General features: G+C 48.3%; 2 protein-coding genes, 1 non-coding gene and 2 pseudogenes across 8 annotated transcripts; 1 reads left to right on the plus strand and 4 right to left on the minus strand.

The window, feature by feature from the left end:
* Nucleotides 1–521: 521 nt before the first annotated feature.
* LOC114228222 (U4 spliceosomal RNA) lies at nt 522–663 on the minus strand. Its single transcript, XR_003614362.2, has one exon. It is a non-coding gene; the product is annotated as a U4 spliceosomal RNA (small nuclear RNA).
* Nucleotides 664–7,172: 6,509 nt separating this feature from the next.
* Nucleotides 7,173–11,488, minus strand: COMMD4 (COMM domain containing 4). 6 transcript variants are annotated; one of them, XM_008161615.3, is made up of 8 exons: nt 11,440–11,488; nt 9,136–9,207; nt 8,873–8,938; nt 8,664–8,703; nt 8,268–8,387; nt 8,021–8,101; nt 7,536–7,712; nt 7,173–7,448 (listed from the first exon to the last, which is right to left on the minus strand). In XM_008161615.3, exons 1-8 carry the CDS (start codon nt 11,440–11,442, stop codon nt 7,408–7,410), a joined length of 600 nt encoding a protein of 199 aa, XP_008159837.1. In that variant the 5' UTR covers nt 11,443–11,488; the 3' UTR covers nt 7,173–7,407. The 6 variants fall into 6 exon arrangements, with proteins under 6 accessions (XP_008159837.1, XP_027994819.1, XP_054572652.1 ...); XM_028139018.2 differs by having other exon boundaries at nt 9,122–9,207; nt 11,440–11,485; XM_054716677.1 differs by lacking the exon at nt 11,440–11,488 and adding an exon at nt 10,256–10,526.
* A 176-nt stretch (nt 11,489–11,664) lies between these two features.
* LOC103304822 (ribose-phosphate pyrophosphokinase 1-like) lies at nt 11,665–39,229 on the plus strand (annotated as a pseudogene).
* Nucleotides 39,230–44,658: 5,429 nt separating this feature from the next.
* C5H15orf39 (chromosome 5 C15orf39 homolog) lies at nt 44,659–54,482 on the minus strand. Its single transcript, XM_054716689.1, is given in 5 exon segments — nt 44,659–45,683; nt 45,686–45,974; nt 46,642–46,649; nt 47,802–50,434; nt 54,334–54,482. Coding segments are annotated over 4 exon segments (2,940 nt in total). The 5' UTR covers nt 50,383–50,434; nt 54,334–54,482; the 3' UTR covers nt 44,659–45,621.
* An 11,061-nt stretch (nt 54,483–65,543) lies between these two features.
* On the minus strand, nt 65,544–68,602 carry LOC129149078 (destrin-like; annotated as a pseudogene).
* Between the last annotated feature and the right edge of the window lie 2,357 nt (nt 68,603–70,959).

A 70,959-nucleotide genomic window follows, 5' to 3' on the forward strand; every position in this document is an offset into this window, starting at 1 on the left:
CCTTGAGTTTGCAGGCTGATGCTCTATCCAATACTGAGCCAAACTGGCTAGGGCTGGAATTGCATTTTTTTTTTAATATACTTTATTGATCCTTCTTACAGAGAGGAAGGGAGTGGGACAGAGTTAGAAACACCAATGAGAGAGAAACATCGATCAGCTTCCCCCTGCACACCCCCCACCGGGGATGTGCCCGCAACCAAGGCACATGCCCTTGACCAGAATCGAACCTGGGACCCTTCAGTCCACAGGCCGACGCTCCATCCACTGAGCCAAACCGGCTAGGGCAGGAACTGCATGTTTTAAAAATTCTTGCAACACACCAGCATGCCTCAGCACACTGATTGAAAATCTCTGCCTTTATCATACCTAATATAATTAACAGTAACTTCTTAACATAATCTAACACCTAGTCCACATTCAAATTTCTCTAATTGTTCCCAAAATGTCTTTTATAATTATTTGTTCAAGGCAGAGTCCAACCAAGGATTATGTTGTTGTTGTTGTTTTTAAGTTAGTCTTAGTATCCGGAGAGACAAAGATTGCCAATGCTGACTATAGTTCAAGTCATCATGTTAGGGTATTGGGAAGGGAAATGTTTTCAATTAGCAATAATCGTGTCTCAGATTAACCTCATTGGCTGCAATGCTGCCACTGCGCAAAGCTAGGTAAATATGTCTCTATAATAATTTATTTTTTTATTGATTTTTAGAGGAAGGAAGAGGGAGAGATAGAAACATCAATGATGAGAGAGAATCATTGATTGGCTGCCTCCTGCACACCCCACACTGGGGATCGAGCCTGAAACCTGGGCATATGGCCTGACTGGCAATCGAATCGTGACCTCCTGGCTCCTAGGTAGACACTCAACCAGTGAGCCATGCCGGCCAGGCCTCTTTATAATCATTTAAAATCTTGATGGTATCATCCTCTCCACCCCCATCTTTTCTTGGTTTCCATGATCTTTCTGAAGAGGTTAGGCCAATTGTCCTTTGAGATGCCCCATCACATTCTGGGTTTGTCTGAACGTCTTCTCAGATGTCATTAACTTGTTCCTCTATCTAGTGTTTCCTGCACACTGGGAATCATATCTAAAGGCTCAGTTACATATATTCAAGGACACCTCCAAGACGCTGTTCTGTACTGCAAACTACATCACATTAAGAGTAGAAGGCACCAAAAAAAAAAAAAAAAAAAGAGTAGAAGGCACCCAATAACTGATTGTCCCACTTTAATGAGGCTGAAATTGAACATGGATGAAGCTGTGACAGCCAGACCTCTATGTTTTAAAGTTATATTTTACACCTTCGACCACTAAGTAATCTATGGAGGTGATTTCTTTATTGGTCACGTTTTATTTAAATCAAGGTATAATTTACATACAATAAAATTCACCTTTTAGAGTGTAAATTTTGATAAATACATACACTCATGAAATTATTGCCACAGAGATAAACACATTTCCATTACTCCCCCAAATTTGCTGATGCACCTTTGTAATACACACTTTCACCCTATCCCCTGGCAACCACTGATCTACCTTCTGTCCCTATAGTTTTTACCTTCTCCATAATCCTATCTAATAAAAGAGTAATATGCAAATTGACCATGACTCCAACACACAAAATGGCCGCCCCCATGTGGTCAAAGATGGCTGCTCCAAGATGGCCGGCAGGGAAGGGCAATTGGGGGGGACCAAGCTGGCAGAGGAGGGCAGATGGGGGCGACCACGCCTGCAGGGGAGGGCAGTTAGGGGCAAACAGGCTGGCAGGGGAGCAGTTAGGCATCAATCAGGCTGGCAGGGGAGTGGTTAGGGGGTGATCAGGCTGGCAGGCAGAAGTGGTTAGGGGCAATCAGGCAGGCAGGCAGGCAGGCAAGCAGTTGGGAGCCAGCAGTCCTGGATTGTGAGAGGGGTCCCAGATTGGAGAGGGTGCAGGCTGGGATGAGGGACACCCCCCCATGCACCGGGCCTCTAGTATCATATAAATCCTTAGTATGTAGTCTAGTATCATATAAATCCTTAATATGTAGCCTTTTATAAAAAAAACTAGTAGCCCATTGCGCGGTATCATGCGCAGTAGGCTCGGAACCACAGCGTGCCGCCGGGACCCGCACTGCTTCTACGGGAGCGAGCGTGGGTGCTGGGAGGGAGCCGCACTACCTCCATGGGAGGCAGGCCCATTGTCTCCTCTCCGGGCCTGTGCTCGGCTGCAGAGACTGTGGGCCGGCCTCCCTGTCCCCCAGAGGCCCTCTGTGGCCGGGGCGTTGCTGGAGTGATGAAGCAAGCATCCCACCCCAGCTGCTCCACACCCACTGCCCAGAGGCCCTCTGTCACCGTGGCGATGAAGCAAGCATTCCACCAGGCTGCTCAGGCTGCCCGCTCTCAACGGCAGCCCCCCCAGGACTGGGGGACTCTGGCGAGGATGAGGGGACTGGGTGCCGCCATCTTGTGGCTATGGGCGCCACCATCTTTGTGATGGAATGACAGCTAATTGGCATATTACCCTTTTATTAGATAGGAGGATACATATTTTTGTTGATTTTATTGATTTCAGAGAGGAAGAGAGAGGGAGAGATAGACACATCAGCGATGAGAGAATCACTGATTGGCTGCCTCCTGCATGCTCCACACTGGGGATTGAACCTACAACCCAGGCATGAGCCCTGACCGGGAATCAAACCATGACCTGGTTCATAGGTTGACGTGCAGAGCCACGCCAGCCCAGCAGCATATAGCCTTTTGAGTCCAGTTTCTCTCTTTTTGTGTATTCTTTTAAAAAATATATGTATAATAAATTTATTTATAAATTAAATAATTATAATTTACTGGAATGGTACCATGATGTATAGGCAGTCTATCTGTAGAAACACTTCTAAAACAAAACTATTATGAAATGCTGTATCTACTTGATACCTCTCTTAAAATTTTTTATTTTTAAATTAGTTTACTTTTAATACTTTGTATTGGTTTCAGGTGTACAACTAAGTAGTTTGTTTTCTTTATTTAAAAAATTATTTTCAATTACAGTTGACATACGTTGAGTCTGGTTTCTTTCTCTTAGCATAATGCATTTGAGATTCCTCCAGATGGTTATACTTATCAGTTCCTTCCTTTTTAATGCTGGGCAGTATTCCACTATGTAGACATACCAGTGTGTTTATCTGCTTACCAGCTGAGGAGCATTGGGTTATGTGAGGTGATTGTTTGGCAATACACAAATACCCAGTTTCACATCACAGTCACTTTTACCATATGACTTTAGCATCCTTGATAATCCTGCCTCAATTAAGTACTTAATTAGGAGTCACAAAATGGTTATTTTCTAATTCTGTTATTCCTTCAACATGGTTGGAATTTTTTTGTAAAGAAGAGCTTTATCTCATTGACTAGGGCTATATGGTTATCTTGAAATACAAAAAAGACAGGATAAATTTTAAATTCCTTTCCTTTAATGATCAATTTTCAGACTAAGAATCTGGTGCAATAACAACATCCAATGGTAACAGATTAGGATTGATTTGTGGGTGTGGTGTTTATTCCTGTGGGGGTGCAGCGACTTTTAATTGACTCAGATTTTAATTTTTTACAGTCAACATCTTTAAATCCATTGCAGTCCATATCCCTCCCTACCCCAATCCACCCCCATTATTGAAAGAGTATTTTATTAGGCATTGGGGCTATTCAAATATGGAACACAATTCTCATCCTTAAGAAACTCAGGCTGGGAAAAGAGGCAAATGAGTCAATAAAAAGTTACAATGCATTGTTACTAATTAATATTTACTAATGCAATGAGAGAAGTGTCTGTGGAATTCTGTGATAACATAGAAGTCTACTGTATCTATATTTTTACTCTTTTCAAGATTCCTTCTTTTATCATTTCCCTTCTATTTAGAGATCCTCCTATACCCTTTTTATTTTTAGGTAGGTCTGCTGGTAACAGATTATATTAGTTATACCTTTCATCTGAGAATGTCTTGATTTCCCTTTTTATTCTTGAGGTAATTTTCACTGAATATAAGATTCTGGGTTGACACTTTTCTTTCAGGGCCTGAAAAATGCTGTGTTTCCTCCTTCTGACCTCATTTCTGATGAGAAATCCAAACCTAATTATTTCCCCCTTATAGGTAAGGCATCACTTCTCTCTTGCTGCTTTCAAGATTTTTTTCTTTCCTTTAGTTTTCAGAAGTTTGATTATATATATCTTGGCATGGGTTCCTCTGGGTTTGATCTATGTGGGGTCCATTCTGCTTAACTCTGTAGGTTTATCTTGTGCCATATTTGGGAAATTTTCAGCCATTATTTCAATACTTTTCTGTCCCATCCTCTTTCTCTTCACCTTCTGGAACTCTGTGATGACATGAATATTAGATCTTTTGTTATACTCAGTCCTACAGGTCCCCAAGGTGTGTGTGTGTGTGTGTGTGTGTGTGTGTGTGTGTGTGTGTTCCCAAGCTATTTTCTCTCTGTTATCCACATTGGGTAATTTCTATTGACCTTTCTTCTGCTGTTAAATCCACTGAGATTTTACTTTGGTTATTTAGCTCTCAGTTCTAAAAATTCTCTCTGGTTCTTTTTATCTTCTATTTCTTTGCTGAGGCTTGAAGCATTTTTATGATGGCTGCTTTGCAAATATTTGACATAGAATTCTAACATCTGAGTCATCTTCATGTTGGTCTTGGTTGTCTTCTCATTCAAGTTGAGATTTTCTAGGTTCTTTGTATGAATGACTTTATAATTGAATCATGGACATTTGTGGAATTATGACTCTGGATCTTAATTGTCTCATTTAAAGCAGGTCTCTTCTGACACAGTGCCAGTGGGAAAGTGGGGAAACTGCCTCTTTACTGCCTTGGGAATCTAGGCCCTACTCAGCCTCTGCTGGCAGGTGGAAGAGGAGCTGTTCTTGTGTGTGTGGCTGGAAGTGGCTTCTGTAAGATTTCTGTCTTGCTGAACCTGGTCCTTTGGCCAGAGAGCAGGCTTTTAAAAAAAATCCTCACCTGAGATATTTTTTCCTTTGCTTTTCAGAGAGAGTGGAAGGAAAAGAGAAAGGGAAGGAGACAGACAGACAGACATTGATGTGAGCAAGACACATCAACTGGCTACCTCCCGCATGTGCCCTGACCAAGGGTGGGAAGCGAACCACAACCCAGGTATGTGCCCTCAATTGGGAATCAATGTGCCCTTTTGGCGACAGGGAAGATGCTCTAACCACTGAGCAACCAGCCAGGGAGAGAAAGCAGGCTTTTGTTGGGGCTTTTTTTTTTTTGTTTCTGTGCTAGCTTCTCTAGCACCCAGCTCAAGATACACGAAGCAAAAAGAAAATCTATGTTTCTGAAAGGTAGAGGGAAGGGAGACTGGCTATTATACTCAGGACCTGGAAAACACAACAAAGTATGTTGTGTCTCTCTCACATCAATGTCTGTCTGTCTAGCTCTCTCTCTCTCTCTTCCCCTCCTCCCTTTCTCTCTCTGAAAGCAATGGAAAAAATATCCTCAGTTGAGGATTAAAAAGAAAAAAAAAAAAAAAGCCTGCTCTCTCTAGCCGAAGAAACAGGTTAAGCAAGACAGAGATCTTACGGATTGTTTTATATGTAACTAGAGGCCCGGTGCATGAAAATTCATGCACTGGAGGGGCCCCTCAGCCTGGCCTGGCCCCTCTCACAGTCCGGGAGCCCTCAGGGGCGGGAGGCGACCCAGTGATCAGGGGAAGGTGATGCCCCCATCACACCTCTGCTGCTGCCACTGCCCGTAGCACAAGCCTTGGCCGGCCCTGGGCGGCCGCCATCTGAGGCTTGCCTGCACCTTGGGCTGCCCTGGGAGGCTGGGCAGCTACCATCCGAGGCTTGCCTGTGCCTTGGGCTGGCCCTGGGTGGTTGGAGGGACTGGGGGACTTGGGAGGCAGGTGTGTGGAGCAGCCGGACCCGCCTGGGGGCGGGCCTGGCCATGCTGTGCACCTGCCGCCCTGGCAGGGCTGAGGGAACTGGGCGCCGCCATCTTTGAGGGTGTGGCAGTCAATTAGCATATAGCACCCTTATTGGCTGTGGGCACCACCGTCTTTGTGAGGGTGTGATGGTCAATTAGCATATTCCTTTTTTAATAGATAGAATACCCAAGGATTTAGCTGTACTTAGTGGAGGAATCAGGAAAAGCACATCTGCTCCATTATACCAGAAGCTCAAGTCAGGAACAGTCAGTCCGTATCCTTTGGATGCTTGACCTTCTGCACTCGGATGGCGAGTGTGACTCGACATGGTTAGCATCGGTAGCAGCTCGAGAAAAAAGCAAGCGAGTGCAAAGAGTTAAACTACCCAGTCTTTGGCCAGCCGGCTCTTTGACAGGATGCGTTATTCTTTGCTTCCCAAGATGTTATAGGCTCCCTTTGTGCTCTTCCTCCCCCAGCCTTGGGATCAGTCTTTCCTACCAGGAGCCCTGGTTGGGTTAAGCCAGTCCTGGGAGGCCATCTGTTTTACTCTGCTCAGGCTGATAGAACAAAATGTCATAGATTGGGTGGTTTCAACAATAGACATTCCTAGTTCCATAATTTTTGGAAGCCCAAGATCAAGGACCTAGCAGATTTAGTTCCTGGTGAGACAGCTGTCTTCTTGCTGTGTTCTCATGAGGCCTTTTCCTTGGCACATGGTTGTGCAGAGTGTGTCTTTCTCTTCTTATAAGGGCACTAAACAGGGCACATCATAAGGGTCCCATTTCTTGACCTCATCTAAACATCATTACCTCCCAAACACGCCACCTCCTAAAACCATCTCACTGGGAGTTAGGGCTCCAACATATGAACTGAGGGAGGGGGCACATTCAGTCCATAACCACTCTTGCCAATGAGTAGTTCAACTATGCGCCCTTCTCTCTTCCTAATGAAGATAAGATGGCAGGTAGACAAGAGTTCTCTACTTTCTCTACTTGGGCATCTGGCCCTGGGCCACCACTTGCTGCCAGCCTCCGGACCAGACCACACAGAGGGCAGAGCCAAGAGCTTCACAGGACTGGGAACTAGAACTCCGATTTCTCCCATCTACAGATTTTGGTTCCGTCTTGGTCCTCCCTCTGCCTCCCCCTGATCTGCCTCAATCAGCAGTTGAAAAGAGAATATGAGGGATTTGCCAATCACTTGGTCTCACAAAAACCTTTGATCTGAACCTAAAAAACCTACGCACACATTCCTTTACACTCCTCTTTATTCTTTCTTCTTGGAAAAACCATCAACAAGTATCTTTCTGGGGGAGGGAAGACAATTCTGGAAAGTTCTCAGGATTGTGTGCTGAATTTTCAGGTAGGAACCTAGAAAGCCAGAGATGCAGGAGGCCAGGCCTCCAGGGTCCTGAAGAGACGTTCGAAGGGCAGCAACTTCACTCGGGCAGGGTAGCTCCACGTGGGCCACCAACACTGTTCTCCTCAGCCCAGGGAGCTCATCAGGGTCTGGGCCTGCTTCAGTTCTGCCAGGGAAGAGGTAAGCAGTTGGGCGGCAGTCAGGTGGGACCTGAGGGCCCCTAACCTCTCCAGGTACAGCTGAGCCTTCTTACCTGCCAGGAGGACCTGGAACTTGTCTGCTGAGAGGGACAGGGCAACAGGCTGGGCCGGGGCCTCCGGGGCAGCCGCCACGTCCAGCCGCAGGTGCACCACTGGCTCTTTCACAGACCGGAGCAGGCTGGAGCTCATGACGTAGTCTACCCGCCAGCCTGTGCCTGCCAGCCTGTTAACTGAGACCGCCTGGCAGGTGAGCCATACAGTCCTCAGCCCAGCCCCTGGCTCAGTCTACAGCCCTTCAGGTTGTATGGCTTTGGGGAAGCTCTTATTCCTTTGACCTCTGACCCACAGCATGTGCTCAATAATTGGGAGCTCAGATTATCCACAGATCTCAGAAGAAAGAAACCTGGCTAGAGTCAGAAGTCCTGGCTCTGTGATTGTGACATGTGACCATGAGTAAATCTGAGAACAAACACAGACCATGCTACATGTACCTTCTAGAATAGACCCCAAACCGCAACTTGGCCGACTCCACACTCACCACGCAGGCTGCAGGCCCGCAAGTACTCCTGCAGGGGGCTTTGCTTCTCTTCATAACAGCGACACAGGCTGGCTGCATGCTCTGGGGGCAGAATGGAGGTCCCCTGAGGTAAGCAGGTGGCTGCTCGGGCTGCTCAGAGGGCAGGTATCAGGCTCCTGGCCCAGAAAGGGCAGGGTGCATCTCATGGTCACATGGTCTGGCCAGGGTGCATCTCATGGCAGCCCTTGGCCCGCCCAGGTCCCCATACCTTTAGGCAACCCCAGCTGCTGCAATTCACTGGACAAGGACTCGCCATCCACGCTATGCTTGGCCGCACTGGAGAGGATGAAACTCAGTACTGCCACAGTGGCTTTCACATCGCCCAACTCTGGGGAGATCATGGGGGGTGGGAGGTGTCACTATAGCCCAGCTACCTCCTTGTTGCCCTACTATCTTCAGCTCAGAGCCCCCAGGCCTTCTTGAGCCTTGAGCATTGCCACTGCAGGCAGAGGACACTGGGGTAGACTGTCAATGTCTTCTCCTCAGGTTCCTCTGCTGAGGCAGGTGGGTCAGGGTGAGCTGCTGGGAAGAGGGGTCTCTGGACCAGGTCCCAGGCCGAGTAGCCAGAGTGGCCCAAAGTCCGTGGACTCAGTGGGGTACTCACCAAACCTGGCATCAGCAGTGAGCTTCTGGACCTTCTCGTACTGTGGGGAAAGGAGGCCTATAAGGTTGCCAGACCCCTGCTTGCCACTCCCTTACCCTCAACCGCCTGGATCCTGAGGTAAGGATGGGCAGGAGGCTGATCACCCACCTCCCTGGGTTTGGTGCGCTCTCGGGGTTGTGGGACAAGGGGGTGCTGGAGCAGGCACTCACATCCATCCCCAGCCCCAGAAGCTCCTGCAGCACCTGACCGCACAGCAGCCTCAGCTTCACGGAGGACTGGAGGGAAGGCCCAACATCAGCCCGATGGCCCTCATCCCTCCATGCTGGGGCTGCTCACAAGGTCATCCATGTGAGCAGGCACACAGCATGCTAGGATGGGCTGAGAGCACTGAGGCCCACACCCCCAACTCCCAGGGTCCCCATCCCCCATCCCTCTGTCACCCCGGCCCCCAAGATGACCCTGTGCACTCAACAATCTTGGCAAGTGTGCTGATCTCTGCCAGGACCCAGTCAGGACAGTCCAGATCACCACAGAACCGGAACCTCTGCAAGGGAGTAAGACAAGTGGTCAGGCTGGGAGGAGTGAGCTGCGGCCAGGTGTCTCCCACACTCCTGTTCCTCAGGGAGCCGCTTGCTCTCCCTGATTATCAGGCTGTTGGGAGAACCCCCTCCCTGGCCCACCCTGCCACCAAACTGTTCTGATGCCTACCCCAGGCATTCACCTGTCCAGCAAACACCGACTGGTGCCTCCTCTGTGGTAGATCCCACAGAACAAAATAAAGTCCCTGGCCTCACAGCCAGTGACCTCTCTCACTTCCTTTTCCTCCCTGGCTCCAGCCACATGGCCTCCCTGCTGCTCCTGTCACACCAGGCACTCTCCCACCACTGTCCGTATGGTTCGCTTGCTCTCATTTCATTCAGATCTCTGCTCAAATGACACCCTTCTGATGGCCCTTTTCTGAACATACTTTCTAAAATAGCCCCTTACACGAGGAAATTTCAGGGCCCAGTGGTGTGTTCATTAGCTTGATCCTGAAAACCTTTTCATGAGCCATACATGTCAAAATATATTGAACTGTATATTTACACACGTGTTGTTCTCAATAAAGCTGTTAAAAAATAAAAATCACTCTTTACTATCATGCTCTAGCTCCTTATGCTTCTGGCTTGATTACCAAGCATATATCACATTTTGTTAGTTATCCGCTCCTCTGTTGGAATGCAAACCCACCCTGTCAATCATGTCTTGCCAGTATCCTCCATTCCCCTGATCAGTTGTCCTTACTGCCTGGCAAAGTTCTGACCCACAGCAATCTACATGTCCATCCTGCCACATCCCTACTGGGCTGGGAACAAACCCCACACCGAACGCTCTTCCCACTGAAACCTGCTTCCCCTACTGAGTTTCCACTCCACTGAGCACCACCACCTGGGACCCAAACCCCATCACCTTCCTCTCCCCTTTCCCCCAGCACTTAATCCCTGAGCCCTGCTAACTCCCCCGCCGCTTCTATCTCTACTTTCCACCCTAATTCAGGTCCCCACCATCTCCTGGGGCTCTCTGCTCCCCTCCTGCTCCCTCCACAAACTGACCAAAAGGATATTTCTAACTTGCCAGTGCCCTCTTCTTAAAGTCCAAACGTGGCTCTGAAGACCCAGCAAGCGTTGGCCTCTGCTTACCTGTCCAGCCTCACCTTTCACTAACCTGCGGTTTACACTCTTCCAGTTGGGGTAATGCATTCATTTCTAGGGAGCCATGCTCTCTGACCCTGAGGTCTGTGAATGTGCTGGCCCCTGTGTGAGGGTGCAGCCCCACCCCAGGACTCCTAAGCCCTGGTACACTAACTGCACCGCCAGGAGCCAGCTTTCCCCCGGCCCAGGCCCTGGACTGCCTTCCTATCACTGTGCTCCCGGGACAGCTGGTCCCTTCCCCTCAGGTCTTAACCGTGACTGCCAAGTGAAGCCTCCAGTTCTGCCCTTCCTTCCTGTGCGCAGCACAGGGCCTGGTACGGAGCCAGCACTCAGCGTCTGTGGAAGGAATGAATGGGGGGGTTGGGAAGTCCCAGCCCGAACTGCTTTCTGGCTCTGGGAAGAGAGATGCAGCTTAACAGTTAAGAATTAGACTGAGCCTGATTTCTTTTGTTGTTAATCCTCACCTGAGATATTTTCCATTGATTTTTAGAGAGAATGGAGGGGAGGGGGGAGGGGGAGGGAGAGAGAGAGAGAGAAACATCGATGTGAGATGGACACATCCCTGGTCGCCTGCCTAGACCAGGGCCGGCGGAGCCTGCAGCCCAGGTACATTCCCTTGACCGGAACAGGAACTGTGATCCAGGCCCACACGCTCTGACCACTGAGCAAACCGGCTAGGACTGGACTGAGCCTAATTCTGAGTAAGTTCTTGCTCAGGTCCTGGGACCGGGGGCTGAAGCGGGCAACTCTGGGAGGTCCTGCTGGAGCCGGGAAGGCCTGCAAGGACTGCCATTCCGAGTCAGCCCCAGGCCCCGTCCCTCAGCTCAGGCCCCCCTTCCTTCCTTCCTTCCTTCCTTCCTTCCATCAAGGAAGCGCCCGGGCTCCCCCCGGCCGGCCGGTCCTGCCCGCCGGGCTGCGGGGTCGGCAGGCGGGAGAGACTGCACCCAAGCGTTTGCCGAGGTGCCAGCGCGGCCTCCCCATCTCCTCGCACCCGCGCCCCACCCTCCCGAAGGGGCAGCCACGAGATCTGGGGGACCCTGCCCTGCCCGCCCTGCATCACCGGCTTCGCAGCCCTTCTTCCTCACCATAGCGCCGGAGGCCCGCCCGGGACTTTCTCCTTCCGGTAGCTCCGGTCCGAGGACGTAAGGTCACGTGACGCGGGGCGGGGCCTCCTCGGACGGGGCGGGGCCTCCTCGGACGGGGCGGGGCCTCCTCGGACGGGGCGGGGCCTCCTCGGACGGGGCGGGGCCTCCTCGGGCGGGGCGGGGCCTCCTCGGGCGGGGCGGGGCCTCCTCGGACGGGCGGGGCCGGCCGCCGCACCCGGAGCTGCCACCGGGCTGAATGCCAGGGTCTCCCCAGAAACCCTCCCGGCAAATGGCTGGCCCTTCTCCAGTGTAACGGCGGCGCTCTAAGCGTAGAAAGTAGGGGGCGGGGCGCGCCCGGGGGACGTAAGATGGCGGGGTAGGCACGCGAAGCTTTAGTTCTGCGCTCGGGCTGCCTGTGGCGCGGGGCTCGCAGCCGCAGAGGCCGCGGAGCGGAGTGCCGGGGTCGCTGGCCTCGATGCCGGACGTCACAATCCTCAGCGGCAGCTCCACCGGGCCTTGTCCGCCGGGCCTGGAGCCAGGCGAGTGGGCGGAAGAGACTCAGCAGCCGGGAGACCTGGGTTGACATTGGCGTCCGCAGGGTCCAGAGCGGCTGCGGTGCCGCCAACCACCACCTGACGGAGCTGCGGTCCGGACGGACGCCTGTCAGACCGCTTCCGCCAGCGGTCCCTGCGGTCCCCCCGCTTCCCGCCCGCCCGGCGGGATGAGAGGCCCAGAGCCGGGCTCCAGCTCAGCCGGGCTGTGGCAAATACGCCCTCGGAGCGGGTGCAGAGATCTGATCACCGGGACCTTCCTGCTTCCACACCCGGGGCTGTTCGATGTCCCCGTGGACAACTGGAGCGCAGAACCCGCGGTCCTGACGTGGGTTCGGGAGACTGTCTGCGTGGAGGGACGGCACTGCCGTCTCACCCGATGCGGGGGGCCACGAGTTACCTCCCCCGCAGACCTCTGCCTGTTGACTTTGCCTTGGTTCACAGAGAACGGGAGAAGGCCCACGGAGTGACCGCCTGGTGCTGGTGGGAGACGGGAGGGCCGGTGGCCGTTCCAGTGGATGGCATGGCTGACACCTGTGGCCACGCAGCCGACAAGCTTCTTCCAGCCGGAGCCACGGAGTTGGTGCCCTCCGACTCACGGGGTCTTTCCTGGCCCCGCCATTTCTCGCATTAACTGCACGCTGCGAAGCAGTCGTGGTCACCCACACCCTCCCTCAGGAGGACAGGATGAAGCATTGCTCCAAAACACAGGTGATCCACATCGCCACGATTCTTGCAGAGGCCATCAGGGGAACTCACAACGGGGAATCTGCTTCCTACCTGTTCAGCCATGTCCCTTTATAACAGAATAACTTCTGAGGCTTTTAAAAAATAAAGTGAACCCCTTCCCTTGCTTTCCCTTGGCGTTTGATGGAAAATTCAGCAGAAGCCCCGGCTTGCTCCAGTAGCTTTCTACATCCCATCCCAGGTATGTTAACTTTTCTCCAAAATTAGGGGAAGACAGATTGAGACTACTCAGACTTCCTACCTGCATTGTCTCGGTCTGGCTTCTTTGATTTTGTGGGCCTTGCAGCTTTAACTATAACTCAGCTTCTGCAGGATTTCAGACTGAAGGGTGTTGTGTGGGGTGTTTGAGTGTGGTTGGGGGAGCTCAGACTGCTTTTCACGGGAACGCTTCTGGGGTTCCTAGGTTCAGAACTACTAGCAACAGAGCCATTCCCCCACCCCCCAAAAATAAACAAAATAAAAAGAACAAAGCCAAACGAACTCCCTACCCCCCTCAACATGTGCCAAGCTCCCCGCGGTCTACACTAAATTACAAGGACAGCCCTGGGCAGCCCAGAATCCCGCTGGGTGCTGACGGCCTGTGAGGCGGGCAGCTCCCCGGGAGGAGCCTGAGGGAAGGCGGCAGGCAGGGCAGCAGGTGCTTCTTGGGAGGAAAAAGCCTGACCCCTGAGCCTCTGCTAGGAAGCTGCCGCTCAGTCTCCTGTGTGCCTGTTCCTCTTCCATTGGGATGGACCTTCAGCCATCTCGACCTTTTCCTGGTTAAATAACTTCTCGGGCCCAAATGATCAGTGTGCCATAGTCTTCTGGAGAGCAAACCTCACTTTTTGCTGTGTATTTTTTAACGTTTACATGCGATCATTTTGCTGTAGCTTACTCTTAGCCCACTATCACTGTGGTAGACGGTTCTAGGTGGTTTTGTACTACCTTTTGATTAATTTAAGTATTTACTTTTCATCTTATTTCCTTGGATCTGTTTGGCCTCTCAAATGACCTGAGGTTTCTGTTAAAAAGATTGATGTTACTAGCTTTTGTAGAGGAAACTAATAAAGTATCTGTGTGCGGGGAAAAAAAAAAAAGAAATAAAGAAAATAGGGCCCTAACTGTTTTAGCTCAGTGGATAGAGTGTCGGCCTATGGACTGAAGGGTCCCAGGTTCGATTCCGGTCAAGGGGTCAAGGGCATGTACCTTGGTTGTGGGCACATTCCCAGTAGGGGGTGTGCAGGAGGCAGCTGATTGATGTTTCTCTCTCATCGATGTTTCTAACTCTCTATCCCTCTCTCTTCCTCTCTGTAAAACATCAATAAAATATATTAAAAGAAAAGAAAAGAAAATAGGGAGCGGAAGCCATTTAATTTGTTCGAGTTAAGGGATCAGGTGCCCGGGAGCCGGGTCTGGAAGGTAATGTAATTCCCTTAGGAGGGGCCTCAGGTCATTTCCATGATCTCCACGGGTAAGCACAGCTCTTACACAGTAACTGTGGGCTGTGGCGAAAGCCATATTTTAAAAACATTATTACAATATGATACACATACAGAAAATTGTACATAAATACAAAGCTTAATTGAATTTTCATAAACTGCACACCCCATGTCACTGACACCCATATAAGAAAACAACATTATCAGGACCCTGGGTATCTCCTTAAATGCCTGCGTATTTTCTTTCATTTTGATGAACGCCCTTAGTTGCCTAGGAAAGAGGGCGGTAACAAATAACAAGTTCAGTGTTAGGGTCGCCGAAAGAGGAATGCTCGAGGCCAAAAGGGATAAAGAATTATGAATTTATTAGGTCATCTGGAAACCCAGATGGGCTGAGCTCCAAAATGGCACCAGCCCCCAAAGATGGGGCGAAAGAGGTTTTTAAAGGACTGTAGGTGGGCTTTTTCCGGGCGGAGACTTCTTTATGCAGACCCGGAGGGGAGAGAATGGAATGTGGTCACCGCAAGTGAAATGTGGTCAAAGGGAATGTCCATCTGAAGTGACCCGAAAAGCCAGTTCCCGGGGGAAGGGTATGAACTCAATTGCTCCGTCAAACCGAACAAATAGATCAAAGACCAGTCAAGAAATTGAACAGTTTGAGATTTCTCTTCAATTCCATGCCCCACCCTTTCCCCCATACACCAAGCCCAGCTGGCTTTTCAACAATAAAGGACAAAGCCCATAATAATTAAATTGCTCCATAAAAAGAAAGAGGTGGAAATATTCCCAATTCATGCTAAATTTGATTTCATTTATAGAGTTTTTAAAAAATCTCATAAACACCAGCATGTTGAAGTCAACAGTGTTAAAATACTACACCACAAAAAAAGAAAAAAAATACTACACCATGTCCAAGAAAAAATATTTTTTATGTTTTATTTTAATTAAATCTTTATTGTTGAAAGTATTACATATGTACCCTCCCTCCCCCTGCATTGACCCCTTCTACCCAACCCCCGTCCCTCACCTCAGGCCTTCACCACCCTAATGTCTGTGTCCATGGGTTATGCATACCGTATTTTTCTATGTATAAGATGCCTCCCACTTTTCCAACCCAAAATTAAGAAATCAATATTTTAAACATTTTGCTGGTTTTCCTCTTAAGGCCTTCTTCTTTTTTGGCATCTTAAGGAGTTGTTCTTCCTGTTTTCTCCACTGTCTGATCATACACTCAGTGGGAGGAGGTCCAAATTGTCTCTCTGCAGCTCTATTTCCATGCTCTTTAACATAGCTAATTACATTCATTTTGAATTTTGCAGAGTAAGACAATCGCTTACAGGTATTTATCTTTTTATTTTTTGACATCTTTATGGGCTCAGAACGCTCCAGTCCCTGTTGTGTCTGCTCACGCTCCACCTCCACCTCCACCTCCGCCTCCACCTCCAATTACGGCATCAGCTGACATCAGTAACAATAAGGCTCCTGATTGGAGAAAGCCTGTTTGACAAGGTATGGGCAGCTAAGCACCCGAGGGCACCTATGTATAAGATGCCCCTCGATTTTCAGTCTAACAATTATAGAAAAAAATAGTGTCTTATACACAGAAAAATATGGTATATGCATACAAGTTCTTTGGTTGATTTCTTCCCACCCACTCACCCACCCTCGCCCGCCTTCCCTCGGAAATTCCAGAGTCAGTTCTATGTTTCTATGTCTCTGGGTCTATTTGGTTCATCAGTTTATTTTGTTCATTAGATTCCACATATGAATGAGATCATGTGATGCTTGTCTTTCTCTGACTGACTTATTTTGCTAAGCATAATACTCTCTAGGTCCCTCCATGCTGTCTAAAAGAGTAAGAGATCCTTCTTTTTTACTGCTGCGTAGTATTCCATGGTGTAAATGAACCACAGCTTTTTTATCCACTCATCTGCTGGTAGGCACTTGGGCTGTTTTGAAATTTTAGCTGTTGTTAATTGTGCTGCTATGAGCATAGGAATTCATACATTCTTTCTGATTGGTGTTTCTATTTCTTAGGATACATTCCTAGAACTGGGATCACTGGGTCAAATGGCAGTTCCATATTTAATTTTTTTGAGGAAACTCCATACTGTTTTCCATAACAGTTGCACCAGTCTGCATTCCCACCAGCAGTGCACTATGGTTCCCTTTTCTCCACATTCTCACCAACACTTGTCCTTTGTTGATTTGTTGATGGTAGCCATTCTGACAGGTGTGAGGTGATACCACATTGCCATTTTAATTTGCATCTCTGATGATCAGTGACTTTGAGGATTTTTTTCATGTCTCTTGGCCATCTGTATGTCCTCTTTGGAGAAGTGTCTGTTTAGGTCCTTTGCCCATTTTTTAATTGGATTGTCTTCTTTTTGTTAAATTGTATGAGTGCCTTATATATTTTGGATATTAACCCTTTACAGATGTATCATTGCCAAATATGTTCTCCCATACAGTGGGCTCCCTTTTCATTTTGTGGATGGTATCTTTTGCTGTGCAGAAGCTTTTTATTTTTATGTAATTCAATTTGTTTATTTTCTCCGTAGTTTCCTTTGCCCTAGGAGTTGTATTGGTAAACATATTGCTACCAGAGGTTTCTGAAATTTTGCTGCCTATGGTTTCTTCTAGGATTTTTGTGGTTTCATGACTTACATTTAAGTGTTTTATCCATTTTGAGTTTATTCTTGTGTATGGTATAAGTTGGTAGGTGGTCTAATTTCATTTTTTTGCATGTCTGTCCAATTTTCCCAATACCAGTTATTGAAGAGACTGTCTTTTAAAATATATATATATATTTTTTGGTTCCATATAAATTTTTGGAGCATTTGTTCTAGACCTGTGCAATATGCTGTTGGTATTTTAATCGGGATTACATTGAATCTATAGATTGCTTTGGGCAGTATGGACATTTTGATGATGTTGATTCTACCAATCCATGAACATGGTATGTTTTTCCACTTGTTTATATCTTACTCTGTCTCTTTTTTCAACGTCCTTTAGTTTTCTAAGTACAGGTTTTTTGCCTCCTTGGTTAAGTTTATTTCTAAGTATCTTTAATTTTTTTAGTTGCAATGGTAAATGGGATTGTTAGTTTAGTTTCTCTTCCTGAGAACTTATCATTGGTATATAAAAATGCCATCAATTTCTGGGTATTAATTTTGTATCCTGCTACATTGCCAAATTAATTTATTAATCTAGTAGTTTTATGATGGCGTTTTTAGGGTTTTCTGTGTACAATATCATGTCATCTGTGAATAATGAGAGTTTTACTTTTTCCTTTCCAATTTGGATGCCTGTTATTTCTTTTTCTTTTCTGATTGCTGTGGCTAGGACTTCCAGTACTATTTTGGCTTGTTTGGAGGTTCTAGCAGGGGAGCGCAGCTACTCGTATACCCTTGACCGAAGACCGGTCCTCTCCTCTGGGGGGAAGGTCGTCCTCTTCGACCGAGCGCGCAGCTTCGGGAGGGACGAACACGGATCGGTGAGGGAGGAGGGGGACACCCGCCTAGCCAGCCAGATCAGCCGAATCAACCCTGGCGATCAATGGGGTGACAGATGTCGCAGCCAGATCGCCCTCACATCCTCCAGTACTATTTTGAATAAGAGTGGTGAAAGCGGACATCTTTGTCTTGTTCCTGTTCTTGGGTGAAATGGTTTTAATTTTTGCCCATTGAGTATGATGTTCACTGTAGGTTTGTCATATATGGCCTTTATCATGTTGAGATATGATCCCTCTATTCCTCAATTTGCTAAGAGTTTTAATAAAAATATGGGTGTTGGATTTTGTTGAATGCTTTTTCTGGGTCTATTGATGTGATCATGTGATTTTTGTCTTTCAATTTGTTTATGTGATGCATCACATTTATTATTTTCAAATATTGTACCATCTTTGCATCCCTAGAATAAATTCCACTTGGTAATGGTGTATGATCTTTTTAATATATTGCTGGATCTGATTTGCTAATATTTTTAAATATATTTTATTGATTTTTTTTACAGAGAGGAAGTGAGAGGGATAGAGAGTTAGAAACATCGATGAGAGACATCGATCAGCTGCCTCCTGCACACCTCCCACTGGGGATGTGCCCGCAACCAAGGTACATGCCCTTGACTGGAATTGAACCTGGGACCTTTCAGTCCGCAGGCCGACGCTCTATCCACTGAGCCAAACCGGTTTCGGCAAAAGCCTAAAATCTTATCATCTGGTCCTTATGTTTAAAAGTTTGTGTGGTGGCGCTATTCAAAATATAGCAGCATCTGGGAATGACTTGACAATGCAAATTATTGACCCACCCCAAACCTATTGAATCAGAATTTCTGAGGGTGGGCCCAATAATTTTCACTCCAGTAAGTTCTCCAGGTGATTCTTGTGCAAGTCAAAGTTTGAAACCCACTGCTCTTATTTTTTTAAAAAAAATATATATATATTTATATTTTATTTCAGAGAGAAAGGGAGAGGGAGAGAGAGATAGAAACATCAATGATGAGAGAGAATCATTGATCCGCTACCTCCTGCAAGACCTCTACTGGGGATTGAGCCTGCAACCTGGGCATGTGCCCTGACCTGGAATCAAACTGTGACCTCCTGGTTCAGTGCTTAACTAGTGAGCCACACCGGCTGGAATACTGCTCTTAAACAGGCTTTTAGAGACTGTGTTTCATCCCCTTGGATAAATTATTTAATCCTCTGAGTCAATAAAGTGGGGATAATATCACCCATTTCATAGAATTGTTGACAAAATTAAAATTTAAAAATATGAAAAAGCTATAAAGCTAAATATAAGTGATATCAATAATTTTAAATAAATTACCATTATACCTGCCCATGAGATGTGATTAAATTTTTAAAAACGTTGTGAGCCAGTTATTAAAATAGCCATTATTGAAAACTTAATTATATAAACTTAATATTAAACATTATATTAAAACTTATAAGAGGTAATACTCAAAACGCATCACTAGTTACTTTGCATTTTACTATTATATGTACTCATATCTGTTTATATAATATTCTATATAGTGATATTGTATATAATGGCATGCTACATCTCATCTCTTCCCAACTATGTATTCACAGGAAATCAACAACCACCACAAATCTGAGCTTTCTGAAGAAGCACTTTCAGTTAAAAATTAACCAGCACACTTCTGATTATAATTATTAAAAATTACACAATTGCCAAAACCGGTTTGGCTCAGTGGATAGAGCATCAGCCTGTGGACTGAGGGATCCCGGGTTCGATTCTGGTCAAGGGCATGTGCCTTGGTTGCGGGCACATCCCCAGTGGGGGGTGTGCAGGAGGCAGCTGATCGATGTTTCTGGCTCTCTATCTCTCTCCCTTCCTCTCTGTAAAAAAATCAATAAAATATTTTTTAAAAAATTACACAATAAATTCAGCTGTGAGCTCAATGAGATTGAATTACTATGCATGTAGAGATGTCTAACAATCTACTAGATACAAAGATATAGCCCATACATATTTAGGCAACGATCTATATACATAAGAGGCTAATATACTGTGTCCTTCCAACTGGTTGCTATGATGCGCACTGACCATCAGGGGACAGATGCTCAATGCAGGAGCTGCTGTAACGCGCACTAGCCATTTACGGAGAAATGGCACCGTGGGCCTGGCACCCACAAGGTAACACTCGGCTTCCCCCAAGTGGGACACAGGCCCCACCACCACCTGGAGCAACAGCACACCAAATCGCAGCCGAGAACCCATGGTGCAAAGTGCAGCCCACAGCCCAGCCCAGCCCAGCCCTGAACCGGTCGCTGTGGGCGCTGGGTAATGATGTCACGTAGCAACGCCCAGCTTCCTCTCCCTAGCAACTAGCCTCCTTGCAGTTTCTTCAGTCCAGGAACATGACTTGCTTTATATTATAGCCAGGTGGAAACATTTTATACTTTGACCAAATGTCTGTGAAGCATTTTCCTGTGCCTCATCTCATTTGATCCTCACAGAAGTTCTGGAGTAGGTAGATAGGAGACTCAGTGGAATCCTATTTTCTTTTCATTAGCTTTAGAAAACGGAGATTTAGAAAGCTTAGAAATTGACCTGACTGAAAAGAAGTAAGAAATGGTGGACCTTGAAAATGGCTTCAGGTTTTCTCACTGCACAGAATATAATCAAACACTGCTGCAGTTAAATATTTTACCCTTTGTTCTCCCTGCATGATCTACAATAATAATCTGTTTCGTGTTGATATTTACTGCTGTGTTGCTGACAATGAACTGAAAGAGAAGTTGGGGTGCTTCACTGGGCTGGAAAAAGTTTAGCTACATCAGAAAGCAGGTCTAATTAAGCAAGTTTCATATATATATATATATATATATATATATATATATATATATATATATAAAAGGCTAAGTTGACTCGTGCATGCACGATACATATAAAGCTCTCACTGGTGCCAATCACATGCATGTGTTTCGATCTGTCATTGTCAATCGTGAATTTGGTTGACACTTCTATTATAGAGAAAGGGTGAATAGCAATATTAAAATATTTCTTCTAATTAATTTCCTTTCAATGTGCACAAATTCGTGCACCAGGCCACTAGTATTATATAAATAGTATATATGAATAGTTGAAATAAAAAACACAGACAAAATTGAGCAAAAGCAGTCTTTAGAGCAGAGACCAGAAACTGACCACATATGGAAAAAATTTATTTTGTGAACAAAATGTGAGAAGGACTTTGCAGTTTATAAGTACAGCCAACCATTGCTAGCAGCTCAGTTTAACTACTTCCACTTACCATTATCCTAATTCTCAGTTTTAACTCCTAGAATGCTTCTAGCAACAAAAGTTATATAGATAGATGCAGTGAGAGAATTACATTAGTCTGCAATTTGAATCCAGCACCGAATATTTATCAGCATGGGTAATGGTATTTCCGGCGATCTATTTAAACTGAGTTAACAAGTTGATTCAAACCCTGAACTTGCTACCTAAAGTACATATTACCCTTTGAATACTAAAGAAAAATGAGTTCTATAGGGATGATAATAACATATTTAAGACATCAATGACACTGAGTATATTTCAAACTTTAGTTTCAAAGACTCATAGGACCAAAGTAGAGTTTAAACGCTATTCTGATATCTTCATTTATTACTGATTTACTCTCCATAAGAAAGTTATTTGCTAAGTTAAATGTCTAGGAACATATTTTAAATTAATTTTTCCTTTTAGTTATCCAAACATTTGGTTATCTAAAATTAACATGGAGTTCCCAGAGGAGTGGACTTTCCTTTTCCCGTTCTCATGACGTTCATAAGTGGGTATTTAAAATTTAGGTAATTCTTGCTGGCTGGGTGGCTCAGTGGTTAAGCATCGACCCATGAATCAAGAGGTCACAGGTTCGATTCCCAGTCAGGGCACATGCCTGGGGTGTGGGCTCGATCCTCAATACGGGGTGTGCAGGAGGCAGCCAATCAAAGATTCTCTCTCATCATTGATGTTTCTATCTCTCTCTTCCTCTCCCTTCCTCTCTAAAATCAATAAAAATAGATATATTTTTAAAAAGAGCAAAATTAGAGGCATACATATAATTAGAGAAATTACAAATTCACAAAGACTAAAACTAGTAAATAAAAAGGCATAAAACCATTAATCAGTAAAGAATATCCTTTATGCCCTAGCCGGTTTGGCTCACTGGATAGAGCATCAGCCTGTGGACTGAAGGGTCCCGGGTTTGATTCCAGTCAAGGGTACATGCCCAGGTTGCAGGCTCAATCCCCAGTGCAGGGCATGCAGAAGGCACCTAATCCATGGTTTCTCTCATCATTGATGTTTCTTTCTCTTTCTCCCTCTCCCTTCCTCTCTGAAATCAATAAAATATTTTACCTAATAATGGACAAACATGTAAATTGACTGTACCTCCGTTATGCCACCAGCCAATCAGGAGTGACATGCAAATTAACCCAACAAAGATGGCAGTTAATTTGCATACACAGGCGCTGAGTGATGGGGACGGGTGGGACGCTTGCATCATCGCCATGACAATGATGCAGGCATTCTGCCCCACCCCCAGTCTCTCAGGGCCTCTGGGCAGCATGGGAAGGCGGGGCTGGAGCAAAAAGAGGCGGCTCTGGGGCCTGACAGGAAAGGGGCTGGGCCGGAGTGGAAAGGTGGTGCTGGCAGCCAGGGAAAGGAAAGCCCAATCTAGCACGAATCTTTGTGCATCGGGCTTCTAGTATATTTAAAAAAAAAAAAGAATATCCTTTATGCAAAATGCCATGTAAAATTATAAAACCACTAGATGCCCAGTGCACAAAATTCATGCATGGGTAGGGTCCCTAGGCCTTCCCTGGCCAGTGATCAGGGCTGATCTGCAGGGCAACCAGCAGGGCGATTGAGGGGCCCCTGTGGGCACCTGCCTTGGCTGGCCTGGGGCCTGCAGGCTGGGGGCAGCTCCTGCATTGAGCGTCAATTTTCATATTAGGCTTTTATTATATAGGATTCCTAAAATCACTGAATCACAGGTATTGCAAAAATAAGTTACTGTACTAAGTCACAAAGACATGTCAAAGAAATGTGAGGCATTATGGTAAGTTTACAAATTATTCTCAGGTAAGAAAACAGCATGTGCCATTCGATGTAAAGTGCAAGATTTAAAAAATCTTAAAGAAATCTATGCTAATTTATAGCTCCTTAAACAGGGCGAGGAATATAGCATGACTACATACAGTAAACTCTATTACCACTTACTCATTGTCACTTTGCCTTGACAACTAACCTCCGTATTTACCACACCCCTTAAAGCTGCTTTTAAAATACATCATCCCAGTCCTTTCCCCTAACAATGGGGTTTTCCTCAAGATTCTTATCTTAGGTAATTTTTTTCTTCCTTTTCTTTGTTGACTCTCATCCTCCCACCTAACTGCAAATATCATAGCAGGATATTTGTGGCGAACTTCCAGATCTCTAGTTGGAATCCTCTCTACTAGTAGTTGTCTGTTAAATAATTATACCTAGTTTCAGTCAGTAAACAATTTTACTGCATAGCTACTGTGTGCCAAGTGCAAGTGTTAGACATATATTCAGAATCTAATATGAAAGTCTCTGTTATCAAGGAGCAGATAATCTAAATGACAGACCAAAAAGTCCAACTCAAAAGATCCAAAATTGATTATTCATGTGTCCTTTTCCAATGGATTCAATATGTACTAATAGATTGCACATTCTCATTACTGCCAAGGTGATGTGTGACTCCTTTTCTCAATTCTACATTTAATTGGTTACCAAGTAAATCCTGTTCTTTATCTACAATATTCTATTCCTATTGCCTGAGCCTAGTTCAGGCCATTAAATATTTCCATCCAAACTGCAACAATAACTTTCTGAAGTATCCTCTAATTTCTCATCTAATTCATCCTTCACTCAATGGACAGATGAATTTTCCTAAGGTACAGGTGCGATCCATCACTTCACTACATAAAAATGTTTAATAGTCCCTCAAAAGACAAGTTAAATCCAAAATGTTCTTTAGCTTGGCATTTATGGTCCTCTGTTATCTGATCTCTGCCTATTAATACTTCTTCATCTCTGCCACCCACTATTTCCTTACCTTTTGCTCCAGCCAAAAATGGCTATTGAATCATATCTGGAAACTCCTTGATATTCCCTATCTCTCTATTTTCATTTATGTTATTTCTATCCTCCCACCCCCACCCTGATTAACAATATCCATTCATTTGCACCTTTCATAAGCTTACCCAACCTTTGGTTCAAATAACATCATTTTTCTAAAATCTTCCCTCCATCCTAACTCTATAATATATGGAAAGGCTATTTTTATATCACTTATACTTTATTTCTACTATTGTTACCTGTAAATGTCATATCCTTCTTGTTAAGATTATAAACAAGTTGAAATATGACTGTCTTATTCATCTTTGTCTTGCCACAGTGCATTGCACATGGCTGACATTCAGTAAGTATTTTCTTCCCCTACTGGTTGTCAAATGATCTTTATTTATTTTTAAATATATTTTATTGATTTTAGAGAGGAAGGGAGAGGGAGAGAGAGAGAAACATCAATGATGAGAGGGAATCATTGATCGGCTGCCTCCTGCACGCCCCCTACTGGGGATTGAACCCACAACCCAGGCATGTGCCCTTGGCTGGAATTGAACCTGGGACCCTTCAGTCCCCAGGCCAACGCTCTATCTATTGAGCCAAACCAGCTAGGGCTCAAATGATCTTTAACTGAAACATTTTCCTTTGTAGTTCTTGCTGGGCATTCCACTGCACCACTGTTAATGTCATCTATGATGTCGTGAGGGTGGTGGTCATCAACATTGAAGCCCACAGACTGGGCAGTCCCCAGGATCTCTTTAATGGTTCCAGAGAGTTCTCTAGCTAAAGATCAGTGCTGCATCTGTTGGGCAATGTTGATTGCCCAAAAGTGATATTTCCACTGTGCCTAATGTGTTTTTGCTTCTTTCTAACTCTTGATAGTTCTTTGAGAGCTTTGATGAGCAGGGCAGAGGCAGAAGGCACTAACTCAATCTGGATCTGTCTGTTCTGATGTCAGTTTCACTGTAATCCTCAGACCCTTCCAATCACTGGTTGCTTTGGCAATGCCATCACCAGCCCTTTCTGGAGACAGGCCCCGGGGGCCGATCTTGGGGGCCAGGGCAAACGTGGCACTCACTTCCCCATGAGTGCACCTGGTGTCAAACCCAAATTCGGGAGGACTGAAGAAAGTTGCACCTGAGACTCCTCCAAGCTGAAAGTCAAAATCTCAATAGGTATTAAATACACGTTGAATTTATAATAGAATATATGCATAAAATAAAAGCGTGGTCCATAAAATCATACAGGAAGTTTCCTTCACTTCCTATGGAGAAAAGTTACTGCAATGAGAATATCTTTTTTTAAAGTCACCTTCATGCCCTAGCTGGTTTTGCTTAGTGGATAGAGCATTGGCCCATGGACTGAAGGGTCCTGAGTTCAATTCCGGTCAAGGGCATGTACCTCAGTTGCAGACTCCATCCTCAGTCTAGGCGTGTGTGGGAGGCAACCAATTAAATGTTTTTCTGTCTCTTCCCTTCCCTTCTACTCTCTCTAAAAAAAAATCAATGGAAAATTTTCCTCGGGTGAGGATTAACAACAAAGAGTCACCTTCATTATTTTTCATAAAGATAGATTAAAAAGTGATTTTCATCCTAATATTAATCAATATGCCTTCCACCTCTTAAGTGTACATGAATAGTTATAAAACTTCCTTGGCTCAGAATATAAAATTGCTTTCCACGGTTTCACATTATTATAGGTACCTACTGATCATACACTCAATCACCTTACCATTGAAAACAGTCGTGTAGAAAGAAACCCACACTGCTGAGACAATACAACTATTTTTAGAGAGGAGCAGTCATAGTATAATTATACTTCCTGTTCCACTTCCTCCATTCCTCCACAACATCTATCAACCAAAATGTTTGTTTAGAGCCCATACTTCCTGGTTCACAAGTTAAAAATAATAGATAGGTTTTAAGTTAAATAATTCACCAAAGATATACAGAATACCTACTATGTAGAAAGCACTGTTGGGGACACAAAAATTAAGACACAATTTTCATCTTCTGGAACTCATGATTAAATGCACAACACATACCTAAACAGCTCCATTACAAAGCTGATTGTGTGAGTGCTAAAAAATTTCCAACAAGATTTAAGCAGAGCTCTATAGAGAGAGAGAGATGAATTTAATTGAAGAGTTAGCTAAGAAGCTTCAAACGAGAGATGGGTTTCTTTTTAAAATCAAGCAATAACATTCAAGATTTTCAATATTAATTATTTTTGAGTAAATAATTTAATTTGTCTTAAATATTTTATTCAGTAGTATTGCAACAGAATTAGATTTTTTGCATTGAAAAGTACTGGTTCAACATGGGAGGATGGGAAGAGATCAACCAAAGAATATATATGCATATATGCATAGCCAATGGACATAGACAATAATGTCTAGGAGGACCCTAGCCGGTTTGGCTCAGTGGATAGAGCGTCGGCCTGCCGGCTGAAGGATCGCAGGTTTGATTCTGGTCAAGGGCACATGCCCGGGTTGTGAGCTCAATCCCTGGTGTGGGGCTTGCAGGAGGCAGCTGATCAATGATTCTCTCTTATCATTGATATTTCTCTCTCTCCCTCTTCCTTCCTCTCTGAAATCACTAAAAATATATTTTAAAAATGTCCAGGAGGGCTGTGGGCTGGGTGAAGGAGGGCAAAGGGGGGGAGAGGGGGAATGAGGGACATCTGTAATAGAGTCAACAATAAAAAAAGTGGGGGATCCAAGATGGCGGCTGATGGGACAGCAGGCTGCAAGATAGTGTGTGAATGAGAGAATGAAAGGAGAGTGTGTGGACGTGGGGGGAGTGTCTATTTGTGGGTGAGGGACAGCTATACTCCAAGGAATTGCTGGGGACTGGTGGACCAGGCAGCTTCCACTGCTGCTGAAATCTCTCCCGGAGCGGCCGGCTCTGCCGCAGAGACCGCGCCATCTTGAAGGGGAGAGAGGCTGTGACTGGAAGCCCAGCCTTACCTTCACCCGGGGAGACCTCGGATGCCTCCTGGGACCCTATAGCCACAACCTCCAGGGACCAGCTGCCTCAGCTGTGAACCCAGGAATACCAAGACCCCAGCCTCTCTGACCACGGGCGCCTAGAAAGTCTGTCCAGGAGGAGACGAAGCAGCACGAATACCCGGACAAGCCCTGCGCCTTCTCACAGAGCAGATAGTACTGATTACATCGATTACATCCACCCGGAATTGGCGAATTAAACACAGCTGGTGAGGAAATCCATGGATGGAAAGGTCAGATATCGCCTAGGGCAGTGGTCGGCAAACTCATTAGTCAACAGAGCCAAATACCAACAGTACAACGATTGAAATTTCTTTTGAGAGCCAAATTTTCTAACTTAAACTTCTTCTATCGCCACTTCTTCAAAATAGACTCGCCCAGGTCGTGGTATTTTGTGGAAGAGCCACACTCAAGGGGCCAAAGAGCCACATGTGGCTCGCGAGCCGCAGTTTGCCGACCATGGGCCTAGGGAAAGGTGAGATCTGGGATCCAGGCTGGAGGGAGAAACACACTCGAAATGTGCATGGCAGGAAATAGAGTTTCAGAGGAAGACTGCGCCCCACGAAACCCATGGCTGTTGGGGTCAGTGTAGCCCTCAAATGTGGAAGGGAGTCCACAGGGCTGCTGGCAGAGGGGACTATAAAAATTAACCCACAGCAGGGCTGGGCCCAGAAAGGCAGCCTGAAGTTCTACCAGTACACCAGCTTCAGAGAAGACGCGAGTCTGCTCACATCCTGGTGGCTTTTTCTTCTTCTTTTTCTTTTTAAATCCTTGCTTTTTATTGCTAAGTCCAGTACATAGGATCTTCCAATTAAAAAACACTCACCGAGACTGCAGGGGAAAGCTGTTTTTGTGGAACCTGGGGATCAGAGTGGGGAGAGACCAACAGAAAACCAGCTCTGGGGCAGTCTATCCCGCCAACCCAGTATTGAGTGCTACAGGGAAAGCAATCTAAACACTGGGTAGGTGAGGAGCCTTTTAGCACCAGATATCAATATGGAAACACTGCCACCCAGGGGCTGTATCAGAAATTGACTCTTGTGTAAATACAACTAAAGGCAGGCTGAGAAACAAAGAGACCGGGTTGTGGCTTATGACACAGAGGGGCAGTGGAGCACAGGGAACTTCAATACTGTGCTGACTGCCTGACAGGAAACAGATGTGCCAAGCAGAACAGTAGAGGAAGTGAACAACCTTCACTACTTCACATTTTTATTTTTTATCTTTTACTTGAGAAACTAAATTTTTTTATCTCACTTGATTTTACCTTTTTATTATATTTTTAATTATTATTATTACTACTACTATTATTTTACCTTTTTAAAGTTTTATTTTATTTTTTCTTTATTTTATTTTGGGATTAGTGTTCTACATTCTATTTTTATTTTTCCTTTAGAATTATTTTACTCTATCTCAATTTTTCCTTTATGCTAACACTCTCTGCCCACTTTCCCCTTTTGTCCTGTTTCTCTTATCCTGTTTCTGCTTTAGTTTTTCTCTATCCTTTCTCTTTACTCCCTGTTAAAAATTGACCTTACTCATATATCTAATTTCTGCTCCCTGCTCCAAGTCCATAAACACTTCTCTCTTCATTATCTAAATTTTCTTTTTATTCCCTTTTTTTTTTCTTTTGCCTTTTTCTTTCTATCTGTCTTGGTGTTCTTGGTTTGATTGTTGATTAGTTTGGTTTTTATTGCTTGTTTGTTTTTGTTGTTTTTTTTCTTTTCTTTCTTCTTCTTTTTTTTTACTTCTGTTTTTCCTCTCCTCACTGGTTCTCTTCTTCTACTAATAGCTTAACTAATTCCAATCACAAACTCAGGCCTATCTACTCTCTATTCTCCTTTTCCAATAGTAAATGAATACATAGATAGATTAAAGAAGGGGAAATTTATATATATATATATATGTATATATGTATATTAAAGTATACATACACAAGAAAATTTATATATATATGTGTATGTATATGTATGTGTATGTATATGTATATATATACACACACACATATATATATGTATATATATATATATATATATATTTTCTTGTGTATGTATACTTTAATATACATATTTTTTCTTTTTTGTATTTAGCTTTTTAATTTTTTTCTTGTATACTCATTGTCTTTCTACCTCCTCTATACTGAATTGTGGCTATTTCCCCATTCATTCAATTCCTTGACCTTACCTTCTGGAAATAAGCTTTGCTTCCTCAGATTCATCTGGGTGTTGGTTGCTTGGAGGTTTGTAGTTTACATATTTTGGATTAGTTGTTGTTTGTAGTTTGCATTCATCTCTGGGTGTTAGTTGTTTGCATTTTTTTGGATTAGTTGTTTTATTGGTGTTTTCTCCCCATATACATATGTTTCCCGCCTTCTTTTTTGTTCTCTTTCTTTTCTCTCTTGCATTCTTTCCTTTTCTCAATATCATTTTTGCACTCTTTTCTATCCCCTAACTCTCTTATCTCTGGTGGTCACCTTTACTTGAGGTTATTAGTATTGTGAATACATTTGTGTTTGGTGCCCTGTGCATTGTGTCTTGTGTTGTATTTTGTGCCTTTAAGTCAACGCAGGACAAAGAGAGCTACATAACCAGACATCCAGAAAGGAGCAATCATGGGGAGACAAAGAAACAGCCTGCATATGAAAGAAAAGGAGGAATCACCAGAAAAGGAAATAACCGAAATGGAGGCAAGCAATATGTCAGAGAAAGAATTCAGAGCAATGGTCATAAGGATGGAAGACAAATTCAACAACCTGTGTAAGAACCAAGAGGAAATGAAGAAGAACCAAGAAGAAATGAAAAAAAAATGACATCACTGCAATAAAGAACTCAATAGAAAGGATCAACAGTAGAGTAGAAGACGCAGAAGACCGCATCAGTGAGCTAGAAGACAAGGTAGGAAAAAATACCCAACCAGAGCAGCATCTAGAAAAAAACTTAAAAAACAGGAGGAGAGCCTAAGAGAACTTTGGGACAACATGAAATGAAACAATATCCGCATAATAGAGGTGACAGAAGGAGAGGAAACTGAACAAGGAATAGAAAACCTGTTTGAAGAAATAATGACAGAAAACTTCCCTGATATAGGGAAGAAAAAAATCACACAAGTCCAAGAAGCTCACAGAGTCCCAAACAAGATGAACCCCAAAAGAACAATACCAAGACACATTATAATTAAATTGGCAAACACCAATGACAAAGTAAGTATATTTTTATTGATTTCAGAGAGGAAGAGAGAGGGAGCGAGAGATAGAAACATCAATGCTGAGAGAGAATCATTGATTGGCTGCCTCCTGCATGCCCCACACTGGGGATCGAGCCCACAACCCAGGCATGTGCCCTTGACCAGAATCGAATCCAGGACCCTTCAGTCCGCAGGCCAACACTCTATCCACTGAGCCAAACCAACTAGGGCCAAAGTAACAATCTTAAAGGCTGCCAGAGAGAGACAGAAAGTTACCTACAAAGGATCCCCCATCTGACTAGTGACTGATTTTGCAACAGAAACACATCAGGCCAGAAGGGAATGGAATGAAATATACAAAGTCATGCAAAGGAAGGGTCTGAATCCAAGAATACTGTACACAGCAAGGCTATCAATCAAAATTGAGGGTGAAATCATGAGTTCACAGACAAAAAAGGACTAAGGGAGTTTATTACCACCAAACCAGAAATGCCAGAAATGTTAAAGGGTCTGCTGTAAAAAGAAGAAATAGGAAGGGAAGAAGGAACACAGGCATAAAGAATAAAAAAATGGCGACAAACAAGTACCTATCAAAAATAACTTTAAATGTAAATGGATTAAATGCCCCAAACAAAAGACAGGGTAGCTGAGTGGATAAGAAAAAATAACCCATATATCTGCTGTCTACAGGAAACCCACTTCAGAACAAAGGACTCACACAGACTGATAGTGAAGGGATGGAAAAAGGTTTTTCAGGTGAATGGAAATGAAAAAAAAAAAAAAAGCTGAGGTAGCAATACTTATATCTGACAAATTAGACCTCAAAGTGAAGGCCATAACAAGAGATAAGGAAGGCCACTTCATAATACTAAAGGGAGCAATTAAAAAAGAAGATATAACTCTGGTAAACATATATGCACCCAATACAGGAGCACCCAAATACATAAAAAAAAACTTCTGGAGGATATCAAGGGAGAGAGTGACAGCAATACAGTCATAGTAGGGGACTTTAATACCCCACTAACACCACTGGACAAATCCTTTAAACAAAAAATCAGCAAAGAAACATCAATCCTAAACGACTCACTAAATTAGATAGAATTAATTGACATCTTCAGAACATTTCACCCCAAAGCCATAGAATATACATTCTTCTCAAGTGCACATGGGTCATTTTCAAAGATAGAAATCATATCAAGCATCTTCTCAGATCACAATGGCATAAAACTAGAAATCAATTACAATAAAAACAATTAAAAATTAAACACCCGGAGGCTAAATAGCATGCTATTAAACGATGATTGGGTTACCAAAGAGATCAAAGAAGAAATAAAAAGCATCATGGCAACAAATGACAATGAAAACACAACAATCCAAAATCTATGGTTCACAGTGAAATCAGTCTTGAGAGGGAAGTTCATAGCTCTACAGGCCTACCTCAAAAAACAAGAAACAATAGTAATAAATTATCTAACCATACAACTCAAAGAGTTAGAAAGAGAGCAACAAGAAAATCCCAGCTTAAGAAGAAGGAAGGAAATAATAAAGACCAGAACGGAGATAAACGACATAGAGACCAAAAAAAAACAAAAACAAAACAAAACAAAACAAAAACAATACAAAAGATGAACAAAACCAAGAGCTGGTTCTTTGAAAGGATAAACAAGATTGATGGACCTCTAGCCAGGCTCACCAAGAAGCAAAGAGAAGGGACCCAAATAAACAAAATCAGAAATGAAAGAGGTGAAATAACAACAGACCCCGCCGAAATACAAAGGATTGTTTTAAAATACTACAAACAACTCTATTCCAACAAACTGGACAACCTAGACAAAATGGGCATATTCTTAGAAATCAAGCTCCCAAAACTCAATCAGGAAGAATAAAAACACCTGAATAGGCCAATAACCACTGAAGAAATTGAAGCAAAGATCAAAAAATCTTCCAACAAACAAAAGCTCTGGTCCGGACAGCTTTACAGGGGAGTTCTACCAAGCATTCAAAGAAGAACCAAAATCTATCCTCCACAGACTACTCCAAAAAAATTCAAGAGGAAGGCACACTTCCAAGCTCTTTCTTTTTCTTTGCAAATGTAATTACCTTTTATTTATTTTTTATTTATTTATTTATTTATTTATTTATTTATTTTTAATTACTTTATTAAGGTATCACATATTTGTCCTCAACCCCCCCATTCCCATCCCAACCCCCTCCACACGCATACCCCCACCCCCCCAAGCTCTTTCTATGAAGCCAGCATTACCCTAACACCACAAAAAAAGAGAACTACAGGCCAATATCCTTGATGAACATGGATGCTAAAATCCTCGACAAAATTCTAGCAAATCAGATTCAGCATTACATTAGAAAGATCATACACCATGACCAAGTGGGATTTATTCCGGGGATGCAAGGATGGTACAATATTTGCAAATAAATAAATGTGATACATCACATAACAAATTGAGAGACAAAAATCACGTAATCATATTAATAGATGCAGAAAAAGCATTTGACAAAATCCAACATCCTTTCTTGATAAAAACTCTCAGCAAAGTGGAAATAGAGGGATCATACCTCAACATAATAAAAGCGATATATGACAAACCTACAGCCAACATCATACTCAATGGGCAAAAACTAAATTCATTTCCCTAAGAACAGGAACAAGACAGGGGTGCCCACTTTCACCACTCCTGTTCGACATAGTACTGGAAGTGCTAGCCATAGCGATCAGACAAAAAGAAGAAATAAAAGGCATCCAAACTGGAAAAGAAGAAGTAAAACTGTCCTTATTCACAGATGACATGATACTATACATAGAAAACTCCAAAGACTCCATCAAAAAACTGCTAGACCTAATAAATGAATTTGGCAATGTAGCAGGATACAAAATTAACACTCAGAAGTCTATGGCCTTTTAAAATATATATATTTTATTGATTTTTTTTTTTTTTTTTACAGAGAGGAAGGGAGCGGGATAGAGAGTTAGAAACATCGAAGAGAGAGAAACATCAACCAGCTGCCTCCTGCACACCTCCTACTGGGGATGTGCCCGCAACCAAGGTACATGCCCTTGACTGGAATCAAACCTGGGACCCTTGAGTCCGCAGGCTGATGCTCTATCCACTGAGCCAAACCAGTTAGGGCTCTATGGCCTTTTTATATATACCAATAATGAAATCACAGAAAGAGAAACAAACAAACAAACAAAAACAATCCCATTTACCATTGCACCAAAAAGATTAAGATACCTAGGAATAAACTTAACTAAGTACGTAAAAGACCTGTATTCAGAAAACTTCAGGATATTGAAAAAAGAGATAGAGGAAGACATAAACAAATGGAAAAACATACCATGTTCATGGATTGGTAGAATCAACATCATTAAAATGTCCACACTACCCAAAGCAATCTACAGATTCAATGCAATCCCCATTAAAATACCAACGGCATATTTCAAAAGTCTAGAACAGTGGTCGGCAAACTCATTAGTCAACAGAGCCAAATATCAACAGTACAACGATTGAAATTTCTTTGAGAGCCAAATTTTTTAAACTTAAACTTCTTGTAACACCACTTCTTCAAAATAGACTTGCCCAGGCCGTGGTATTTTGTGGAAGAGCCACACTCAAGGGGCCAAAGAGCCTCATGTGGCTCGTGAGCCGCAGTTTGCCGACCCCGGGTCTAGAACAAACTCTCCAAAAATTCATCTGGAATAAAAAAAGACCCCAAATAGCCACTGCAATCCTGAGAAAGAAGAACAAAGTTGGAGGGATCACATTACAAGATATCAAGCTATATTACCAAGCCACAGTTCTCAAAACTGCCTGGTACTGGCACAAGAACAGACATATAGACCAATGGAACAGAACAGAGAACCCAGAAATTGACCCAAGCCATTATGTTCAATTAATATTTGACAAAGGAGGCAAGAGCACACAATGGAGTCAAAACAGTCTCTTTAGCCGAAACCGGTTTGGCTCAGTGGATAGAGTGTCGGCCTGAGGACTGAAAGGTCCCAGGTTCGATTCCGGTCAAGGGCATGTACCTTGGTTGTGGGCACATCCCCAGTGGGGGTTGTGCAGGAGGCAGCTGATCGATGTCTCTCTCTCATCGATGTTTCTAACTCTCTATTCTTCTCTCTTCCTCTCTGTAAAAAATCAATAAAATATATTTTTAAAAAAAGTCTCTTTAATAAATGGTGCTGGAAAATTGGACAGATACATGCAAAATAATGAAACTAGATCACCAACTTACACCATATAGAAAAACAAGCTCAAAATGGCTAAAGGACTTGAATATAAGACAGGAAACCATAAGAATCCTACAAGACTCCATAGGCAGCAAAATAGCAGACATATGTCATAGCAATATCTTTATAGACACAGCTCTTAGGGCAATGGAGACTAAGGAGAAAATAAACAAATGGGACTACATCAAAATAAAAAACTTCTGCACAGCAAAAGAAACCATCAACAAAAGAACAAGAAAGCCCACTGCATGGGAGAACATATTTGCCAATGATATTTTAGATAAGGTTTTAATCTCCAAAATTTACAGAGAACTCATACAACTTAACAAAAGGATGATAAATGATCCAATAAAAAAATGGTCAAAGAATCTAAATACCGGTAGACACTTTTCAAAAGAGGACATACAGAAGGCCCAGAGACACATGAAAACCTGCTCAAAGTCACTAATCATCAGAGAGATATAAATCAAAACAACAATGCGGTACCATCTCACACCTGTCAGAATGGCCATCATCAACAAATCAACAAACGACAAGTGCTGGCGAGGATGTGGAGAAAAAGGAACCCTCGTGCACTGCTGGTGGGAATGCAGACTGATGCAGCCACTGTGGAAGACAGTATGGAGTTTCCTCAAAAAATTAAAAATGGAACTCCCATTTGACCCAGTAATCCCACTTATAGAACTATATCCTAAGAAACCAGAGCCCTAGCTGGTTTGGCTCGGTGGATAGAGTGTCGGCCTGCAGACTGAAGGGTCCCAGGTTTGATTCCAGTCAAGGGCACATGCCCTGGTTGCGGGCTCGATCCTAAGTGGGGGGCGTGCAGGAGGCAGCCAATCAGTGATTCTCTCTCATCGTTGATATTTCTATCTCTCTCTCCCTCTTCCTTCCTCTCTGAGATCAATAAAAATATATTTTAAAAAAACCCACATCCACCATCCAGAACTGAAATGTCATGGCTGACATGTACACATAAGGAACTGTTGGACATTGAAATTGGGTCTCAAAAGAACTGTTGGCCCAGAAAGAAACTCACTACACACTGATTCATTTGCCTGTCAGCATAACCATTATTGCTTGTCTCATTTTCGGTTCTTATAAGTGTATTTCTAATAGCACATGATCTCACTCATCTAGGGGAAATGATGAACAACATAGACTGATGAACAAGAACAGACCCAGAAACAAGGAGGCATGGATCAGACTGTCGGGCCTTGGGGGGAGGGTAGGGAAGGGTGGGGGTAAAGGGGGAGATCAACCAAAGGACTTGTGTGCAGGCATATGAGCCTAACCAGCGGTTAAGGACAACAGGGGGGTGGGGGCATGTGTGGGGAGGGGTGTGGGATGGGAATGGGGGGACAGGACAAATATGTGATACCTTAATCAATAAAGAAATTTAAAAAACCCCACAGAAACACCAATCAGAAAGGATATATGCACCCTTATGTTCATAGCAGCACAATTCACCATAGCTAAGATTTAGAAAGCCTAAGTGCCCATCAGTAGATGAGTGGATTAGAAAATTGTGGTACATCTACACAATGGAATACTATGCTGCCATAAAAAAGAAGGAACTTTTACCATTTGTAACAGCATGGATGGAACTGGAGAGCATTATGCTAAGTGAAATAAGCCAGCTGGAGAAAGATAAATATCACATGATCTCACTCATATGTGGGATATAATGATCAACATAATTTGATGAACAAGAATAGATCAATCTAGAGACAAATGGTAGGGGCGGGGGGGGTTAGAGAGCAACCAAAGGACTTGTATGCATGCATATTAGCATAACCAATGGACACAGACACTGGGGCGGTGGGGGCTTGCCTGGGGTGGGAATGGTTGGTGGGGGGTCAATTGGGGATAAAGGAGATATATGTAAAACTTTAGACAATAGAAAAATAAAATAAAGAAAGTATAACAGCCCTAGCTGGTTTGGCTCAGTGGATAGAGCGTCGGCCTGCAGACTGAAGGGTCCCAGGTTCGATTCCGGTCAAGGGCACATGCCCAGGTTATGGGCTCGATCCCCAGTAGGGGGCATGCAGGAGGCAGCCGATCAATGATTCTCATCATTTCTATCTCTCTCTCCCTCTCCCTTCCTCTCTGAAATCAATAAAACATATTTTTAAAAAAGTATAACAGTTACAAAGAAAGTGAAGGCTTTATATGAAGAAAAGCATAAAATTTTATCAAGAGACATAAATGACCTAAAAAGATGTAGAAAAACACCATGCTCCTGAATGAAACACCTCAACACTGTAAAAATGTTACTGCTTTACAAAATCATTTATAGATTTAACAAGTTCCAATAAAAATCTCAATGTTATTTTCTTTAATATGTTTTTATTGATTTCAGAAAGGAAGGGAGAGGGAGAGATAGAAACTGTAGAGGCCGCCTGGGAGGCACCTGGGCATTTCCTTTAATTATCGTCAGCTGAACTCAGGGTGTAGGCAGAGCCACGCCCTGGGAACATGCTTCCCCAATGAGGCTGGACATGTTAATCAGTTCTGACTTCATAGCAGCCCAGGTGTTGGCAGGGGCGGGGCTAGATATGTAAATCTAGGCCTATAAAATAAACGCGCTGCGTGGCTCGGGCCCTCGTCATGCAGCCTCTCCATCAGAGAGAATGGCGGTGTCCCACCCAGCTCCCAGCCTTTAAATCTATTTCTGTGTCTTCTTTCTTTATTTCTATTATTTCTCAATCCCTGGCCGCCTCCATTTAGAACCGGTTCGTTCATCTCTCTTTCCGCGAGATGCGGAAAAGGGAGATCCCCGCCATGTTTGGCCCCCACCGCATCAGGCCCCCGCAAGAAACATCAATAATGAGAGAGCATCATTGATTGGCTGCCTCCTGCATGCTCTAGCCCTCAACCATGGCCTGTGCCCTGACCGGGAATTGAACCATGACCTCCTGGTTTATGCATCGATGCTCAACCACTGAGCCATGCCAGTCGGACATCAATAAGTTATATTGGAACTTGGAAAACAATTCTAAAGTGCATCTGAAAAAAATCTAATGGGAATAGTCAAGATATTTGTTTGCAATAATTTCTCTCTCATAAGTATGAAAATATTTTTAAAAACAAAAAAATCTTTTAAGTTAAATGGATTTAAAAAAATATATTTTATTGATTTTTACAGAGAGGGAGAGAGATAGTTAGAAACATCGATGAGAGAGAAACATCGATCAGCTGCTTCCTGCACACCCCCTACTAGGGATGTGCCCGCAGCCAAGGTACATGCCCTTGACTGGAATCGAACCTGGGACCCTTCAGTCCTCAGGCCGATGCTCTATCCACTGAGACAAACCAGTTAGAGCTTAAATGGATTTTTTAGCTCACTTTGAAACACAGGGAAATGTGTTTTCCAGACAAAACTTGTGGCGAATAATTGAGAAGAAAAATTTTTTACGTTCAAGGGAAATACAAAATATGTCCAATAATCTATATTTACTTACAATTATACTCCCAGAGAAAGGCTAGGTACATATAAATGGGTTACCCATTTTACAGAAATTTGTTTAGCATACCTATAGTACATTAAAAAGGGAAAATACTGAACCAAAAATAAAATTCAGGGCCCTGGATGAATTTTTCTCCCATACCACCTCCTCCTGCAATACTGGCTTCTTCCAGGTATATGGTTAAAGGTCTGAATCAGATCCTGAAACATTTGCTTTTCAAGTAAACTCTATCAACACCATTTCTAGATTTAGATTCTTCTGTTACTATCTTCACTAGTTATTAATATTAAAATAGGGAAAAAGCAAAGGGAAGGCCAGGCATTATAAGCATGGTCATCTGGGCAGCTTCACCAGGAAGCTGCAGTTTCACACTCCCCACAGGTCCATTCCCTGCAAATCACTGGGGAAGGGGTCCAACAAAGGGGAAATGGACGCATGTGCAGTGAAGTTGAAATGATCTAGGGAAGGTGCTTGCCTGCCAATCTAACCTGGAAACAAAGATCACTGGCTAGGAAGATGGTCCCCATTGCAACCCCATGAAAATGTGGGAATACATAATCTCCAGTCAAAGGATCCTCTCTCCTGTTCCTCTTGCTTTGCTTCTGCTTCCTTGCATTTGTTTGTGCTCTCTCCATAGCTGTGTGATCTAGAAGTCACATGCCACACGCAATGGACTGCAACTGGGAACACAAGGTAAGCTAGCTGGACTGGACTGTTGCTGGAAGCTAATTCCAGCATCTATATATATAAAAGCCTAATTTGCAAATTGTCCCCTTGGGAGTTTGACCAGGAGACCGGAGTTTGATCCCTTATTATGACGTGCACTGACCACCAGAGGGTGGCACAGAATGAAGGAAGGCCCTGGCCAGCAGCCGGCAGTCAGGGGAAGGAAGGCTCCAGTGGGCAGCCAGAAGGAAGGCCCTGATCGGCCCTGATCACCGGCCAGGCCTAGGGACCCTACCCGTGCACGAATTCTGTGCACTGGGCTTCTAGTGTCATAATAAATGCAAGAAATCCTCAAAAGGTTGATGGGCTTTTATATTCAGCAGGGCTGAATCATATTGCCTGCTGGAATAGCCAAATGCATTTCCCCAAACCTGAAAAAGATGCATATATTATTGCCTGCTACTGGAACAGCCGAAGGCAGTTCCTCCAACCTGACAATGCCTACTGTATACCAAACCTTGCCTTTGATATGTATATCTGCTTTGCCTTAAGGCAATCTGTGTGAATGAAAAGCGAGGGGGTCCAGAGATTCAGAGAACTTGGTTACTGAAGCTAGGTCTCCTCTGGCTCCCCAAAATGCCTTCCAAATTTATATGTCTAGTCTCTTTATTAATTTACATGCATCCCCTTCTCCAGATTCCTGAACCTTTCTAGATGCTGAAAAACACCACGGCAGACTGTGCTTTCATATGGAATGGAGGCTCTGGACAGTGGCTTTAATCCTAGATCTACTGAAGAAGAAATGGGACTTTTTCCTTGGTGGGATGGAAATGGGACCTTGGAAACTCAGGGGTTTAATTCAATAGAAATAAAACGTTCCACAATACCTTATCCTCTTGTGGGGGCATCCGGAAATTCTTATTCCAGCGGCATCCCAAGAAGCACACTTCCACAGGCAACCAGTGGGGACACGGAAGACCCCCTACTGATAATACTTCTTTGAAGATTCTGGGCTGCCATGACCTAACACTGGATATGCTGAACACTGTAGGACAGATGAAAGGACCACATTCATTTCAGCTTAAAATAACTTGCATAGAGGGGTGGGAAAAGTCAGATGCCAATGAAGTACATTTTAAAAAGAGAAAATTATGATAAGACAGGAGTGAAAGCAAACAGAGAACATGCAGAAAGAAGTATGGCATTCCAAATTGCTACTATTAAAAAAACTTCCTCTTTTAGTGTATTACAAAATTCATCAGTTTTGTAATTACTGAACTTAACAGTTAAGCAACAAATTATGGGGGGAAATTAGGGCAAATTATATGTCGTTTTTATTTAATTAATTGATTTCAGAGAGGAAGGGAGAGGGAGAGGGAGAGAGAGATAGAAACATCAATGATGAGTGAGAACCATTAATCAGCTGCCTTCTGCATGCTCCACACTGGGGATCGAGCCCACAACCTGGGCATCTATCCTGACCAGGAATTGAACCATGACCTCCTGGTTCATAGGTCGACGCTCCATCACTAAGCCATGCTGGCTGGGCTATATGTAGTTTTACAAAACATATCTGCATTTAAATATTTCATGGGAAACCCACTTGGGCCCCCTCACTGCTAGAGGGAGTCTGTTTATCTCTCAATAAACTTTGCTTTTGCCTAACATTTTTTTTCATTAAAACCAACCTCTTGAGCCTGGCCGGTATGCCTCAGTGGGTGAGCGTCAAACTAAGAACCAGTATGTCATTGGTTCATTCCCAGTCAGGGCACATTCCTGGGTTGGGGGTGGGATCCTCAGTAGAGGGCGTGCAGGAGGCAGCCAAGAGATGTTTCTATCTATCCCTCACTCTCTAAAATAAAAAATATACTTAAAATAATAAAAAATAACTACTCTCTTGAGATTATACAAAGGAACTAAAATCAGATTATTTAGGCAGGGAAAGCTGGGAATGAATAACTAATGTAAGTTTCCTGCTACAGTAGAGCGGCCAAGAAAACCAGTAAATGGGTTGAGCACTGGAATATTTGCACATAGTAGTCATCCAACATTAATCCTGCAACTAACGGCTCTATCCAACCTTCCTCACATTCCTCCCGGCCTCTTACATGTCATCCTTTCAACCATGAGGCCCTCTGCTCTCCCCCAAAGAAAATAAATTGTGCAGGTGGTAAAATCGTCCTCACAAACTACTTGGCTCACACTTCTGCACCTTGGAATGAGCAGTCCCCAAGACGGGGAAAGGTTGCCCTGCCAGGGAAGTTACATGAAGTGGTCTTTCTCGAGGTCCAACTTGAGCTTGTAGCTCCGATGACAAAGATGCAGTGGAAAGTGTAGGGAGTGGCTGTAGGGTTAAGCCTCGGACTGACCTGTTGGCAAAGCCACAAACAAGTTCCAGCTTAGAGGGCACAGCCCTCTTAGCATAATTAAGCTTGACCTTATGAAGCTCCCTAGATCCTTCCTGGGTAGCTAATGGGCTGTGGGAGGTGCAGCAAGTGCTGCCAAAGCAAGTGAAACTCACAAGAGCATTGTAACTATGGTGACCACTACCTTGTTTACCTCTGGCTATAAAATAAAGGCTCAGCTTGCCGTCTGGATCTTTTCTCTGTGGCCTCAGCCAGGCACAGGAAGGTCCACCTAGACCCAGATTATTCTCTTTGTCTTTTCTACATCCTTCGCCGCCCTCCCTCAGGCTCGCCGAACCCTTGGCTGTGCTGGCACAGCATAGGGAAGGACATGGGTGGCCTCTGGAGAACAGCTGACGAAGCAGAGGATGCGAGCCCTTGAAGCAAGATCCACGGTGCCCCGGCACCTCAGGGAGGCCTGGTAATCATGAGTGGCCGCTTAAGGTCCTTCCAAGGGACTCAAGGGCTCAACACCTCCTTCCCAGGAGCCTACCTACCCCATTCTCACTTCCCCGAGATTTGGGGGCTACTAGGACAGAGGCAGGGGTCCTGGAGGCACAGTGACCAGGCCAGGCTAACGCTGGGGTGTCAGATGGGGTGGATGCCTCCACTGAGGCAGGAGCCTTTGGGGGAGCAGCGGCTGGAAGAGTCAGGGGTTGGTGTCCCCACAGAGATGGCAGTGTACCCGTCGAGCTCCCCATCTGCCTGCCAGCCCCGGTCCAGGCCATCCTGCCTCCGGACGAGGAGAAACAGGAGGTGCTCTGCAATGACTTTCTCTGCTCGGGGCCGAGGTTGGGCTGGGTGCTCCCCTTTGGGGGGGGGACTGAGGGAACTGCTCAGGACACGACCCAGAGAACAGAGGTCAGAAGCAGGGCCCCGTGCCCACAGGCTGTGGTGTGCCCACAGCTTCCCTCATCCCCACACTTACTGAAGAAGTACCCAGGCCTCAGGGGCATTAGACTGAGCTGGAAAGCTGCCCCATGGATAGAGACAACACTTGTCTTATCAGGGGGCTGCGGGGTCAGAAGAGGTAGTCAGGGAGGTCAGAGTTGGGCCCTGCTGATTCCTGAGGGAGTTGAGGGACACCCAGCCTACTCACCTCAACCCCTCGATGAGAACAAGGCAGGGCAGGAAGCGCCTGGAGGTTATCAAAGGAGCTGATAATCACCCGCAGACACAGCCCTGCGCTCCTCTTCTTTCTGGAGCTGTCTTCTCACTCATCTTTCAGGCCTAACTCCTGGCACAAAGCCTGCTGGTTGGGCCCCTCAACCTTTTGTACTGGGCCATGGTGCCAAGTGGGGCAGCCAAGAGGCAGGGCCTCACTCAAGCTGGATCCTTGAGCGCCACCCTCCTGATTAAATTAGGGCAAGAGACCCATAAGTTGCTTAGCAAGGTCACCTGAGGCAGAGAGCAAGCCCAGCCAGGGCAGGTCTGGGCGAGGCAATAGAGGTAGAGCTGGGCCAGGTGCAGACATTTCAGAGCCTTGAGGCCTGGTTCAAGTCTTGACACAGCCCCTTACTTGGTGTGAACAGCAGCAAGTTCCTGGACCTGTTTCCCCATCTGTAACCTAGTGGGGATGGTCCGTGTTGCTCAAAATATGGTCCCTAAACACCTCAGAAGCACTTAAGCAGTTTGATTAAAACCCAGATTCCTGGGCTCTGCCTAAGCTAGTTCTCGATGGGGCCCTGGAAACCATTTTCTGGGTTATTTTGTTTGAGAAGTCCTGCTTGGGTGCAACCCTGCCCAGAAGCCTTGGATGATCACAGGGGGAACTGTGGGGCCAGAGAGCCACATTCAACCAAGGCTGAGTGGGCCCTATTCCTTTACTTGAGGGGTGGGGTTACCAGCACACCTGGCTCCCTACACACACACCTTCCTTGCCCTCAGCTTAGACATTAACACTCTTACCAAAGAACGAACGGGCTTTGTGAAACTGAGCGCTGGTAGCAGCGCCACCCGCACACAGAAGTCTTGGGCAGCTCTGTTCCTGCCCCCCCTCGGGCTGGGGCTCCTCGCACAGTCATCTCTCCCCTCAGACTGGGGCTCCCAGGACAGTTTGCCATGGGGAGCAGCCACCTCTCCCCACCATATGCAGCTCCACACGACTCTCACCCAGGTTCTGCACCATTATGGTTCTCTAGGACAGCGGTCGGCAAACTCATTAGTCAACAGAGCCAATATCAACAGTACAAAGATTGAAATTTCTTTTGAGAGCCAAATTTTTTAAACGTAACCTTTTGCACTCGGATGTCGCGTGTGACTCGACATGATTAGCATTAGAATAAAGGAATCGAGAAAAAGCGAGTGCAAAGGGTTAAACTTCTAACGCCACTTCTTCAAAATAGACTTGCCCAGGCCGTGGTATTTTGTGGAAGAGCCACACTCAAGGGGCCAAAGAGCCGCATGTGGCTCACGAGCCGCAGTTTGCCGACCATGGCTCTAGGACACAGTGAATAGATGGGTGTGAGTGCTGAGCAGCCCTGCCTATGCAGAGGCCTCAGATCCTGCCTGGGAGCAGGGGCACGATAGGTGTGCAAAGTGTGAGGGAGGAAAAAGGAAAAGAGAAAGCTAAGAAATAGCCAAATCCAGCAAGGCCCTGGCAGTGAGTGAGATGGGTGAGGCTGTCCTTAGCCTGGGGATTCAGCAATTCCACTTGTCGAAATCCCTTTTCCTATGTAAGTAGCCACAATTCTCTCTCCACTTGTTTTCTGTAGCCAACGTGGTCTCCCCTCCCCCTCCACATTCTCCAGGTGCCAGGACTGAATGAGTTGATGTGCAATAAGCTGGACTTGGAACCATGTTTTCTACCCTCCCGTTGAGTTTCCTGTCCTTTCCCACACTCCTCTAAGCCTCGGTACGTGCTGTTCAACTCACACTGCACTTCACACCTTTTACCCACCTGGTCCTGCTGGTCTTCAAGGCCCAATGTAGGCAGCAACTCTTCTGGGGCCCATGACACCTTCTCATCCCGGCTAGCACACCCCTCCTGAGCTCCCACAGCATCCGCCCCCCGGTTGTCACTGTGGTGACCGGTGTTGGAGTTGCCCATCTCCCAGCCTGTCCATTACTGCCGCCGAGAGCTGCCGCTCCAAACCTCGGCCAGTGCCAGCTCTGGCTGTAGGGGCCACCATGCAGTGTGTGTACAGGAAGGAAGGGGTGACAGCTCAGTGTCACCCACAACGTTAGGGTCAGTCCTGGGCAGGTCTGACCAGCCCTACCGGCCTGGAATGGAAACATCCAGGAAGCCACCTCAGCAACTGAGAACCTCTGTGGAAATAGAGCCCACGAGTGTGAGAGGGGCCCTGGCTGGTGTTCTCAGTGGTCAGACCATCAGCCGGCACACTGGAGGGTAGAGGGTTCAATTACCAGTCAAGGGCACATAGCTGGGTTGCAGGTTCGATCCCTGCCCATCAGGCTCATGCGGGAAGCAACCCATGGAGGTGCCTCTCTTACACGGATGTTCTCTTCCCCCTCCCCCTCCCTTCCCCTCTAAAAAAAGTCAATGGAAAAAATACCCCCTGCGAGGGGAAAACAGGTGTGGGAGGGCTGTGCCTCAACAAGCGAAATCAGCAGCATGGGGAGCGGAGAACAGTTCTGTTCTGAGACCTTGGTGGGCACATCCTGGTCCTGAGGGATGTGTGCTGGGGTCTGGCGACCAGCATTTCTCACAGGACAGTGGACTACAGACCAGCAACCACCAAAACCCAGGAGGGTCTCAGGGGGCTTTCCCGAGCAGGGAAGTGGCTGCCCAGTGAGTTTGTGACAAGGACCCACGTGGCTAGAGCTAGCTGGGACCAGGTTGCTGGAGAGCCTTCTGGGCTGGGAGCAGGGACAGCGGCAGCCCTTCAGTGAAGGGCTAAGCACCTGGTGATGACACACTAAACCTACAACCCCCCACACACAGCCAGCCAGGTCCCAGATCCAAAACAACCCAAATGCTTTAATGTTCATGGCCTGCCTCCAGGGACCACAGCCTTAGTACCGGCCGTAATGAGGCCAAGGCCCCGCCTGCAGCCTCTGGGCTCAGGGAGGTAACCCACCGTCGGCCTGGCTGATGGGCTCCAGGTCCACCTCTTCAGAGATCTTCCCGGACTGAGCCTGCCCAGCCTGCCCCTTCTAGTCCCTGCAGCGGCCCGGCTTCTAGCAAACACACAGCTTCCTTGGGATAATGCACTGGGAGGTTGGTAGCTCAGGGAAGTCACTGGTGTCATTTAGGACAGGCCTGGGACCTCCCAGGGTAAGAGCAGCAGGCCCAGAACAAGGATGCCAGCCCAGGCTGTGTCCCCGCACCCCTGCAGCACAGAAGGGGAAGGGCAGGCTCCCTCAGGGAGTGACAGGCTGGGTTTTAGGGCCACACCCCAAACTCGGGGGCTGTAGCCCCAAGTGTTCCTGGGGGATGACTAGAAAGTATGGGCGTCATATACCCTGTATCACTCCAAGGTAACCAAGTTCTAGGACACAGTAAGACTTTCTGGAGGAAGGTTCTGTTTGCCGCAAACTCCAGGCACTGGCTGGGATCTGGGCCCCTGTCCTGTGGAGGGAGCAGAGCAAACCATAGCTGGTGTGTGTCAAGCATCCCCACACCTGTGAGGTAGGCTGCACTGTCCTGTTGTACAAATGCGTAAATACGGGTTCCAGAGAGGAAGTGACTTGCTCAGTGACACAGCAAGGAACAGAGGAGCCAGATCCGAGCCCAAGCTGGGGGAGCTCCCAAGCCCACACGTCCTTTCCAACAAAGGACCTCAAGCTAAAAGCTCAGGGACTCTCAGCCCAGCTTGGGGAGGAGGGCAGGGTAAGAACTAGACACTCCAAGGGCATGTCCCCTCCTGGCCTGCTGACTATCAGACAGTAGCTATCCAAACAGCACCAGCCACCGAGCTACAGGTCATGGCTCTGGCCACCCAGCAGCTGTGGGCAGGGCGAGGGCCGGGCAGCTCCTGGGCCTTGTGGCCCCACGTGGGAAGTGCCAGGCCAGTGAGCCAGGCAGTATGCAGCAGGCTTCGGCAGTGAGCCCTCACTGTGGGGCTGGTGCTGGCATGGGGGGCAGGTGAGGCGCAGGACCCGCCCCCAGCAGTTGCCTCTGCTTTCTCCCGGCCAGGAGTCGGTTGCTTCCTCCCCGGCTTCCTGGCCTTGGGGATGGGTGATTTCTGAGCCAGGCACAGGCTCTCTGGCTCATCTCTGGCCATGATGGCTTCTGAGGAGGGCACAAATCCAGCCTCAGTATCAGTCACCTGGAAAATAAACACACAGTCATGCTACAGACACTAACACCCTCATGTCCTATCTTCTGGCCTCCAAAGCCATCTAGACTAGTGATTCCTGTGTCCCAGGCCAGGACAGCCCCAGCAGGGCCAAAGAGATCATGACGCTTCTTCCCTGCACGTGCCGCTGGCCAGACCGTTAAGCCAAGGGCGTGCTTCTCCCCAGGTAACGCCAGAGCTCCACCTGATGAGAGCACGCCTCAGAGCTGTTTGGGTGCAAGGACAAGAGGACAGGGGCCTGACAGAGGGCTGGGCCGCACAGAGTGCCATCACTGTTCTGCCACCCTGCCACCAGAGCTCAGGGGGACTGCCCTGAAAACAATGCCCAGAGGGAAGGGGTGAAGGGAGCAGCAGAGGGCATGGAGGGGGCTCCTGACCAACAGCACGCCTGCTTGAAGAGAGGCTGCCAGGGGAGCATTGCCGTAAGGACACCACAGAAGACCGGCACCCCAAAGATGGGGGGAAGGACCCCAAGTTCAGGGAAGGCATGGGGACAGGGGCACTAACATCTAGCTAACCACAGGAGACTGGGCCGCAGCCATTCTCTCACCAGGTGCCACTCCTGCACACCAGTCAGGGCAAGAGGCGACTGTGGAGTGGCCAAGCCCAGCTCTCCAGCCGGCAGCCCAGGAAAAACAAACCCGCCTCTGGGCCCCAGACAGCCCGACTGCAGGATGCCGACACCCTCCCGCTCTGTCTGAATAGAAAGCTCCACTGACATCCTTTGTGCTCCATTAGCCCCAAGGCCCCAGATTCCTAAGTGCTCAGGGGCCAAGCTCCACATCTGCCCCTATTGCCTCAGTCCCTTCTCCACCGACCTGGAGCCTGGACCAGGTAAGAGACTAGGGCAAGGCTGCCAGGACAGGGAGGGGGCAGGAAACAGTTGTAAGGAGACACAGCTCACATCGAGGCTTGGTGGTGAGAAGGCAGGAGAGCGAGGAGACAGCAGGCCTCGATGCCAGAACTCCTGGAGTAGGAGAGGCAACAGACACCACTGGGCACCGCCACCAAAGTCGTGGCAGAAGTGAGTACACACCATGTGACATGCAGAAGTCCCCAAGGGTGAGGTCTAGCTACCTGAACTGATCAGATAACGCTCCAGAGTGAAGAGAGCACGCTGGTGGGCAGTGTGCATACGTTAATTGGGCAAAGCAAACTGCAAAACAAGGTTCCAACTTACTGGGACACTTCCATGAATGCACACACCTGGGAAGCCTGAAACTGTACATTCGGAAGACCACAGTATGGGGGGCGGTGAGATCCCTGCTGGGCTTCAGGAATGAGGCACTGGGTGAGTGAAGGTGCTGTTCCACGTGTGAAATGAGCTTAGGAGAAAGCTCGTGAGTGTGGCTTGGGAGGAGTTAAGGGTCAGAGGGTCACCAGGTACAGAAGTCCAGCATGCAGCGGCTTATTTGGGGATGGAGCTCAGAAGAGGGGAGGCTGGGCGGGAAAGACCTCAGATAACAAATAGGGCCTGGGCAGAGCTCCAGAGAAGCCTGCAGTAAAGGCAGGGAAGGCACAGCAGAGGGGTGGACCCAGAGGGGCACAGTACCAGGATGGCCAAGAAAGCATTTCCATGCAGAGTAATTGGTGTGTTCAGAGGCTTACAAAGGAGCCTATGAAGGCTCTCATTGACGCTGGGGATGAAGAATGGGGGTGGGAGGGTCACAGAGCCCACCCTGGAAGACTAGCCACCCCCTGTGGCCCAGGAATCCCCAAGCCCCCGGCTGTGAGCGCCCACACACCTGCCACTCGTGCACACAGCTCCGGTGGCGATCGGGGCTGCCCCGTGCTCACCCAGCTGGCGGCGTACACAGTCGCGCCACTGCAGACCCAGCAGGTCAGGGTAGATGTCAGGCAGCTGGCGCAGCGCCAGCAACTTCAGCATGCGGGAGGTGCAGCCGCGCAGGGCCCGCTCCCGCAGCGCCCTCTCCTCCGACAGCGTGGTGGGCCGCAGCTCCACGCGGTGCTCCTGCAGCACGTGGTCCACAGAGGCGGCCGGCAGCCCCGGGAAGAGCCGCTCCTTCACCAGGTGGATGGGCACGAAGATGGCGCCGGCCCGCACCACGTGGGGGAAGGGGCACTGCTGCGTGCACACAAAGCGCTGCAGCTGGGAGAGCAGCTTGCCCAACAGCCCCTGCACAGCCTGCCCGTCCTGCCATGCCGCCCGGCCCCAAGGCCCAGCCATCTCAAGCCATTCACGCAGCTTCTCGGGTGGGGAGTGGGCCACTGAGCCCGAGATGGCATCACACAGGGACTCATGCAGTCCTGCAAAGTGCTGCTCTGGGGAATCCGCCGAGACAGGGGTGGTAGCTGGAGTCGGGGCCCGAGCTGGAGCAGGGGATGGAGACAGAGTAGGTGCTGGGCTGACCACGGATACGCCTGGAAGGCTGGGCAGTGCCAGGTCAAAGCAGGCCACAGGCAAGGGCTGTTTGAGCATCTGTAGCCCAGTGGGCACAGATGTAGGGGTGGGGACAGGCTGGTCAGAGGCAGGGCCTGAGGTGGGCACGGATGGGACCATGGCTGCAGACAAGGGTGCTGGCCGGAGGATCTTGAATTTTCGGAACATGAAGGCCACGGAACTGTGGAAGTTGGTTTTCGGGGTGGTCTCTGAGGTCGTGGACACCCCGGGGAGCTTGGCGTGCACCCCAGGACTAGGGACCTTGACAGGAAGAGACTCTGTCATGGGCTTCTTCACACTCAAGTCCAGAGCTACTTCTTCCCTAAGTGGGCAATGCACCCCCAAAGGGGCCTCCTGGGTGGACAAGGTTCCCCTGGAGTCTCTGTCATGGCTGTCCCGGGGGGCGGGGTCAGGCTCAGGTGCAGCCTCAGGTGTCTGCACATCCAGATAGTCCCGGTAGGGGGCCAGGCTGAAGACATTGTCGATAATGGGCATGGGTGGAGAGCCAGGGGGCCGCGAGTCCTGGTTCTGTGGACGAGATCGGTGCTCCTGGCCACAGGGTGGGAGAGCTGGTGGGGTGCGGGGGTCTGGACTATCTCCGATAACAATGGGGGCCCCAGGGCGCTCACTGAGCTGCTCTTTCCTGCAGCTGGGCAGCCATGTGGTCTCCTCAGCTTCCCGCGCCGGCTTCTCCACAGGCTTCACAGGCTCCGGGCACGGCCGACTGGCAGGCAAAGGCTGGCACGTTCGCTGGAAGGCACCGGGCTGTGGCATAGCCTGAACACTGCTCTGGGAAGGCAATGTCCCTCTGAGCCCCGGGGATGCTCCATAGAAAGAGAGGTCATCCCGTGCGTAAGGAAAGCCCAGTGGCTGGGAGGCAAAGTCCAGTGGGCACCGTGGAGTGAGAGGTGGCTCCAGCTTGAGGCCTGGTGAGGGGACTGGGAGGGGGACAGAGGGGTAGGGATACATGTCCGGCCCCACGGGGGGCATACAGGGCGCCTGGGCTGCCTGCTGCCTCAGGTAGGGGCTATTCAGCCCACCAGTGAGGTACCCAACTCCCTTGTGGGCTCCCAGAGGCTGCGATGGGGGCACTGAGCTGTAGCTGCTCTGCTTCTCTGGATAGTGACAGGCTGGAGGGCAAGACAGAGGCTGTGGAGGGTGGGGCAGCGGGTAGGGGGAGGGCGCTGTATCCTGATAAGCTGAGCCCAGGGGCTGAGCCAGCTGGGTCCAAGGATTGGGGGGTCCCTCGGACAATCCCTGCTTGAGGTCCCCAGAGTAAGAACCTGCATACTTGGAGGCTAAGAAGCCTGTGCTGTGGCTGGTCTGAGAGTTGTCCAGGAATGCCTGGTGAGGGGAAAAGCTCCCCGGGGAGTCTTTGCCAGATCCCCCAACTGGCACCCCACGTAAGAAGGTACTATCCAGGGACTGGCCTTTGCCAGGAGCCAGAGCCAGAGAACAATGTGGGCTGGCTGGGGGTAACAGGGCCCCAGTCACCAGAGTCCAGTCAACATCCAGTGGCCTCTTGGCTGCTCCGTCCCGCAGGCAAGTTGAGAGCCCGTAGCACAGAGGGCTGCGGTAGACGGGTTTGGGCGCTGCCAGGGGTGGGCCCGAGTAGGAAGGAGGCTGGGGACCAAAGGGCAGGAGCTCAACAGGGCCAGGGTCCTGCCCCTTCTCGGAGCTTCCTGCTGGTGGGCGATAGAGCAGGCAGCTGGTCAACAGGTTGTCTTCTCGAAGTGGGGGTCCCGCTACGCTGGAAGGATACAAGGGTGGGTATGGGGTCCAGGATGCCATCTGTCCAGACCCTGCTTGGGGAACACCCCCCACGGAGCAGGAGAAGTAGGCACCCTTGTAATTGCAGGGCTCCTGGTCAGCAGCAGAGGGGCCCAAGCTGTGCCCGGGGCCTGAGGTGACCTCTAGCCGGGGCAGCTTGCTGTACACCACAGGCCCCAGGCTGCCCTGTGGCCGCTTCTCCGCCATCGCTGTGAAAAGGCTTCAAGCCCTCCAGGGCCCCAGCTACTCAACTGCTGACCTGGGGGGAGAGAGAGAGAGAGAGAGAGGCATGGATCATCAGAAGAACAGGCTACCGGCAAGTAATAGAGGGTGGTGCTCTCACTGGCTCACTGCCACACCTAAGAGCTGGGCACTCAGCAGATGTGCAGTACAGACTCTATGCGTGAATGAACGCCTGAGCCATCTGGTGCAGAGGTTTGCGACTTTGTATTTTAGGCTGCAGAAGCCTTCCTTAATGAATTCTTGTGCAGCAGCTCCCACCTCCACTCTAGGAGCCCCTCTGTTTCACTTTCCTCCACAGGGTCCCCAAGGCCCCTCCCTTAGGCTTCCAGCCTCTACAGGGCAGTCTGAGGATCACTGTGTTGGCTAAGCCTCTCCCTCACATACAGATAAGGAGACCCATTCAAACCCCACATAACTAATGAAAGAGATTGGGGGGAGAGGCGGGCTTCTGACCTCCCACGCCAAGCTTTTATTCCAAGATCCACAGTGATCTCAAGATGCCCACTGCGGCCAAGATATGGAATTGGGCACTGTCTACAAATTCAGATTTCCCGTGACACTCTTTAATCTGTTTCAGTAGAGGGCTCTATATGCAAAGCAGCCCCCATACACCGAAGCAGCCAGAAACAAAAAATGAGGCAGACGAGTCTAGCTTGTCAGTTAATAAAGTTAATAGTGAGCTTCTGTACAGAAACACAGTCCTGTATGGCGTCAAGATCAAACAGATCCCACACCGTCCACCCACCCAGACCACGTGCTATGTCTCCTCAGCAGTGGGAATGTGTGGTAGTCAAAGGGATCAGGTGCAGAGATAATATTGAGAGAGAACTACTGAAGATCCTGTGATCAGCCCAGAGCTGCGCGTACATATTCCAGAGCTAACCCAGGGAAAGTGGAGGGGGTCAGGGGTCCAGTCCACTCAGATGTCAAAATGGCCGATTACCTTTAAGATGGAGTTCCACACAAGATCGGAACTGCCAATCTTTTTTTTTTTTTAATATTTTATTGATTTTTTACAGAGAGGAAGGGAGCGGGATAGAGAGTTAGAAACATCGATGAGAGAGAAACATCGATCAGCTGCCTCCTGCACACCCCCTACTGGGGATGTGCCCGCAACCAAGATACATGCCCTGGACTGGAATCGAACCCGGGACCCTTGAGTCCGCAGGCCGACGCTCTGTCCACTGAGCCAAACTGGTTTCGGCAAGAACTGCCAATCTTATAAAAAAAAATGGCAAAGTCAGGCCTGGAACCCAGGTCCCTAGGCCCACAGCGACACGTACTGCGCTTTGTTCTGGAGGTTGGTCCCTCAGGAGGTGACCAGGTGCATTACTTTGTGCAAGCCACACCCCTCCCGCCCCAGCCCCACCAAGGCTGTCCTGCAGATGGTGCTGTGGCACCAGCAGGAAGGCCCCAAAATTGCAGGGGAAGAGAGCCCGTGTCCACCACCACAGCACCAGGACAAGGAGGTGGGGAGGTGGGAGGGTATGAATGCCCAGGCAGGGGGCCTCCAGAGGCCACACAGTGCTAGTTGGCAACTACCCCGATTGTACTGATATTAAAACTGTGTGCCACCTTTGAATGTTGACCTTTGAACCTGGAGGTCACGGCTCTTCCGGTCAGGCACATGTCTGGGTTGCCAATTAATAATTTTCTCTCATCGCTGATGTTTCTCTCTCTCTCCCCTCTCCCTTCCTCTCTGAAATCAATAAAAATATATTTAAAAAAACAAACAAACAAACTATGTGCCAGAGAAAGACTAAGGCCCTGGAGTAAAGCCAAGCAAAGGCTGGGATCCAGATTCAGAGGGGTCAAGCATGGTTTCCCAAAGGCCGTAGGCACTCAGTAACCCATGAGAGGTCATGAGGTCAGTCTGCTAGGGCCACCTGGACCTGTCTCCACCTCCCCCTCCCCCCCCCCCCGCGCCCTGTTCTCCAAAACCCTCAGGTGGCTTAGAAAAATGGAATCAGCTCAATCTTGCACCGGGCATCACAGGTTTTCATCACCAACAAGCAGAGAACAGCACCCTCTTCTCCCTTCTGACTGGTAGCCAATGGCAGCCACAGGCTGAGTTCGACCAGCATATTCTGGGGACAGGAAAAGTCAAAAGTAGAATGGGGACAAGCGCCCACTCCCATCCCAGGGCAACGGCACCAAAGAAGCCAGGTGGCACTCTCAGAAAGCTGGTTCATCTCTTGGCCAGAAACTGACACCGCAGCCGGCCTCGGGAAGGGCGGCTCAGAGAAGACAGGATGGGGCATCAGGACCACGGTACCAATAGCAGTGCCCGATACCAGGGACCTGCATCCCAGGGCAATGCAGCTTTGCAAGAAAGCGTTGTACAGCTGCGGGGTACTGAGCCTCGCCTCTGCCCTCGGGAGCTCTGGGTTAATTAAGTGCTGGCTCCGTCTCACCTTCTCCACATGCTCCTTGGGGCCTCCTCCATACCCACTCCCAGGAGCCCTTCTTTCCTGGGCTCTGCCCACTGTGCGCCCTTTGCCCTGGAGACTTCCTGAGAGACCCCCTAGGGACCCAGCCAAGAGATGTGAGGCCACCCTGTTTAGGAGAGAGGGGTCTCCGGGGAGCCATCAGAGGATTACGAAGGGTATGAAGGTGACCCTACCTCCTGCCAGTAGGAGATGGAGAGCCCAGGATAGCGAAATCACTCTCCACTCAAGACAGTCGTCTCCTTCCCTGACACGCACATACTGAAGAAGCAAGCAATTGCTTGGAGGAAGGGGGGACCCCAGGGAGTGGGGTCACATCACCCTTTGGGCCACCACACTGTTTGGTGGCTCAAGGTGAAGCTGGGCTGGAGGATCAACTCAGCAAAGGCTCAGGGAAGAGTCTAGAAGAGCCCACCAGGGCCATTTCGGCCCTAGGCAGCAGAGAAGGCAGCTCCATTCCCCCTTCCATCTCTAGTTCCCTGGATGGGCGCTGGCAAAGGTCAGGAAGGAAAGAGTGCTCCTGCCCAGGTGTGGCCGGGGTCCGGACAGTCTCAGGACCGAAGAGGGCCTCCTCCCCTGTTCCCATACCTCCCCCGGCGGAGGCGCCGGGACCCTGCTGTCCCTAGAACCGAACCTGGGCAGTCCAGGCTCCAGCGGAGGAAGAAGGGTCACGGGATCGGCCTCCGCCCGCTTTCTTCTACCTGCCCTGCCCGGAACTCTGGTGCCCGGGGCCCTCGGCCGGCCTGGCTTTGTGGCTTCCGGCGGCGCTGGGGCGCACGTGTGCTCCCGGAGGCTGGCGGATACACGGGCTGCCGTCACACGTGCAAACCCTGCCTGCAAGTACGTGCATGGCCCACGTCTGCACACACGCCTCTGCAGAACGGCGTCTCTCTCGCTCGGGCCCCGCACCCGTGTCCAGCCCCGCGGACAGACACCCAGAGACCAGCGGGACATCCGCAGCAGGGGGTGGCCGGCCCAAGAACCCGGGCAGCCACCGCCTCGGGATGAACCCGCCAGCCTGGGCTGCGGCCAGCGGGTGAGTCAACCCGAGCGAGGAAACCACAGGGCCATCCTGTCCCGGCAGGGTGCGTCCTGGGCCCCGCGGCGCCTCAGCGCCCGACGCCCACCAGGCCCAAGCCCTCCTTCCCCCCCGGCTCCTCCCGGACCGTCCACGAGCCAGGCCCCGCGGGAGGCCCGAGGGCTCGGCCCGCGCTCCTCGCCGGCCCCGCGCGGGGCCCCGCCAGAGCTCCAGGCGCTGCCAAGGCCGGGGCGGGTCGGAGCGGCGGCGCCGCCAGCCCGCCCGCCGGGGGCCGGGGCCGCCGGGAGCCGGAGCACCTCGCTCAGCCCCGCGCTCCGTTCCCGGGCGGGCCGGTAGGGGCGCCCTGGGGCAGCGCCGCCCACCCCTTCTCCACGCGCTTCCCGCAAACTCGGCCCAAGTTTCCGCGCCGGCCGAGCGGCGGGCTCCTACCTGCAGGGCGTCAAGCGGCCCGATCCTGCCGCCCCGGGCCGCGGCCGCATCCTCAGCGCCGCCGGGGCCGTGCGCTCTGGCCCCGCTGGGCCCTGCGCGGGGACTCGCGGGAAGCTCCGAGCCGGAGCCAACTTCCCCGCGGCCGCTCGCGCCGCTGCCGGGCGCCGTCTGCGGTCCCGGGCGGGGCGGGCTGGAGGCGGAGCGGGGGCGGGACGGCTAGTGCAGTTGGGGCAGAGCTTCCCGGAGCCTGCGCTCCCCTGGGCCCGGGGTGTGCGGGACCTGGTGGTACAGCCCTGGGGCCGCCGCGCTGTGCAGGGTCTGCACCCACCGCACTACGCGAACGGTGCCGGTCGCGCCGACCACACGCCTCCGTTCAGCCACTGCATTAGATCATTCATTCACTAATCTAAATGATTCATTCATTTCTAGCTAAGTGGCCTTGTGCATGCCACTTGCCCTTGTTGAGCTTCAGTTTCCTTATTTTAGTACAACTGGAACTGTATCATAGTGGTGGTGGTGTAAGGCTTAGGAGAGGTTGTATTAAACTATCTGGCACACAGTAGGTCCTCTGGCTCCCTTGACCAGTACTAACGACATTCAGGAGCTGGAGAAGGGCTCCTGCGTGCGTCTCAGTGCAGCCAGTGAGGACAAATTCCAGGCAGATGTATCTCGGCTCCTGTTAGGGCACCACAGGGGTGGGGAGTGTTTCTTAGGGGCCTGAATGGGTCCCTCGGAACGTTTTTGGCAAATCTCCCTCAATAGGACTGGCCTAAGCTGAGCATGTCTAGCCTGGGAGGTGGGGTGGGGTGAGCATTCCCAGCCAGGAATGGTAGTTGCTGAGAGAGGGGCTAGGGGGGGTGGAAGAGCTGTCCCCATTTGCCCAACTCTTTGAGCCTCCTGATTTGGGCTGAGAAGCCCCGTGGTGCTGTACCTTCTCTGGAGAAATCTGTGAGTTCCCGGGCGGTCCAAGAACTGGGCACAGGTTTGTGAAGTGGAGGAGGCTGGGTACCGGTGCACATGCCAAAGGTCAAAGCAAGTTCGTGGGGTAAAACCATCCAGGCCACCTGCTCAGATCCCACAGGTCACGGCTGCCTGAGTCAGAAGGCAGCGCAGGCCCGAGGCCCCAGGTAGTCTGGAAGCTGCTGGAGCGACTGGAGCTAAGGCGGAGGCACTGGCCACCGCAGGTAGGAATAGAAGAGGAAGAGGAGGTCATCTGGAAGGAGGGGAGAGTGCATCACTTAGTTGAGAGCTAGAGGGTGCTTAGAAAGTCTGGAGAGGTCTGGGGAGCAGAGACCCAGAGGTAGCTGGGGCTTTATTAAGGCCACACAACAGACTAAGCACCTTTCTACTGTCACACGTTAGCACCAGGAAAGCACACCTGTGTGCTGACAGCTAGGGGTCATGGCCAAGCCTCAGGCCACAGGCTGTTTGTTCTGCCCGGCTCGTGCTCCTCACCGATTCTGCCTCCCCCACCTCCCCCCGCGTGCCACTCCTGGCCCCACCTTTGCCTTTGCTATTTGGGGCATGGGAAGAGGGCAGTGTTCTCAACCCTTAGGTCTAGGACTCTCAGGCTTTGTGCTCAGGTGGCCTGGTGCTTCTGTCCAGTCTCTCTGAGCCTGAGTGAGACCCACAAAGGCCAGGATAAGCCTGACGAGACTCACCCCCACCCAGTCTTAATTCAGGGATACTCACAAAGGCAGCTCACTTAGTCAGTGCCTCGTCCATTCCATTCCTTTTCGGCATTGCTTAAACATGTTGGAATATAAAAGAAAGGATATAGGGTGGGGGACTTGGCGGCCACTCTGAAGGGAGAGGGAGAGAGACATAGAAACTTCAATGATGAGAGAGAATCACTGATCGGCTGCCTCCTGCACGCCCCACACTGGGGATTGAGCCCATAACCCCGGCATATGCCCTGACCAAGAATCGAACCATGACCTCCTGATTCATAGGTCAATGCTCAACCACTGAGCCACACTAGCCGGGCAGGAGCCACTTTATAACTGTAAGCCTCAACTTCCTGACCTGCAAAATGGGAACCATGATATCTGCCTCATAGACCAAGGTGAGAGTCAAACAGTGTCAGTGTGGGAAGCTGCTTATGGACTGTAAAAAGCTCTGTCGAGGGTCAGCCGGCTGTCAGATCCTGAAGACCCTGACTTGCCCTTTTCTTCTCTCCCCCAAGGGTCCGGCATGGAACCGATGGAGAGAGGTGGCTGTGAAGCCTTTGCTGGAGGAAGGGAAGTAACGGACACAATGGCTGTCCTGGGAGCCCCCACGTGTTCACTAGGCAGTGGTCTTGAAGAGGAGAAATTGTATTGGAAGGAACAGTCTGTCCTGATGTGGGCTTCCTGGGCAGAGTCAACAAAGAAAAGTACCATAGAAAAGTCTGGAAAGGAGGTTTCACACTCACCCTCCTACATACACACACACATACACACACAGCACATCAACCAGGTATGCGTAGTCTCCACAGGCCACACTCCTTGACCACCCCACCCCAGACACAGATTACTGCTGGCTCCCTGGGAAGGCAGGTAACAGGTCAGTTCCCCAAACCTCAGCTTGTTACTATGGCCACACCTGCTATGTACAAAACCCTTTCCTTCCTTGGAGGAGCTCCTTCTCACCCCAGAGGAAGGAGACATGTCACTGGCAGGCACCCTACCGGCGGAGAAACAGAAAAGTGTGGCACCTTTCCCCAAGACACACAGCAGTGCTCTCTCTCCCCAGGCCCTTCAGGCCTAGCTGTAGACATTGCCTCCTCCACGAAGGCCTCCTGGACTGCTATTACAGCACTCTCTGCCCTCTGCTTCCGAATCCCTCCCCTACTCCACCCAACAGAGGGCTACTTCAGTGTTGGTGGGTGGGCCAGGCCAGGAGCCCCTACTTGGAGCATGGTCCTGTGTCAGTCACTTGATAAACATTCGGTTCAATTAATTCTTACAGCAACCATATGAGGCAGAAGTTTGAAAACATGCAGACTGAGGTGTGACCTACTGATCTGTGTGACCTTAGGCAAGCCCCTTTACCTCACGTCTCAGTTTGCTGCTCCAATGTGCATAATTAGAACATGTCCCAGGACTTGTGTGGATCCAACGAGTTCACAGCTTTCTTAATAGTAAGCCCTTTAGAGGAGCAGGGGTGAAGCAGCTAGCCCCATAACCAAAAAATGGAGGAGCTTGGATTTTCCCCAAACCCTTCTAAGAAAAGGTTCAGGCACGGCTGGTGGTCAGGATCCCTCTGCTATCCAAGCATGCAGAACCCGAGTGTTGAGCTATAGCAGTAGCCAGTAGCCTGGGCTCAGAGCATCTGGGTTGAATAGGATCTGGGGGTGGGACAGGTCATGGGATCTGATCAGAGTAAGGTGAGCTACTTCCAAAATTGTGCTGGCAATTCTGCAGGGAAGGCTGGGGACACAGTAACCTGTTGCCTTGCCATGGTAAGCAAGGAGTGGGTAGCCTCTCAAACTCTGAAGGAACCCCAACCCACCTCTAGAGGAAATCAGTCTCTTAGAGGGGGACCCCAAAGACAGAGAAAGGGGGAGAGGCCTCTCTGGAGGCCTCACAGTCTGTGCTTTGACTACCAGTCTACTGGCCAAAAAAAAGGCCCCACAATCACAATGAACAGCCAGTGAAGGCTGACTGTCCTTTCCATCTTTACCCCCACCAAATGCTGAGGACCCCAGGCTTTGTGCTGGCAATGAGAGGGACCCAGGGGCTGTTTCCCAGTGCAGTGAGAGAGGCAGAGGGAAAACAGCCCAGGGCACTCACCCTCCTACATACACATATACATACACACACTGTACTGTGATGTGTGCTTGTGTGGGAACGGGGCTGCTGGAGAAGCCCGAGGAATAGGGAGGGACTGAGCCTTCAGTCAGGAGAGGGGCTCCCATTCTGGCTGTGCCAGAGCCCAGCCCTGGGGTATCTAGCTTGGGACTGAAAGTTAAACCGAAACCAAAAGTGTCCACATGTCCTGTCACTGCCAGAGTCAATAAGTAGAGACAAAGTTGAATCTTCGGCTTGGCGATCCAAGAGCGTGGTAGGTATAGCGCCCTGAAAAACGGCTCTGACGTCTTGTCTCAAGCCGGCCATTTGATAGGGTGAGAGGGTGGGAGAGAATCTAACACCATGTGAGCTCCCAGGGTCTGTTTTCTATCATTGTGCTCCTAATGATTAGCCCCCAGACTTCTGTCTCCTTTCCAGTGTGTCCTGTCCTTGATCTGTTCTCAAAATGTATCTTCTTTCTGAGTGATGGAGCCACCTGGACTTCAAGGTCGACTTATCTTTACAACTCTGTTTTTCTTCTTCAGCATGTCCTCCACAGGTTCCCGGGATCTGTAAGAAAATCTCTCATCTACAGTTAGTGTAGTGAATAGCTATTAATCAACCATATCCTGTTCTTGTGGCGTGCCCTTCCCCTATCAGAGCAGTGGCAAACATTCCCTCCCCACCTGCAGAGGGGATTTCCAGTATCGGACCCCGTTGGCTCCCTGGTGCCCCACTCTGGCCTCCGCTAGCCTCCCTATTGCCACTGCCGCCCCCAGAGCCAGCCACGCTTCCTTACTGGGTCACAGCTCCATGCGGGGAATATGCTCTCCTTCAGCCTTAGCAGCTTGTCCCACTCTTTGCTAATTTCTGTTGGCCTTCAAGCCTCGGCTTAGGTCCCTTCCTCCACAAAGCCTTCCAAAGCTCCAGGCTGTGTTTAGTCACCTTTTCTGAGGCCTCAAGGCATTCCGAGCTCATCTCCTGGCTAAAATTGCCTAACTACAAGCCTGCTCCCTGCTAGACTACGGAGGGATCTCCTCCAGCACACGGCCTGGTACAGGGCTGAGTCAGGCCAAGGTTATGGAGAGCAGGGTAGGTCCATGGTGAAGGAGGACTCTGTACTTCTGAAAGGAAAGAAAGGCAGAGAGCCCTCCCCAGACCCAGTGGTGAGGACCTGAAAGGAGCCTCAGTTTCCCGAAGCTCCTGCACTCAGCCTCTCAGGACCTACAGCACTCAAACTCAAATTAGCGACAGCCTGCTGCCAGCCCCCATTTCAACACGGGAAAACTGAGGCCTCGGCCGGGACAGCCACGTGCCAGGGTCTGGGCCAGGCTGACCTCCTCAAGGCCGTCCAGCCTGTACACTGGCTTCCTTTTTTTTTTTTTTTTAATCCTCAGCCGAGGATATTTTTTCCATTGATTTTTAGAGAGAGTGGAAGGGAGAGACAGAGAGAAATGTTGATGTGAGAGAGACACATCGATTGGTTGCTTCCCGCATGTGCTCCCCCCTCACCAGCCCCCAACCAGGCGGGGAGCCTGTAACCGAGGTATGTGCCCTTGACCAAAATCGAACCTGGGACCCTTCAGTCTGCAGGCCGATGCTCTATCCATCGAGCCAAAGTGACTAGGGCCCAGCTTCCTTTAAAAAAATTTTTTTTAGAGAGAAAAAGATCAATTTGTTGTTCTACGTATTTATACAATCATTGGTTGCTTCTTGTGTGTGCCCTGACTGGGGATTGAACCCACAACCTTGACATATCAGGACAACACTCTTAACTGACTGAGCTACCTGGCCAGGGTCAGCTTTCCCCTTGTTCTGACACTGCCTCTCCCGCCCCACCCCAACCCCCAGACCTAGGGTGGAAAAACACCTGGCTGAGCTCCACCTGCATGCCTCATACTGCCTGCAAACCCTACCTTGGGGATCCCCAGCAGGCGGCTCTCCCCTACTCTGGGCCTGGACTTCTGCCAGCCGCCCTAATCACCTCCTTTCCTTTTCCCATCCAGGGCCTCTCTCCGGGAGCTCCTGCCAGCCTCCGTGCCCTGGGCCAGCAGCCCAGCTCTTCTCAGGACGGTGGTTGAGGCCTGGGCAGCCACAACCCTGACCCCGCTCAGCGCCCACCTTGCTTCAGTTGGCCTTTGGCCTCTGCTAGGAATTACCTCCCCCTAGCTCCCCAGTTCAAAGGTCTCGGGGGGGGGGGGGGCCTGCTAATCCAGCTCCTCCTATCCCAGCCTCTTCCCCCAGTACCAGAGCACCCGCCCCGCCTACCATGGGCAGGTGAGGTGAGCTGTCCACAGGACCTTCCTAAGGCCTGTTGGGCCGTGGGATCTGGGCCAGGTGGTTGGTGCTGGCCCCTTGTTAGTAGCCCACTCGGGTCTCCACACTTAGGGCTGATTACCAGGCAACAGTATCAGAGGGCTCAGCTCCGGCTTGGGGCTGACACAGCAGCTGCTGATGAGGGGGGAGGCACGCAGCCAGGCCAGCTGAGGCCAGGGCCATGATAGGAGGCGTCATGCTCCCAGGAGGGATGGGGGTGGGGGCCCCCTCAGCTCTGCAGCTTCAGATATTCCTTGTCATTATCTCAGCTTAGACTTACAGCCCTGCCTTAGGAAAGGGGTCTCCAGGATCCTCCACACAAACACCCACACTCAGAGCCCTCAGGTTTCAGGGAGGCTGAGTGGAAGCAGAGGGACACTTTCCCCTTTAGGGGTTGGGGCTGTGGCTCTAATGCCTTCCTGACCTCCACCCTGTGGCCTGAGATGCAGACCGTGAGGAATCAGGTTCCCAGTGGTCAGGGCTTAGGCTTTGGGTCTAAATCCTGCTCTGCCCCTCAGTGGCTGTGTGGCCTGGACGTGCCGCTGGCTGTCTGAGTCTGGGCTGCCTCACCTGCAGAATGGGATGCGATCCCTCTTCTGTAAAGGGGTGCACAGTATAGAGAGGGCTTGGTAAATAGAAAAGAAAATTACAAGAAAAAGAAATTATAAAAATTACAAAATAAAGTAAGAGAGAGAGGAAGGAAGGTAGGGAGGGAGGGAGGGAGGGAGGGAGGGAGGGAGGGAGGGAGGGAGGGAGGGAGGAAGGAAGGAAGGAGACCCACAGGTTGAGAACCGCTAGCAGGGTCACCTAAGACCATCGGAAAACACAGATATTTACATTACGATTCATTAACAGTAGCAAAATTACAGTTATGAAGTAGCAACGAAAATAATGTTATGGCTGGGGGTCACCACAACATGAGGAGCTGTATTAAAGGGTCGCGGCATTAGGAAGGTTGAGAACCACTGGGTTAGGGCTTGATGTTGTTGTTTTTTAAATTTAACACTCACAGCCTTTACCATGTACGGGCACTGTTTTCAATACTTTATGAATATTAACGTGTTTAATTTATTCAATCCATTTAATGGATTAAGTCGCTTAATCTATTTATTTTATTAATCCACTTAATGGGTTATAAGGCAATGCTAAGGCGGACCCAGGGAGCTGTGGTGGGCCAGAGGCCCAGGTACTCCGCGCTCCCATGCTGGGGTGGCCTCGGCTGTGCCTGGGTTGGATACCTGTCCTGCCTCCTGCCACAAAGCTAGCCTGCGCTGGGGTAGCCATGGGCAGGTCAGAGTTTTGGGAAGAGCAGTGATGGCTAATTAAAACTTCAACTCAGGAGGCCCTCTTGGGGCAGGGATTGCTTCAGTCCGTTCTCTTGGGGAGAGCCCCTAATTGGACCTTTGGGCTGTAGTAATGATGCAAGCTTAACAAGCAGAGGATAACAGGCAAGGAGGGAGGGAAAATGGGGAAGGAAACAGGTGGCAAAAAAAATAACTCCCCTCCCATTGTGAGGGTAGTGACTTGGGAGTCCCTAGATTGTCACTTAATTGCTGTGTGACTTTGGATTAGTTCCTTGGCTTCTCTGAGCCTCCATTTCCTCATTGAAAAGTGGAAATAATAAAAACTCCAGCCTTGGAGGGTTGCTGTGAAAAGGTATGCATGAGCCTGGACAGTGTGGCCCAGTGGTTGAGTGTCGACCCAGGAACCAAGAGGTCATGGTTTGATTCCTGGTCAGGGCACATGCCCAGGTTGTGGGCTCAATCCCCAGTAAGGGGCATACAAAAGGCAGCTGATCAGTGATTCTCTCATCACTGATGTTTCTATCTCTCTTCCCCTCTCCTTTCCTCTCTCTCTAAAAATAAATAAAAACATATATATATATATATATATATATATATATATATATATATATATATTTAAGTATGCATGAAAAATACCTAGCACAATTCCTGGCTCAGAAGTAGGGATTCATGCCTGGCTGGTGTGGCTCAGTGGTTGAGCATTGGCCCAGGAACCAAGAGGTCATGGTTTGATTCCTGGTCAGGGCACATGCCTGGGTTATGGGCTGGATCCCCAGTAGGGGGCGTGCAGGAGGCAGCTAATCAATGATTCTCTCTCATCATTGATGTTTCTATCTCTCCCTCTCTGAAATAAATAAAAACATATTTTAAAAAAGAAGTAGGGATTCATAAAACTGGAACAATTATTACCATGTTTTTAAGCCAGTGTCACTACCAAAGGTTTTTCATGCCGTAAGCTATGTAGTTCTGAGAGTATTTTAGGAGGGAGGAGAGTGGGGACAGCATTCAGTTGAGGGAAGTGTTTAGCCTCCCAGCGTTCTTTCCTGATGACCTGGGTCTGGGTCCTGGGCCCATGAGCCATGTGAAGGAGCAGGAGTAGGGGAGGTGGTCAGGCAGAGGTCACAGAGCAGTCCGGGATGCAGATAGAACCAGAGTCCGCAGGGTAGAGGAGACCTAACTAGTCAGAAAGGGGCAGGGGGGGGAAAAAGACAAAAAGAGAAAGGAGCAGAGATGCTTGGTGGGGGAACAGCCTAAATGAAGTCCTGGAGATCAGAGAGTGCAGAGTGCACTCAGAAGCCACAGGCAGCCAATGGGGCTAGAATTGGGGTGGGCCAATGTCAGTGACAGCCACCCTCTAGATTGCTGAGGCCTGGGGTCTGGATTTAGGTGGCTGAAGTCCCTCCCTAGCTACAGAGTGGGCTGTGAAGAGGGGAACAGAGTAAGGGAAGAGGGTGCTACCTATTTGTGGTTGCAGCAAAGGGGAACTCACTAACTCTCCTGCCCCCTGTCTGGGGGTTAGTCTCATCCCCGCTCTCATCACAGAGCACAAGCCTATCTCCCTGGGCTCTCCAGCCCCTGTGGGAGGTGACATAGGCCTGTTCTCAGAGGCACAGGGTCCAGGACAAGGTCCTGACTATGGCTGGCATGGGTGCGCCCCAGCTTAGTGATGTCACCTCTGTTCTCACAGGTTTATCTGGGCTGCAGCGGGCCTGGAGCCCCGGACAGGTCGGTGGGCCTCCTCCCTCCCTGGTACTCCTTCAGAGCAGAGCACTCTGCCTCCCGAGCACTCTTGAGTACCTCCTACAAGTGTGGCCTCAGAACACAAGTCCTTCAGGGCCAGCATCAAGGTGTGGAGGAGACCAGGATGCTTTTTTTTTTAAGTTAAGAATGCTTCCTTTATTACATAAAACCAACACAGCTACTTCTAAGTCCGATAGTCTCTATATTGTTCATAGTATTGTGCCTCTGATGTTAAAGACAATCACTTCCAAGTGTCATCAGGGAGTAGTTTTCTGTGGATGTCATCATTTGCCATATCTGCTCCCCATTTCACATACAGTTGGCAAACGGCTCTAGGAAATTAAGAATTTCTCCCAAGCCCCAGAATAAACATACACCGAACGTTCTTCAACACCTTATTGTACCAGAAGTAACAAAGTTCTGAATGAGGAACAATTCAATATATCACAGATGTCCCAGCTTATCAATATACTTTTTATCATTTTCATTAACAAAGTGGATTGCAATGGAGCCCTAATTTGCATTATAATTGGTTGTTACAAGATATTGCACATTTTCCTGAGGACACATATGAATTCTCAAGATGCAAGGTCACTCTCAGAACAGTCTCCCATCTAGTTAGTGGAGAGCTCACCAGAGGTTCAAGAAGTTGCTTCCTGTACTCCCAACTACGTGCTTGAAATAGTGCTTTGCAAGATCAGAGCTGATTATAAATGCACACAATTCTGAGATCGTCTTTATTACACATCTGGTAGGATTAAAAGACTGTCTGACTTAATCTTACTGTAGTTAGTATATTAGTGTTATTACATGTTTTGAGAATTATTTTCCATTGTTCAGTTTAGCTCAAGAGAATAATTTTATAACCAGATTATGACCAATTCTCTAAGCTAAAGAAACAGAGTAATTGCTGAGGTTAACAAAGATACAATAATTCTCTTCATAGGCCCTTGTATTGTTTTGTGAACTGCATTATTAAAAATCATGAGCTTTGCCCTGGCTAGTTTGGCTCAGTGGATAGAGCATTGGTCTGCAGACTGAATGGTCCTGGGTTCAATTCCAGTCAAGGGCACATCGAGTTATTGGCTCAATCCCTGGTGGGGGGTGTGCAGGAGACAGCGAATCAATGATTCTCTCTCATTGATGTTTCTGTCATTGATGTTTCTATCTCTCCCTCTCTGAAATCAATTAAAAATGTATTTTTAAAAATCATGAGGTTAGCAAAAATCTTTACATCCAACTTATCAAAACAGGCCTTTGGTCAATAAGAATTTCATTTCACACCACTAAAACTTTAGATTTTAGATTTATTTAGGGCTATTTGCACATGTGTATAGAATATTTAGTTTACTCTAACAGATGACAAGATAGCTCCCCCTCAGTGAGACTCTAAACATATTTGCTTTACTTATATAGCAAGAGGATAACATTAAACACGGAAGCTTTTTATTTGTGGTACTGAACAATGATCTGTTATGTGGAATTGAGGTGCAGAATCTCCCCCTGTGGGTCCTTGCCAGACGAAGTTTGAAGAATAAACTCTCAGATTAAAAGATTTTAAATAAAAATGTGGAAGTTTATTGGAAGCATATACAAACTCCTTCCTCGGCAGGGGTCTCAAAGGGAACCCCCAGGGGAGGGGTCCCTAAATGGGAAAAGCCTGGGAGTGCTCTCTCTCTCTCTATGGGAAAAATCAATCTAAAAAAAAATAAAAAAATCTTCTGAGCCTCTTTGTCTCTGGGTTTATAAAGGCTGTAGATCTTTGTCTGAACATGACCCTTTCTAATTGGACCCTTCCTTAATTTAGGACCCCTGTGCTTTCCTCATTGGTCACTCTGCTACATAGTATCAGTTTCAAAGTCCAAAGCCCACGTGGTATCCCCTTCTTTCTCTCCCCTTATCTTGTGACATTCCTCTATCCTCTGTGAAGTATGTTTCCCCCTTTCCAGTATTTTGTGACTTTTCTCTATCCTCTGTGAAAGTAAGATACGCATTGGAGCCCATCACATATGTGCATTCATCTCCCATGAACTCCCTTTTCCTAAAACTGCCTGTCCTGTCTCTAAAATTCCTTTCAGATCTACTCAGGACATCTTTCAGAAGCTACAATTAAGGACCCACCTAACTTTTCTGCAATACAAGCCTGATTAAGGGGTTCTGGCCCATGTGCGTAACATTCATGTTTTATGCTTGGAATTTCTTTTCTTTTTTTAAAAAGATTTTTAGGGAGAGGGAGAAAGAAAGAGAAACATCAATGTGAGATCCAAACATTCATTGGCTGCCTCCCACACACCTCCTACCAGGGATCAAGCCCCAGGATCCAACTGGCAACCTTTTAGTGCACAGACACACCCAACCAACTGAGCCATACCAGCCAGGGCTGAAATTTCTTTCTGATTACATTCTTGGAGCTCGCATATGTAAAGAATTTTTGTGAGTTTATTTGAGCCAAACTGTCGACAATTGCTGGGAAGCAGAATCTCAATGTATTGAGATAATGCTCTGAGAATGGCGGTTTTTCACCTTGTTTTATACATCACAATCAAAGGAGGAGACGTAAGTGGGTTATATGAAATCCATTGGTGATAGATTAGGGAGGTGGGAGAAAGCAAAGTGGGGAAACCTCTGGGATTGGATAAAAAGTAAAATGATAGACACATGCTTCTTTTACACAGGTGGGTTCAAGATAGTTAACAGTCAACAATTATGCCCTAACCGGTTTGGCTCAGTGGATAGAGCGTCAGCCTGCAGACTGAAGGGTCCCGGGTTTGATTCCGGTCAAAGGCATGTACCTTGGTTGCAGGCACATCCCCAGTGGGGGGTGTGCAGGAGGCAGCTGATCAATGTTTCTCTCTCATTGATGTTTCTAACTCTCTATCCCTCTCCCTTCATCTCTGTAAAAAACCAATAAAATATATTTAAAAAACAACAACAATTAATAGCCCTAACCGGTTTGGCTCAGTGGATAGAGCATCAGCCTGTGAACTCAAGGGTCCCAGGTTCGATTCTGGTCAAGGGCATGTACCTTGGTTGCGGGCACATCCCCAGTAGGGAGTGTGCAGGAGGCAGCTGATTGATGTTTCTCTCTCATCAATGTTTCTAACTCTCTCTACATCTCCCTTCCTTTCTGTAAAAAAATCAATAAAATATATTTAAAAAAACAATTAACATACTATCTAATAAAAGAATAATATGCAAATTGACCATCACTTTGCAATAAAGATGGTGGCACCCACAGCCAATAAGGAGGGAATATGCAAATTGACATGACAAATATGGCGGTGGCTGGAGCGGAGCGGACAGGGGGGCTTGGCTTCCTTCGTTGCCCCAGTGACCTAGGAAGCCAAGCCGGCCAGAGAGTGCATGGGCGGGGGGCTTGGCTTCCTTGGTCACAGGGACAGCCACCGTGGCAGGCCAGATTGACGTCCTCCTGGCCGCGCAACGGGGGTTTGTGGATCTGCACAGCCTCAGGCCTCCGGTGCGCGCATCCTCTCCTCCCCCCCTGGTGTGCAAACATCCCCAGCACACTGTCACCCACGCACGCCTGCAACAGTCCCGGACCATGGCGTGTGCAAGTTCCCCTGCCCCTCTGCTGCACGTCCATCAACTCCAGCATGCCGATGTCCCCCACAGGACGTGCGCACGTCCCCTCCGGCATGCTCACGTCCTTTGGAGAGTGTCTGGGTGTTCTGGGTGCTGAGGGTGGGCGCCTGTGAGATGACAGTGAGAGGGCAGTGAGAGGGCGGAGTGGTGATGCCTTGTTCCCACGGAGGCCGGTGTGGTGACGAGATCACCTCCATGGGGCTAATGCAGGTGCTGAGGCGGGAGCAGGTGCGGACAGACACACCTGGTGGGCATGGGCGGCCCTCGCTGAGGTGCCTTCGGTCAGCGTTCAAGATCGTGAACCCAGAGGAGGCGAGGAGGTCCGTCCTCTCAGTGAAATGGTGGGATAGTTGGGCCACTGCAGAGGAGGATGTGCACTTTGGGTGCCGGCACCCAGGAGTGAAGGCTGCCCTGACTGAGCCTCCCTCGCTTGGGGCCTAGTGCACTCCTGCCGGTCAGCGGGTGACAAGGTGTGCTTTTCTGAGTTAATGAGAGAAAACATTGATTCTCTCGCTGCCCCAAAGGTGGAAAGTGCAGTGGGGAGACATGTGGGGAGTGAGCGAGGTTCCCTGTCTGGGGTTCCAAATCCGCCGTTGGTTCCTTTCACCGCTGACTAGAGATATACAGGGTGTCCCCCCAAAATGTATACACACTTTGGATACCTAATAATTCCAATGGGTTTAGGCATGAAAAGGAAGAAACAACAATGGAGCTGTCATCTGTTAAAAGTGCGGGCACAAACTGACAGTCAAACATTCCTCAAGGGGTCCCGGATTGGAGAGGGTGCAGGCTGGACTGAGCCCCCCCCCCCCCCCCCCATGCATGAATTTTGTGCACCGGCCTCTAGTTATAACAATAACAATGAAGGAATTTGTGGTCTCCTGTCCTGGAGCTCTGGCACATTGGTTATGCCCTGAGGGGTTCAGAAAAAAGGAAGTTAAAGGTACCCTGACATTCCAATGATATGTTATCATAGATGCAAAGACAGCAGACCGGCTTAGTGAAGATAAAGACTGACTTTTGTCAGGGAAGAATCTGGCCTAGGATAAGACTACCTGCCATAAATCGCTTTTAGTTAAAAAAGTTTTAAATTCAGACCATCCTTTGTGGTTATTTTAGGTCTTTTTGAGTTTGTAAGACTGCCATGCAGGCCTTCCCTGAGCTTGTCAGGTTAGCATGTGGCCCCTTTTCCGTCCACACGTAGATAATTTTACTTTTCAGAGGTGCTACCTCTTGGTGCCCACAAAAAAAAACATCAACTCCTCTTTTCCGGATTCCTTAGCTTCAAAGCTTGCATCATACAAAGCATAGTGACAGTCTTTCTTAGGAAGCATTCCCACAAAAGCTTGCAAAGATTGCTTATGGTTATACCAACATCTCCAACCAAAATCTCTTTGCTTTCTTCTACAATGACACACTGAGACAAAAAACAACAGTCTTCTTTTTCTTGATTTCTTCTAGTGTGGAACACTTCCTAACTTAAATATCATAAAAAATGAGACATATTTCATTAGCAACTTACACTCCTGAGGCCATTTCACTGTGGGGGTGGCCAGGACCTGGGGGAGGGAGTTGGCTGGCCTGGCCTCCTTACAGCTGCAGGACCCAGATCCCGAGGGAGGAGGCACTCCTGCTGCAAGCCTGCAGGGTACAGGAGGCTGGCAAGCATCTCGTGGCCCAAACAGGACTGTGCACGTCACACACTTCTCACCCGTCCTTTGCATTTAAGGCAGATGGTCAGCACTAGTAAATCAACCTTCCATTAACAAACACTGCCTGCGCTGGACCTGGGTCTTGGCCTCCCTTCTTACCCTCTGCCAGCAGCCCCCTCCCCGCATGCATTCCCCACCTCCTGTCAACCAGGTCCCCTGTAGCTTATTTGGCTCCAGTGAGCTCAGTAATTAGCACCTCGTAAGCCTGTCTGCCTTTCAGCTCTCCTGGGAAGGGATTTCAGGAGGTCTCCATGACCTCGCGGCCTAGGGCTGGGGCAAGTGCAGGCAGGCCAAGATCAGGCTTCAAGGCCCCTGTACCCCCAGGGGCCCCCTAGCATTCACTGATATGGATCTCTCAGCATTGGGCAGTGGTGTCAAGTGAAGAACCCCTCAGGGACTGGGAGGCAAAGGAGCCCCACTCAGGACAGAGCTTCTCCCAGCAATCCCTAGAACCCTGAATCAGCACCCACACACATCTCCTTAGCAGCTCTGTTTATTTGAGGACCCCTGGCTAGCTGGGAAATCAGGGACATGGGCAGGGAAGGGGGAAGGATAGGAGGACAGTGTGGATGAAAAGGGGCCACATGCTAACCTGACTAACTCAGGGAAGGCCTTGCAAACTCAGAGGCCTAAAGTAACCACAAAGGATGGTCTGAAATTACAATTTTTTATTTTATTTACTTACTAGAGGCCTGGTGCATGACATTTGTGCATGGGTAGGGTCCCTAGGCCTGACTGGTGATCAGGGCTGATCTGTGGGGCAACCAGCGGGGTGATTGGGGCCCCCCGCTGGCACCCGCCTTGGCTGGCCTGGGGCCTGCAGGCTGGGGGCAGCTCCTGTCTTGAGCGTCTGTCCCCTGGTGGTCAGTGTGCATCATAGCAACCGGTCAGTCCACCATTCCACCGGTTGTTCTCCCGTTTGGTTGATTTGCATATTAGGCTTTTATTATATAGGATTTTTGTTAATCCTCACCTGAGGATATTTTTCCATTGATTTTTTTTAAAGGGAGACTAGAAGAGAGAGGGAAAGACAGAGAGAAATATTGATGTGAGAGAAGCACATTGATTGGCTGCCTCCTGCATGTGCCCCCGACCAGGGCCCAGTGAGGAGCCTACAACCAAGGTATGTCCCCTTGACCGGAATTGAACCCAGGACCCTTTGGTCTGCAGGCCAATGCTCTATCCACTGAGCCAAGTGGCTAGGGCTAAAACTTTTTAATTGAAAAGAAGTCGCCAAAACTGGTTTGGCTCAGTGGATAGAGCGTCAGCCTGCGGACTCAAGAGTTCCAGGTTCGATTCCGGTCAAGGGCATGTACCTTGGTTGCAGGCACATCCCCAGTAGGGGGTGTGCAAGAGGCAGCTGATCGATGTTTCTCTCTCATCGATGTTTCTAACTCTCTTTCCCTCTCTCTTCCTCTATGTAAAAAAAAAAAAAAAAAAAAAAGAAGTCTATAAAAATATATATAAAAAGCAATCTATGGTAGGTAGTCATGTCCTAGGCCAGTATCTTCCCTGACAAAGATCAACTTTGATGTTATCTGAGCCTATTGTCTTTTTGCATCTATGATAACATACCTTTGGAATGTCAGGGTAACTGACATTTTTCTGGACTCCTCAGGGCACAAATTCCCTCATAGTTATTATTATCATGTTAATTGTTGACTGTTAACTATCCTGTACTCACCTATGTAAAAGAAGCCTGTGTCTATCATTTTACTTTTTATCCAATCCTAGAGGTTCTCCCCTCCCCCCACTTTGTTTTCTCCCACCTCCCTAATCTATCACCAATGGATTTCATATAACCCACTTATGTCTCCTCCTTTGATTGAAATTTATAAAACAAGGTGAAAAACTGCCATTCTCTGGAGCATTTTCTCAGAAGGAAGGCAGGGGTGGTTGGGTGGGTGGGAAGAGATCAACCAAAGGACTTGTATGCGTATATGCATGACCCATGGACACAGACAATAGGGTGGTGAATGCCTGGGGAGAGGGGAAGGGCAGACTAGAAGGGATCAATGGTGGGGAAAGGGGACATATGTAATAGTTTCAACAATAAAGATTCAAAACAAAACAAAATAAATCTCATTACCTTGAGATTCTGCTTCCAAGCAATTGTTGACAGTTTGGCTCAAATAAACTCACAAAAATTATTTTTTTAAAATATATATATATTTTTATTGA

Source organism: Eptesicus fuscus, chromosome 5 (assembly GCF_027574615.1).
Source record: "Eptesicus fuscus isolate TK198812 chromosome 5, DD_ASM_mEF_20220401, whole genome shotgun sequence".
Taxonomy (NCBI): domain Eukaryota; kingdom Metazoa; phylum Chordata; class Mammalia; order Chiroptera; family Vespertilionidae; genus Eptesicus; species Eptesicus fuscus.

What these genes read in the sequence shown, in the direction of transcription:
- COMMD4 (XM_054716677.1), bottom strand. Translation starts at nt 10,402, where the DNA reads ATGCATTACCCCAACTGGAAGAGTGTAAACCGCAGGTTAGTGAAAGGT. An exon ending in GCAGCTGGGGTTGCCTAAAG is followed by an intron (nt 8,102 to 8,267) that starts GTATGGGGACCT and finishes TTCTGCCCCCAG; the next exon opens with AGCATGCAGCCAGCCTGTGT. An exon ending in GTTCCAGGTCCTCCTGGCAG is followed by an intron (nt 7,449 to 7,535) that starts GTAAGAAGGCTC and finishes CTTCCCTGGCAG; the next exon opens with AACTGAAGCAGGCCCAGACC.